The 53,247-nt window shown below is 40.3% G+C and overlaps 5 protein-coding genes, 1 long non-coding RNA gene and 1 pseudogene across 6 annotated transcripts in view; 5 read left to right on the forward strand and 2 right to left on the reverse strand.

Moving 5' to 3' along the window:
* LOC102790642 (protein NLRC3-like) overlaps positions 1-5,516 on the reverse strand; it is a 10,810-nt gene extending 5,294 nt beyond the window's left edge. The window contains exons 1-4 of the mRNA XM_087833957.1: positions 5,465-5,516; positions 3,573-5,367; positions 2,085-2,258; positions 1,551-1,724 (exon numbers count right to left, since the gene is read on the reverse strand). Of these exons, the coding sequence (XP_087690083.1) occupies positions 1,551-1,724; positions 2,085-2,258; positions 3,573-5,367; positions 5,465-5,501 (2,180 nt within the window). The 5' untranslated portion in view covers positions 5,502-5,516. The remainder of the gene's footprint in view (positions 1-1,550; positions 1,725-2,084; positions 2,259-3,572; positions 5,368-5,464) is intronic.
* Positions 5,517-23,838: 18,322 nt separating this feature from the next.
* On the forward strand, positions 23,839-25,014 carry LOC118456096 (uncharacterized). Its single transcript, XR_015717085.1, has 3 exons — positions 23,839-24,101; positions 24,207-24,328; positions 24,470-25,014. It is a non-coding gene; the product is annotated as an uncharacterized LOC118456096 (long non-coding RNA).
* Positions 25,015-35,269: 10,255 nt separating this feature from the next.
* LOC148103893 (histone H4-like) lies at positions 35,270-41,439 on the forward strand. Its single transcript, XM_087834823.1, has 3 exons — positions 35,270-35,288; positions 40,243-40,466; positions 41,368-41,439. The coding sequence occupies exons 1-3, from the start codon at positions 35,270-35,272 to the stop codon at positions 41,437-41,439; spliced, it is 315 nt and encodes a 104-aa protein (XP_087690949.1).
* LOC148103894 (uncharacterized) lies at positions 35,349-36,743 on the forward strand. The gene has a single exon (XM_087830495.1). The coding sequence runs from the start codon at positions 35,349-35,351 to the stop codon at positions 36,741-36,743; it is 1,395 nt and encodes a 464-aa protein (XP_087686621.1).
* A 4,203-nt stretch (positions 41,440-45,642) lies between the features above and the next one.
* Positions 45,643-46,110, reverse strand: LOC148103895 (histone H3). Its single transcript, XM_087834762.1, has one exon. It carries the CDS (start codon positions 46,051-46,053, stop codon positions 45,643-45,645), a length of 411 nt encoding a protein of 136 aa, XP_087690888.1. The 5' UTR covers positions 46,054-46,110.
* A 632-nt stretch (positions 46,111-46,742) lies between these two features.
* On the forward strand, positions 46,743-47,583 carry LOC148103896 (protein BUD31 homolog pseudogene; annotated as a pseudogene).
* Positions 47,584-48,715: 1,132 nt separating this feature from the next.
* Positions 48,716-49,754, forward strand: LOC148103897 (histone H2A-like). Its single transcript, XM_087838234.1, has 2 exons — positions 48,716-48,750; positions 49,319-49,754. Exons 1-2 carry the CDS (start codon positions 48,716-48,718, stop codon positions 49,689-49,691), a joined length of 408 nt encoding a protein of 135 aa, XP_087694360.1. The 3' UTR covers positions 49,692-49,754.
* Positions 49,755-53,247: the final 3,493 nt, after the last annotated feature.

Consider the following 53,247-nt stretch of genomic DNA (forward strand, 5'->3'; position numbering starts at 1 on the left):
CTGCTGATTGGCTGAGGAAGAATAAAGTAGTTGTGGTAAACCAATCACATGACCACTTTACCACTTTAAGATGACATAGTAACAAGGTGCTATGTCATGTGCCAGATTTTAAATTGTGTTGGTAGGCCACGTAAAACCAGAGTCATGATAAAAAAAAACAAAAAACATATACGATTTTTTTTTTTCTTAAATACATTCATCACAAACAATGCTAATGTTAATGCTAAACAAGGCTTTGTTCATAAACTATTAGACATGTGGAAAAAATGTGCTTAAGCGCATAGTGTCTGCAGATGCATGTGCACACAGATTGCCTGTTGATTGTTTGGTGGAAAAAATGTACCATGTCGACCAATCAAAAAATGATATGGCAACATGGCATTTGGTTGTTTAGGAAAAGGGAGAAGTTTTAGGAGTGTTCTCGGTGAGAGAGCGAGAGAGAAAGAAAGAAAGAGAGTGGAAAAAAAAGAGAGAGAGAGTTTTGAGATGTGAGAGATTTGTGACGTTTAGTGTGTTCGGAGTGTGTAGTTAGTGTGTTGTCTTGCATAGTTAGTTTGTAGTGTAGTTGATAGTTTTGTATTGTGTGTCAGAACAATGAGGTGACTGCTGAATGTCACAGGTGCTGCCAAAAAGTCACCAAAGGCAGATTACAATGTAAATGGTGTCAGGATTTTAAAATTTACAATTTCTATTTGCATTTAAAGTTATGAAATATGATTCATTAAACATGTTTGTGGTTATTACAGTAAAAAATATCCGTTTTTTTCCTACTCTCCTGATTTTATGTTTTATGTGTGATTTTAGATCAATTGTGTTTATACAGTATGTCAAAAAAAAAAATACAGTAAATTCAGACATGTGAGATTGTGCTGAAAAGAATGATGCAATACAAGGCAAGATAAACAGTTTTTAAAGGTGAAATGTAGAGGGAAAATCAAAAGTAGAGTTACACCCTGGGCCCCAGAGGGTTAAACATTTTTTTAAGTAACGCAATAGTTATTTTTTCTAGTAATTAGTTACTTTTCTAATATTGTAACTCAGTTACTAACTTGGGGAAGTAACTAGGAACTATAACTAATTACTTTTTCAAAGCCCAACATTACTGAGGATATTGTGTGTTCAAAGTCAGCTGTCCAGGTGAACACTGTGTCCAGCTTGTCTCCTGCTGCTACAATCTAACACAGATATCTTTGTATTTATTTTAACCATGACTTTATTTCCTTCTGAGTATACTGTGACTGTATGGTTGTAAATATACATTATTATTTTTTTTTGTTTATTTAAAATGGCAAAAAGAGTCAAATGTCACCCTTTCAAAGTTAATTGCCTGTCCAGTTCATTCAGACTTTTGTTAGATTCTCCTTCAAGCTGTGTATGCTTCCTTGTGTGCCCACAGATGGGCTTTTAACTGCGATTGGTTCTGAGTCATTCACCCAAACACAGCTGCCCATTTAACTGGACATACAGACTGTATTACTGGCAAGCAGATCAGTGGTTACTTTACAATATGTTGGAGAAATTTTTTTTAGCTTTATTTCTTCTTTTCCTACCAGAGTATTTCCAGTTTCACATGTGGATCCTCCTTTAGAGCAGACAAAACCTTCATTCCGGAGTCTCCTGGGTGATTATAGCTCAAGTCCAGCTCTTTCAAATTGGAAGGATTGGAGCGCAGAGCTGTGGCCAGAGAGGTGAAGCCTGTTCCTGTGATCTGACAGCCTGACAGCCTTCAAACACATACAACATGTCACATCATTGTAAGGAACTGAATTTGATTATGTAAATGCAGTCGAATTAACAGATTCAGATTTCAGTTAAAGTTGTTACAAAAACAAACAAACTGGCTTTTCTTCACTCAGTTTTAAAAAAGAAATAAAAACACTGACTTTCTGTCTTTTTTGCTATGATAGACAATCATAAATAAAGTTATATTTTGATGATTTATGAAGTGTGTGTTTTTCTACTCTACTGTTCTCTTTCAGAGTTTACACCACAACAGAAACAACATCAGAAACAACATCTTAAAATCTATAAAATAATAACAGTTGTGAAATATCCAAATCTCTTGAAACAAAGAGTCAGCTAACCTGAGAGTTTCCAGCATACAGTGTGGACTCCCAAGGCCAACACAAAGCAACTTCACTCCTGAGTCCTGAAGGTTGCTGTTACTCATGTCCAGCTCTCTCAGTCTGGAGGACTGGGAACTTAGAATTGAGGAAAGAGTTTCACAGCTTCTCTCTGTGAGGTTACAGCCACTCAACCTAGAAACATATCAGTATATCAGTGAACTTTCCAAACTCTAATAAATAAACACTTTGCCAGGTCTCTTGCCAGGATTAAACTGGATACTAGGGGTGGGTTTTGATCATCGATGTATCGATTAAAATCGATTCTAGGTTGGATAACATTAAAATCCTGAATTGATTTTTAAATATAAATTTATTTAGCATGAAACGCCAGAATCTCATATTAAACCTCACAAAATTTCAACAACCACCAAACAGCTAAAACAGTAAATGAGAGCAGGTACGTGGATTCTGCACAAAGATCTAAACATGGGTCGGCGGACCCGCCAACGGATCAAAATCAGTGAGAAGTCGCCTTTCTCACCCGATGGCACAGGCATGGACAAGGTTGGGGCTGAAAGCCGACAGCTCGCTGATTCTGAGGTTTCGGCGGGCCCGCGCTTTGTGTTTATGCCTTTTTTGCGCTGATTCTGAAGCTGCAGGTTTTTATCGCTCTCCAAACAATATTGACTGAACCAGCAGCAAAAGAAGATCCAAACTACGCTTCACATTTTGCTTCACATAAACATTGTCATGAATTCCCTCTTACTTTTGCTGTTTTGCTTCCACCATGATAAAATCACACTTCATCCACAGCTCTCTCTCTCTCTCTCTCTCTCTATCTCTATCTCTATCTGTGTGCACTTCAAGAACAGTTTCCAATCTAAAGATCTGTTTTCTGGGTTATTCGCTCGCTTGTTACGCACAAGTCTACCGTTGTTTACAGTGCTGACGGCCGCTGTTTTTTTTTCCTTTTACTTACTTCCAAAAAGAAAGCCTCATTTCTGCCATTCAATAGGCTACTGAACAAATTTAAACTTTTAAAAATTATGCAAAATTGCAAAACGTTTAGCTGTGTCTCTAATAAAACCTCTGTAACTTTGCTCTGCTTCACTTCAGCAGCATGTTCATATGTTGATTAATGGTTTTCTTTCGTTTTTGATCTACTGCAGAACATTTTTAAGGTCATCTGCTACAAAATCCCAGGCCAGGAAAATCAAATTCCTTTTTTTCTTTGTTTTATCCTCAGTTACTTTGACACAAAGGCATCTGCTGTGAGGCTTACACTTTTGATAAAGTCTCGCAAGAGTCAGCTTTCTTTTTATAGATATAAAAATATGGAAATGTACTGATACGTGATCAGAATTATAATATTTCTGACTGTCTGAGGTAAAATTTCCCCATTCAAATCGAATTGAATCGTGGATTGAATAGATTCAGGACCTTGTGAATCAGAATCAAATTGATTCTAGAAATCAGTGACGATACCCAGCCCTAGTGGATACTTACTGGGCTTTCTTACAGGCTTTGACCACTGGCAGCAGCTGCAGAAGAGCCTCTTCTGAAGCTGAGTATTTCCTCAAGTCAAACACATCCAAACCTGTTTCTGATGACAGTAGGATGAAGACCAGAGCTGACCACTGAGCAGGAGAGAGATTATCTTTAGACACATGTCCTAAACCCAGGTGATGCTGGATCTCCTTCACTACAGAGTCATCCTTCAATTCATTCAAACAGTGGAGAAGATTGATGCTTTTCTCTGGAGAGAGAGTGTCGTTCATTCTTTCTTTAATGTACTTGACTGCTTCCTGATTTATCTGTGAGCTGATTCTTGTTTGTTTGTGCAGGCCTTGTAGGAGATCCCAATTGGATGGCATCGAAAGACCCAGGAGGAAGCGAAGAAACATGTCCAGATGTCCATTTGGACTCTTCAAGGCCTTGTCCACAGCACTCTGGTAGAAATGTTGTACTAAAGACTCTCCAGTCTGCACTGAGGCTGTTTCTTCTTCTTCCAGCAGGTTGATACCAGAGTTGGTAAATGTCAGATGGACATGAAGAGCAGCTAAAAACTCCTGAATGCTCAGATGGACAAAACAGAACACCTTCTCTTGGTACAGCCCTCCCTCCTCTTTAAAGATCTGTGTGAACACTCCTGAGTACTCTGAGGCCTCTCTGACTTTAATGTCACACTCTGTCAGGTCTGATTCATAGAAGATCAGGATTCCTTTCTGCAGCTGCTGAAAAGCCAGTTTCCCCAGTGCTTCAATCATCTTCCTGCTCGTTGCACTCCAGAGAGGATCTGTCTCAGCTCCTCCATCATACTTGATGTTCTTCACTTTGGTCTGAACCACCAGGAAGTGAATGTACATCTCAGTCAGTGTCTTGGGCAGCTTTCCTCCAGCCTGTTTGGTTTTTAACATGCTCTCTAGAACTGTAGCAGTAATCCAGCAGAAGATTGGGATGTGACACATTATGTGGAGGCTTCGTGATGTCTTGATATGAGAGATTATGGTGTTGGCCTCTTCCTTGTCTCTGAGTCTCTTCCTGAAGTACTCTTCCTTCTTTGGGCCAGTGAACCCTCTGACCTCTGTAACCATGTCTATATATTCAGCAGGGATCTGATTGGCTGCTGCAGGTCGTGTGGTTATCCAGATGTGAGCAGAAGGAAGCAACTGTCCCCTGATGAGGTTTGTCAGCAGCACATCCACTGATGTCGACTCTGTAACATCAGTGAGGATCTCAGTGATGTGGAAGTTCAGAGGAAGTCGACACTCATCCAGACCATCAAAGATGAACACAACTTTGAACTTTTTAAAGTTACAGATTCCTGCTTCTTTGATTTCAGTGAAGAAGTGATGAATAAGTCCCACTAAGCTGAACTTTTTATCGCTCAGTAAATTCAGCTCTCTGAATGGGAATGGAAAAATGAACTGGATGTCCTGGTTGGTCTTGTCTTCAGCCCAGTCCAAAGTGAACTTTTGTGTCAGGAATGTTTTCCCGATGCCAGCCACTCCTTTGGTCAGAACTGTTCTGATTGGTTTGTCTCTTCCAGTCGAAGCTTTAAATATCTCTTCACACCTGATTGTTGTTTCTGGTCTGTTTGGTTTCCAGGAAAACATTTCAATCTGTCTGACCTCATGTTCAGTGTTGACCTCTCCGGTCCCTCCCTCTGTGATGTAGAGCTCTGTGTAGATCTCATTTAGAGTGGTTTGGGTTCCTGGTTTAGCAATCCCCTCAAAGACACACTGGAATTTCTTCTTCAGGTTACATTTAAATGTATTCTCACAAAGTGGATCAGGATTTTCTACAGGAAAGCACCAGAAACATGAGTATTATGATTATAGAAAATGTGACAATTTCATTCCTGTAAAGACTGAATTTATGAAGAGAAATCCTCTCACTGCTCTGCAGACAGTCAGCCAGCTCCTCCTGTTTCATTATTCTCAGGAAGTTAACTGCAAGTTTCAGAAATGCCTCTCTGCTGCTCCTTCTCTGCTTCTCTTCCTCACTGTCCAACAGCTCCTCTTCATCCCTCTGACACTCTGAATAATCTGGATTCAGATCATTCTGCATCTTCTTTAGCTCTTTCTTCACAAAAGTGATAATGTTTTCCTCCAGCATCTGGAAAAAAATTACACAATCTAAGTCTAAAATCAGATCTTCATTGTAAAAATAATTTTTCACAGATTTGTTTTGTGTGTGTTTGAAAAAAAAAGTGTTAAAATATATGCAATAACACATTAAAATAAAACTCCTGTCAGAGAAAAAAAATATAATTCAAAAATGTTATTGTTGTATAACATTTCTGAATATTTTTTTGTGGATTGTCATTTTGGTTCTTATTGATATAAGAACAGTAATTATTAACACTGAACTGAAAAAATGTGATAAATAAATACATGTATTTATGATGTATACAAAAAAGCCTGCTTTGATCCATCAATTTTAAGTAATTTTATCATCACATGATGCTTTTTATTCACAATTTTAGGGGGAACAATCTTTTGCCACTCAATTCATTGATGATATAAACAAAAACTCAGATCTTTGGAAAATCTCAATCTGTGTTTCGTTCACATCGTAATCCCGAGACTCCTTTCATCAAGGTCCCAATGATCTGCTGCTCATTAGCTCAGTTTTTGATACTGTGAATCAAAGTAGTTTAATCATTTCCTCATCCTTCTGCACATATTTTTTTTAAATTGCCATTATTGCTTCTCTTCTTTATCAGCAGTTTGAAACTTAGTTTTAAAAAATGCTTTATAAATAAAAAATCAAGTGAAAATATTTCACTTTTGAATTATTTGTGGAAATTTGGCATTATTTTATGATGAATATTGAACTGTGCAAAATTAAAATAATTACAAACAGAGGTTGGTGTACATGTACAAACCTTAAATACTGAGTCCAGATCAGTTTGATGCTGTTGGTTATGCTGAAGACTCTCCTGATCGGCTCTGTGGAGACACCATGATGAAATCAGAACTATTATGAACATAAATACAAGCTAAATATTTATTCTTCTGCTGTTTGGTGATCATCCTGATTAAAAAAGTGCTACAAAAGATCATCTTGCAACATCCTGATGGATTTTGTCATGTTATTTCATGCAGATCATATAAAAAAAGAAAAACTGGTTATTCCACTGGGAATATAAAGGAAGAATTGAAGCTCTTTAACTTAATATTTAGAGAATTCCAGCAGCTCATGGTTTCCGCCACCAGACAGACAGCTGTGGATCACTTCACATTTCTAAGCAAAACTGGCACCCACAGTATCAAACAGTCAAACTGACTATCTGCTGACACATTCCTTCTGATTATTATAATCAGCATGATGGCCAGTGCAGGGAATGCAGGGCGTTTATGATGCCGGGCCCAATGTAGTACACAGCTATAAGGTAACTTACTTCTCAGCAGAAGAAGATTTTGTTCCTTTAAAATCAAAGATGAAACGCTTTGACTGATCACTCTTCAAAGACACACAGCTGGGTCCAGGTTCAGATTTAGGGGCATCTGGTGCCTCAGTGATCCTGGTGAACAGAGAAAAAGACCATCAGGCAGAGGAATTACATTTTTAGACTTCAGAAAACGAGAAGAACTGGATAAACTTAGAGCTAGTCACAGTAATAATATTACAGTAAGGCTAAAATCGTTGATGCTCTTCACAATGAATGACTTTGTTCACTTTAGTCTGTGTGTTTATCCAGCTGTCTTTTCTTCTTTGTATAATCACAGTTTCTTCCCTCAGGCTGTTACTCAACACTGTGAAAAAACAGACTGATATATCAATCATTTCGTGTGCACATTAATCTAATTAGTTTGTATAGATTTTATGCAATTTCTTTTTTCTTACTTATTGTGTACTTATTGTGTGTGTGTGTATAAACTTGGCCAAATAAAGTAAAAAATGTTCAAAAAATAAATAAACTACAGTTTAAGAGTCAGAATAGTTCATTATGTAAATAAGTCATGAAAAGTGAACATCCTTTTTTTTTTTTTACTTGAACTACATGATCACACAGCGGATTCTCCATTTTGTGCCAAAACCTGTTTTGAGTTTTCAACAACGTGTGTTTAAATCCACAGCATGAACACAGCAAAAAATAAATAAATAAATAAATACTAATAAAATAATAATAATAATGACAATGATAAATTACTTCACATGTGGCAAACCAAACATTCTCACTGATTACTAATAGAGTTTTAGACATGTTTATCACTCTTACTTCACATCAGGAGACAGTTTCCTGCTTTTAAAGTCAGAGCAGTCTTCCTGTGGATTGGTACTCTTCCTCACTGTTACAGAGCTGAGTCCAGGTTGATGTTCAGGAGGGTCTGGTCTGAGGAGTGAGGAAAGGAATTGGGCAGGGTAATATATCCACCTTTTTTACTTTCCAGGTGGAACATATGCTGGACAAACTTTGCAGGGTTAAACTGAATTAACAAAGAGACCAGATGATGGTGGTAAACAGATTTGTTGTAGAGAGTTACTGCATGTAGCCTGAAATCATTTCTGTATTTGTTCTTTTAGCAGTGAAGATAATGTGAGGTTTTGAGTGTGATACCTTTCCATGTTGGTAAAAACCTGCAGTCACCTGATGGAAGAGAAAAGTGAGAATAAAACAGATTATAATTTGGGGGTCAAGCATTGGAGGCATTCATTGAGATATTTGATAGCTAAAAGGTGGTGACCTGTTTAATTATAACAATGCTTAATAATAATTATGATATGATATGATATATGATATAAAAAAAACTGAAATAAAGTGAGCTTTTTTGTCTGACCATCAACAAGTCAACAAACAATCATTGTGATTATTAAACTTTTTAAATAGAACAAAAATATAAACACATACATAACTTAAATCAGATCAAAGATTCACTTTTTCATCATCGTCCTGAACACTGTCTGTCTGCAGCTGTTTGCTGTCTGCACTGGGATAAGATCTGATTCTGTTCTTTCTCTATTAAGGTCTTGTCTTACTCCCTTCATCACTTTATGCTTCAGGAGTTTGAATCTGTATTTAAGTAAAAGTATTTTCCTGCTAAATATCATAAATCACAGAACACACGTTTTAGAAATTATCCTCTTCTTCAGCTGTCTCAGCTTTTCTTTCATTCTTGTTTAACTCTCTAAAGTGTAACTTCCTCACACAGTCTGTGTGAGGAAGTTCCTCACACAGTCATTTTTAAAACAGATACAAAGAAAATAATTCAAAGCTTGCCAAATGTCCACCATCACTGTGTTTTATTCTGCAGCTCACTTCCTTGTTTTTCTCCTGGATGTTAATGATTTGAATACAGGTGCTCACTGTACCCGGCTGACACACCCACACTGTCCAACTGGTTAAACAAGTTTTTAGTCTCACTGCTTTGTTCTGATGTTTTGCTTAATTTCCTACCCCTGGCTACTGAATTTCTTCTATCAAATGAAAGTTTTGAACAGCAAAACATAAATTATCCAGTTACTAAATGGAGTATAACATTTTAATCAAATAATAATTGTCTTAAGAACTGTAGGACTCTCCGTCCCGACAAAGTTTTGAATAACACATTTCACTATGAGAAATGATCCAGCCGCCTGAATCAAAAACATGAAAAATTACACAGCTCATCACCCAGAGGCATTAACGGTTATGTCAAAGCACATAAAACCACCATCTGCTTAAATAACTCGTGTCTGAAAACACCAAATTCATGGTTCATATTTCACCTTTAGTCCTTCCAACAGAGTATGTTCTGCCTGCAGTGGGAAACCTTCAGTCTCCTCAGTCCAGTAAAAGAGGTCCTCAAACGTTTTGTGGTCACAAGCCCCTTTCAGAGGACAACATTATCCCATATAATCAGCTGATTTGGTCTTAGCTTCACATGATGAACGGTACTGACAGAAAAATTTAACCACGTTCACCAGATAGCTGGATGGTTACTAATTGATTTGTAACAGGACAGAAGACACAGAATTACAGTAAAGAAAAATAAAAGATACAATACATACGTTTGCCGTGTGTCACTTCTTTCACTCTGTGCCAGGTTTTATCAGTCATTAAGGAACCAAGTGTAGTTTCATATGCAAACACAGCTGTCACGCCCGGCTGCCTGGAGTCAGGTTACATCAGCCAGTTTGTTCCTCTGTTTGTGTTCACTACAGCTTCAGTTCAGTTTTCAGTAACTTCGAAGAAATGCACAGTTATTATTTTGGGTTGGTTTCATGAGTAATGTTTGAAGACAACAGTAAAAACAGAAGTAAAAAATAATAATAATTATGTGTGTGTGTTGACCTTGAAACAAAAACTATGATTCTCTGTAATAGCTAATAATTTGTTTTTATGATTTTCATTATTAATGCATTTTAATTAACACAACATTTTATATTATTTTACTTTCTATCTGGAAAATGTTACAAAACCCTTGAAATTAATAGGGTTAGGGTTTCCACATACTCAGTTTCTTTCCCCAGGTTGTCACTTTGATGAACACTGTGAACAAAACCTCACTCATATACAAATCATTTAATGTGCACATTGCTCTAATTAGTTTGTATAGACTTTCTGTAACATGTGTTTTCTTACTTATTGTGCACTTACTGTGTGTGTGTGTGTGTGTGTGTGTGTGTGTGTGTGTGTGTGTGTGTGTGTGCAAACTTGGCCAAATACAGTAAAAAAAATGTCCAAAAAATAAAGCAGAATAATTCAGTATGTATGTGTCATAAAAGTGAACATGCCTTAGTTTTTTGGGTTGTTTTTTGTTTGTTTGTTTGTTTTTGTTTGTCTTTAAAAACTGATTCAGTGCTAGTTTCACTGCACTCCTTACACCAGTGCAATATTCAAAGATGTCACTAGATGGTGCACAGCACTCAGGAGGAACCGCAAACTTGTCAGAGACAAGTCCTGCAGTTAAATCCTGCAGTCGAGCTGAACACGTGTTTTTTTTTCTGTGTTAGAGACTAAAACCAACACGTTCTCACTCCCAACTCGTCAAATGTGTGACGCATGGTCAGGCTCCCTCTGCTTCACTTATCGACGCGCAGGGTACCCCCCTCGCGTCGAGAATTGATGTGCAGGGTCCTCTCATTGAATACTATAGAGCTCCCTTAACGTTGTTTATTGACGACAAGAGATTGCCGCGGAAGAGCCTGTTGTCCGTATATTTATATATTTCCGAAATCACATTGTAGTGACGTATACTGAACACAATAAATTATATAATGTAAGCAACTACCTGAAAAACAGGTAGAACGATACTTTTGTATCGTTTATTGCATTTATGGAGGGAGTGATGTATGCTGGGTAATGGCACAGCTAGCGACTGGGTGACTTTATTCACCCGCTTCGGCTGTTATCAGTCCATACAATGGGCGTTATTAGCAGAAATCAGTCCCATAGATATGGGCCATCTCCTGCTAGATTGTTCAGAAGGTTGTTATCATCCATCCAGATGGAGGATCACTAACAGGAGCGTGGAAGACTCCAGAATCCACTCTGGCTGGAATCCGGTGGATACAGCAGTGTTAACAGGTAAGGCCGTTTAAACGGACAGCATTTATAGAATGACTATTAAAAGTCAGCGAGTGTCAATAATGTTAATGTGGTTATGTTAGTAATACACCGAGTGCTAATATAACAACTTTAAGATGCATTTGTAGATATTATTACGTGTTTTACCGTCTTTATGGTGCTAGCTTAAAGTTACGGTGTAAACATTAGCTTATATTGTAGTAAAGCTGTTACTGTTTAAACGATGTTAGCACAGAAATATTAGCTTCTGTCATGACTGATGAAGTTACTAGTTAATAAAGTTTCCAGTAAAGTGTTTAATCGCAGCCACAGATTGACAGCAAATATCTCGATTAGCTTCAGTGCATCTGTAATAAATATGTGCAAGTTTCAGTGCTTCGTTTAAACTGTATGATACTTATACTGACCCAGGGTCAGTGTAAAATACAATCCTAGCTGTGTGAACAAAGCCTGGCTCCTTTAATCCTGCATGACAAACCTCAGGATGCAGGTTATTATTATTCTTTCCTGCTGGCACACCTGTCACACCTGAGAGTCAGCTAGAAACTTACAGTGACGTGGACATCATGCAAAGACTGCCAGACTCTGTAATACTGCAAATGATCAGTGACTCAAGTTAACACTAAACTTTAAACAGTACATCTGTGTCTCTGTGTGCTGAACATTTAGGATTGAGTCAGGCTGCATCAGCTGAAGCTGCTATTTGTATATATCAGTATTTTTTGAATTCAGGTGTGGGGAAAATACGTAAGACTGCAGTGAAGCGATGTACCAGATTAATCCCTGGCCAAAGGTATCATACTTAAATCAGAGTACTCATCCAGCCACATCAGCCTTTTGTGAGTGTAACCGGTGTGATTCTGCGTTGTGTCTGATCTCTGATAACAAAGGTAAAAGAAAGAAAGGCCTCCAAGTAAATAATTTGCCCACTCCAGCTCCTCTCCCACAGGGGAATTGTAGAAAAGGGGCCGGCATTTATTTTTACATTGAACATAAAGTATGGATTTACACGTAACGTATTTGACATAAGATAAAACAAAAACAACAACACAAAATCCAACATACCTGATAACAAAGGTAAAAGAAAGAAAGGCCTCCAAGTAAATAATTTGCCCACTCCAGCTCCTATGACCAAATACAAACAGTGGGGAAGAGGGTTAGCTCAACCCACCACAACTTCCAAGCTAGCATTTATGGCGCCTAAAACACATTTATAATACACACATACTACACACTTATAACATCTAACAAAAACAGGCTTAATAATGACAATAATTGAACTAAAATCACAATCAGAAACATCCAGGTGGCTAAATATGCATTATATGAGCGTTTTACAGTGTTGGGAAAGAAATGACACCCACCTCTCCCACAGGGGAATTGTAGAAAAGGGGAGAGGCAAAAGGGGTACACTGTATTTATAGGGTTGCACCAAAGAAGAAGAAGAAAAGAATGAGGAGGGGCTCTAACTGATAATGAACATAACTACAGGCTTGGAGGTCCTAAAAGTCAGGTATGAAAGGAACAGTTTGGGGGTTTAGGACACATTTTGTGTAATTATAACAATGTGACTTATGACCCTATTACATTCACCCCCCAAGAATTACACAAAATACTAAAGAGTACACCAAAAAAATAAATAAATAAATAAATTGTATAAACCCACAATAACAGATACAGTGGCCTCAAACAAATTCACATCACATATACAATGAATTAGATCAGCAACATAGCTTCCTCCAAGGAGGATAAGAGACCTGAGACCTGCTCGGCGCCTAGCAAGATCCCAGGACACACTATAGACAAAATGAGGTGCCATTTACACCACACAAAACAGGCCATAATATCTATGGGCATCACCATCAGACTGCACTGACTGACAAAATACAGTCAACTCTGTGCTTATATTATTCTTTTCCAAAAACAATAGCAATGGAAAACATACAGAAATAAACAAATTCACACATCGATAACCGCTGCTTGAACAGGTTCAACACCAAGGAGTGTTTCAAGTTGAGCCATTGATTCAATCAAGCGACGAACTGGTTTAATGATTCTACCAAAACGTGTGGTAAGTCCTTGATCCACGTCCACATTTTTGGGTTCAAGAGAATGGAAACTGTGGGACGGGAAAGCAGCAGAGGAGTCTGGGGAGGCTCCATCACCAGCCAGCCCACCAAGATCAGGAACACCCATTATGGGAGAGGTCTCATGAACGCCATCTTCGACCGGGTCAGCGGCGGATTGCTGATGGATCCATGATAGTGTGCGGTCATCACACTCGCCAATGCTGGAGACAGAATCCACAGTACGGGTGGCAGGAGGTACAGCTCCTGTGCCCCCAAAAGATGTCACAGACCCATCCAGGTCAGACTCAGGGGGGCCACTGACAACGCTCACAGCAGGATGTGCAGCATCGTCATTCAATGCTGTGTCCAAGGGCAAAAAGTTAACTTGAAGGAGCAGGTTGCGATGCACCACACGCTCATGACCTTCTTTGTCTCTGATACGGCAGATGTGAAGAGCAGGATCCAAGTCGACTACCGTGTACACAACGGGTTCCCATTTGTCAGAGAGCTTCCTTTTTCCTCTGACTCCCTTGTTCGCCAACAACACCTGGTCCCCTAGTGAAAGAGGCAGACCCTTCACCTTTCTGTTGTACTGGTCAGACTGGTGTCTCTGCTCCATTGTGCTGTGTTCCTGGGCTTGGAGCATGGCAGAGCGCAGGTCATCCATCAGTGACTTGACATAGGTATCATAGTCACAAATGGTGTCATCATGAAGGACATCCCGAAACATGAGGTCAACTGGCAACCTTGGCACCCTCCCAAACATCAGGTAGAATGGCGCAAAGCCGGTGGTCTCGTGTGCTGTACAGTTATACACAAACGTCATGGACTGTATCATTTGTGGCCATTTCTGCTTAGATCTGGGGGGGAGGGACCGTAACATGTTTCCAAGGGTGCGATTAAATCTCTCCGTGGTACCATTACCCATGGGGTGGTATGGTGAAGTGTGAGATTTGGCAACGCCACCCAAAACCAGAAGCTCTGCAAGCAGCTCACTCTCAAAACTAGCTCCCTGGTCAGAGTGAATGCGCTGAGGGAAGCCATACACACAGAAGAATCCATCCCAGAGCTTTTTAGCAACTCTCTTAGCGGTCTGATCCGGGCATTGGAATGCATGTGCTAATTTTGTGAAGTGGTCAGTAATCACAAGGACATCCACAGACTTGTTGTTGCTGTCCTCAGCTGACCAGAAGTCAATGCACACAAGTTCCAGTGGAGCACAGGTCTTAATGCTTTCCAACGGGGCCCTAGCTGCTGGCTCTGGGGTCTTGCTGAGAACACACCTGCGGCAACTTCTCACATGATCGCGCACATCCTTCTCCATATCATACCAGAAGAAACGCTGACGAGCCAAGGAGAGTGTGCGAGGTTGACCTTGATGACCAGCATTGTCGTGTATGCCAGACAGCACCACTTGTTTTAGGGAGTCAGGTACCACAAACTGGAATCTCTTGTGTTTGGTCAGTGGGTCCCTCACAACTCTGTAGAGGACACCATTGAGGAATGTGAGCTTATCCCATTGTTTCAGGAGCCGCAACGTATGTTGGTTCTCATGACAGCGCTCACGTCTGGAGGGTCTGCGCTTACGCGCAACATAGCGGGCCACTCTGGAGATCACAGGATCCCCAGTTTGATGAGACAGGAGATCAGCATGGGACAGCGCATGAGAGACATCACAGTCAGGTGGACTAATGGAGGTCAGGTGACCAGCAAGGGATGTTGCACGCTGGCGAGAAGCAGACTCCCACTCACAGAGGGAAGACATGAGAGAAGACACGTCATCAGTTGACAGAGACACATCAAGCACAGCAGAGGGTGGAGCACTGCGTATCGATTGAGGTTGACAGGTCAAACGGAAGGCATCTTGGACACTAGCATCTTTCACATCACTGACTTGCTCTAACAGCTCAAAGTAGGGCTCCGACAGGAGGCGCTGGGCCAAAGGCCTCACAAACGGTTCCCTGCTCAGGGTGTCTGCCACGATGTTCAGCTTTCCAGGAACATATTTGATCTCAAAGCAGTATGGTGCAAGCTTAGAGACCCAACGCTGTTCACAGGCATCCAGCTTTGGCTTAGTCAGAATGTATGTGAGAGGATTGTTATCAGTCCAGACAGTGAACCGGTGACCCTTGAGCCAGTGGCTGAACTTATCGCACACAGCCCACTTCAGAGCCAAAAATTCAAGCCGGTGTGCTGGGTATTTGGCCTGACTGCGGCTGAGAGACTTACTAGCAAAGGCTATAGGTCTTGCTCTCTCCTCACCAGCTGGCACCTGGGATAAGACAGCACCCAGCCCATCCATGGAAGCGTCAGTTGAAAGGATGAATGGCCTCTCAAAATCAGGATGTGCCAGCACCGCACAGCTGAGGAGTGCCCCTTTGAGTCCCTCAAATGCCTTCTCGCAAGCAGGAGTCCAGTCTTGAGGGGTGAGCTTGCGAAAGGTTCCCGGTTTCCGACTCCCATGGCAGCCTTTAGTCCTCTTCTGACCGGCAGTCAGAGCAAAGAGCGGCTTCGCAATACGAGAGCACCCTGGAATGAAATGCTGGTAAAACATCACCATGCCAAGGAAGGATCTCACTTTCCTCTGAGAAGGGGTGCAACCGTCACCATCCATAAGGTCAGTCTTCTGAAAACTGGCGATAACCCTCACTTTATCCTGATCAACTGAGACACCACCAGCATCCACGACATGACCCAAAAACCTCACAGAGCGTCTGAGAAAGTGACATTTTTTCTGCGCCAGCTTCAGATTGCTGGTCCTCAGGCGAGAGAAAACAATCTCAAGACGTTTTAGGGCCTCCTCTTCTGAAGGTGCAAACACCAGCAGGTCATCAAGATAACACAGGAGGCTGGAAAAGTTCAAGTCACCAAAGATGCTGAGCATCATCCGCATGAAAGATGCTGGGCTGTTGCATAGACCCTGGGGAAGTCTGTTGTACTCATACAGGCCAAGAGGTGTAGTGAAAGCTGTGTACCGTCTGTCAGACTCATGGAGGGGAACGTTGTAGAACCCGGATGTGAGGTCCATGGTGCTGAAGAAAGCATTCCCACCAAGGGCAGCAAGACAGTCAGCCTGATGGGGCAGTGGGTGAGCATCCTTAATGGTTTTGGCATTGAGCCAGCGGAAGTCAGTGCATATCCTCAAGTCACCTGACTTCTTCCAAACCATTACCAGTGGCGAGGCGTATTCGCTGGTGGACTTACTGATGATGCCTTTCATCTCCATGTCTGACAGCACCTCTCGCAACTTATGATAGTGAGCCGGTGGTACTCTGCGATAGGGAAGCCTGAAAGGGCGGTCGTCAGTGAGGTGGATACGATGGACAAAGTCTTTCACCTCACCACAGTCCAGTTTGTCTCTAGAGAACACATCTTGGTAAGTCAACACAAGCTCCACCAATTTCCTCTTCCACCCATCTGACACTTCACAGCCTTCAATGTCAATATCAGCCAACCCAGCGTCTTTGAGTAGCTGTGCAGAGTCAGGCACAGAGTCTGATGAGGGGGGAAAACTGGTATGCTGGTCAGTCAGAGTCTCGCAGAGACCTTGAGTGATGGGCAGGTCCTCCACAGCAATACAAGGAAAGACATCCGCAATCTTAGCATTGCGACGAAGTGTCACAGGGCTCTCTGTTGGGTTAAGGACCTTCATAGGGACCCAACGATCTCCCCACATGGGTGTTATAATGCGCCCCACCATTATGTTCTTTGGAGTGGAACGGGCTGACGTGGGTTCCACAACGACAGTACTTCCTGGAGACACAAGGGCAGAAGGTGGCAGCTTTCCCCAAACTACATATTCTTTTTGTGGCAGGAGAGTGACACTCTTCCGCAACCTGACCGTACCTACTTTATCTGGCAACACAGGAGCAGACCACCGTGAGATACAGCTCAGCAACTGCAGGAAGTCTTCACAATCAGTGCCAGTGTAATCGGAGTTAATAAGCTCCCAGTACTTTGTATCTGCCTTCATTTTCTGAATGATGGGCCGGATCACATTGCTCCCCACGATGAGTTCATCTTTTTGCCCAGGAACCACAAATGTTGGCACAAGAAACCTAGTCCCATATACTTCAATGTCCAAATCATAGATGCATTTCGGTTGTGTGAGAAGGCCACCGCAACCAACCAGCACCACATTTTCAGGGGCATGCTGCGGAATCAGAGCAACACCAGCGGCTCTTAGCTTGCTATCAGCCTCTTCACTTAGTGCGCATGACATACTTCCTGAATCAAGCATGCCTGTCAGGGAACACCGGCCACTGACCGACACTGGAGTGTAAAACAACTCACTAGCCCTGCCAACTCTTTGTGAACCCATAATAACAGTCTTCTCATCAGAGAGGCTACTACAGCAGTTAACATATATGGCTTCTGGGTCTGTTGCATTTCTGAGGGTTTCATCAACACTGCCCATGCTACCCCTCTCGTTACATGGGCTGGCTAGTTTAAAGCAGCATTGGTGGGAGGAGGGGATGAAATACTTGGTTTCTGGTGCAACTGTGGGCATTCACGCCTCATGTGTCCAGGGTCAAAGCAGCTGTGGCATAGCTTGTACAGCCTACAATGCACATGGGTTGTGTGTTCATGTGAGCCACACACTCTGCACGAAGCACGGTGAGCACTGCGGTGCCCATGGGAATGACCTGTGGGTTGTGGGAACCTAGGACCAGTGGCTAGTGATGCAGTGCACATGGACAGAACCTTGTCAAACAGTGCTACCATCTGTTGAACAACTGGCTCAGCTGGAGGAGGGCCGGAAACTGGCAAAGATGGGGGCATGACATGAGGAGTCAAAGGAGGACAAGCAGAGGGCTGCTGCACACTTACCATGCCATCAGAAGAGAGGGGCTGACATGTGGCTGCAGAGGAAACAGAGGGCATAGGGTACGAAGCTGGCTCATGTGTTACTGGGACTGCTTGAGCACCGCTGGAGTGGGGCTGGCTTTTAACAGCAACAGGGCTCTGATGTGGGATGGACAGACATGCTGTATTATGAGACAAAACACTAGACTGTCTCATTTTCCTCACATAGTTGTCCAGACGGCTCTGAACCTCAGCTGCAGTCCACTCCTCAGGGGCCTTCAGTTGAAAAGACAACGCAAGACTGTGGTCAGGACAGTGATTAATGAACATCGAAACAACCTCACTACTGGGGTCCTCTACCAGCTTGCCGCGCCTGCGGAGACACTCATCAGCAGCGTCAATAGACTTGTTCAACCGGATCCAGTAATCCATGGCGTTCTCACCTGGACGTGGCACAGTACTGTAGAAATCTTTCATGGGCAGGCTGGAATATGTCAAGTCGCTGAAGTTAGACCTCAGTATGTCAAACACAGCAGTAATAAGATCATTCCGATTCAACTCAGGGCGGCAACGAAGTGACACCTTGACCACATCTCTGGCTTTGCCAGTCAGTCTAGACATTAATATGGCAAACATTTCTTCATCTGTGTCACAGCTGATTCTATGCAGATAACATCTCATCATGTCCTCCCATTCACCGATGGGAAATAGATCTGTGTTGTCACCCTTGAAGTATGGTGGAGCTTTGGTGTCTGACTGAACAATAACCTTCAGCTGGGACTGGTCATTGCAGCTCGAGGGCACATTCTGAGGAGACTGTGGCTGGGTGGGGGCTGGCTGGTGCATAGAGTTAAGAGAGGACGTGATATTTTCCCCAATTTGCTTTGCTAAGTCAGTAATCAAGCTGCTCAACATGTCACTAGTGACAGCCTGGGTGTGTGTTTGGCGTTCGCAAGCAGCTGGTGTGGAGCTAGCTGCTGGCATTAATGGTGAGTGCATCACTGACTGGTCTACAGTGTGGGCACCAATACCGGGGACTACTGGCCTACCCCTCCCAAAACACTTTGGAGCAATCTGATGACCCCTCCCCAAACCAAAAGTCATATTACTCCCCGCAGAGAACAGATCAGGCATAGCGTTATCCACAGTTTCCTCACCTAACATGTTGGTCCAAGTGAGATATCGCTATTTAACGGCAAAAAAAAAAAAAAATGAGCCTAACCCCCACACACAATTATGCAAAACTTCACAAAACAATGAAATGTGGGGAGAGAAAAAAACATCAAAGAATCAAAACACCATAGAAAATAAAATAAAATGGTTTTTTTTTCTCAATTAAAACAGGCTGTAAAAGCCAATATCAATAGAAAAAAAATAAATTACAATCCGTGCCTGTATAATTTGAGGCAACAATATGAAACAGTGACAGAAATGATCACCTACGTATTTGCCCTTTAAGTTCACACGTGACAGAGATGCCTGCAAGCCATATTGCAGGGCATCGATCTCACAAAAGCGATATAAAAACCTGTGAGTCAAAGCGCAGGGCACAGGACCCTGGCACGCAGCTGCGGAGAGGAGGCGGGAAAACAGCGGCAGCAGAAGGAGGAGGGGTGGATCGCGGATTGGCGATGTGACGGGTCAGCGGCACCAAGTGTAACCGGTGTGATTCTGCGTTGTGTCTGATCTCTGATAACAAAGGTAAAAGAAAGAAAGGCCTCCAAGTAAATAATTTGCCCACTCCAGCTCCTCTCCCACAGGGGAATTGTAGAAAAGGGGCCGGCATTTATTTTTACATTGAACATAAAGTATGGATTTACACGTAACGTATTTGACATAAGATAAAACAAAAACAACAACACAAAATCCAACATACCTGATAACAAAGGTAAAAGAAAGAAAGGCCTCCAAGTAAATAATTTGCCCACTCCAGCTCCTATGACCAAATACAAACAGTGGGGAAGAGGGTTAGCTCAACCCACCACAACTTCCAAGCTAGCATTTATGGCGCCTAAAACACATTTATAATACACACATAGTACACACTTATAACATCTAACAAAAACAGGCTTAATAATGACAATAATTGAACTAAAATCACAATCAGAAACATCCAGGTGGCTAAATATGCATTATATGAGCGTTTTACAGTGTTGGGAAAGAAATGACACCCACCTCTCCCACAGGGGAATTGTAGAAAAGGGGAGAGGCAAAAGGGGTACACTGTATTTATAGGGTTGCACCAAAGAAGAAGAAGAAAAGAATGAGGAGGGGCTCTAACTGATAATGAACATAACTACAGGCTTGGAGGTCCTAAAAGTCAGGTATGAAAGGAACAGTTTGGGGGTTTAGGACACATTTTGTGTAATTATAACAATGTGACTTATGACCCTGTTACATGAGGTCTGTTTAAAGTAGACTAAAAATGAACTGCAGGTTCCTGAGAGGTGGACTGTGAGCACAGAAACACATGTTCATACATAGCAAAAGTACATTAATTTTAAATAGATTTGTTACTCTGATGTCTGTCTCTCTCTGTTAGTCCTCTGACAGACTGGTGACCTGTCCAGGTTCGCTCTACCTATGACTACTGGGACAGGCTCTAGCCTCTGTAAAAGAAATTTTCTGTTATTCTCATTTAAAGTATTTAAGTGCTTATGCATATGCTTAGTTGTGACACTGTTATAGACTGTTCAGTGAAAGTTTCTATAACTAGATGAACTTACTTCAGCAGTTTGAGAAAACAACTCCCTTTACAGGTGCTGATAAGGCCAAGGGCACAAAACAGCATAACCATTGATCTGTTAGGTTTCATAGCGAGACACGTGAAGTGTGGTAGGATCAGAACTTCCTCCCTCTTCCTTGGAATGCATAAAGGAGTAGGAGCACCACTTCTGTGGCAGCGCTGACATGACTGAACTGTGATGTTTGATGTGTGTTGGCTCTCCTGTGCACAGTAATAAATAGCTTGATCACAGCTCTTTCTGTGTTGCAGACTTTATTTTAAAAATTCCACGACACCCCCCACCCTCCCACTGTGAACCTGAATTGAATATTCAGAAGACATTTGTTTAAATAGTTCTAGAAATCTGAGCTGTTGGTGTGTCCTTGGATTGTGTGGTAATAATATTAGAGCTAGCAATCTTCCTTACTGAATCTCTACTATGAGTCATGTTACCTGAAATTCTATGTTTACCTGTCAGCCTGGACAAATGTGCTGTGTGAAGGAAATTAAATTAAATCAGATCTGAACTGCGTACATTTAAGGAACCTGTTCATATTTAATTGAAATATGAACCAGTGTTTTTTTATTGCTGATTCCAAGAGAGTCTTTGTGGAAATCCTGTTTGGATTTTTGTTATTTTAATTCTCTTTTCTGTTTTCCAGAACAGTTCTCCACAGTCACTGTCCACATGGGTCAGTGGGACCAAGAGGCACTCTGCTAATGTGTGGACTCTGCCCAGCAACATCCAGCAAGACTTAGACAGCGTTTTCTATCTCCCAGCTGGAGTTTTTTGTTTGTCTGTGACTGGAGAGTCAGATTTTTGTTGAGCTTCACACTTGCAGAGGTAAGTCAGTTTGCAGAGATCCCTCCCACCCTGGCTTTTATGTGCTAGATTTCTTATCTGAAACAGTAATATTTCAGTGACTGCTGCTTATACCACAGGTTAATTCACTCTACTGATCCCTGATAGGAGAATCATCAATTTTGCCAACAAAGATGCCTGGTGGATGTTTGTTTACAGTCTGATGTTGGGACATCATGCTCTGCATCTTCAAAGTTTACCTCCTCATTATTATTCATACCCAGTAATGTGAAGTATGCTTATATCTACTATAACTGAACCAACATGGTGCTCTTCATTTATGGAGGCTGTTGAGTCTGAATGTTGGATGTTGTGTATCTCGTGTTCTCTGGGCTTTGTTGTCCTCAGTCTTTTTGCAGGATCAGAAAACCAAACCAGGAGGCGCGTAAATGTTTCTTCTCCATGATGTTTCTTCAAATGTTTCTTCTGGATGATGATATGACTGTGACATGGGATGCCACCTTTGGTCTTGTGATGAAGCAAAGCTCAGGAAGAAGTGTGATTAAATGGTACCCACATGTTGAGAAGGATGTACAGGGGCACCTGCAGCCAAATCCAAGCCGCCTCAGGTTAGTTGTATTTGCTATAGGACTGAGACAGCTGAGGCATCAAATGTTTGATTAAACGGATGAAAAAGAGAAGTTTCTTCCCTATAATTATCACTTCTTAAAATCTGTAGCAACTTCAAGTCTGTCAGCATGCTGAGCATGCTCAGAATGTGACAATATATTTTTGTTCAATATTTAATTTCTTTCAGTTGCAATTGTTAAATGAAAATAAAAATATATTCTTATAATTTAGCAAACTAATTTATCAAAATATATATATATATACATATATCTGTATTAGTTTTAATACATTAATTTGACACCTGTATTGAAAATACTATATTGTATTGGTACAGAATCAGTATGGTATCATTGTTTGTCTGTTCACTGATTGTTGAAACTAAGAGCTAGTTTGATCTGTTTAGATCTAAAGTATCCAAAGTTGAGCTCTAATGTTTCTTCACCCTTGTGTGTGTGATATCTGATTTCCTACATGCTGGCAGAGCGGCAGTTTGTGCTCACAGATGGTGACGGTGTGGAGAGACGGTGGTGTTTCCTCAGAAGAACTAGCAGAGTCACAAAGGACACCAGTCCATCTCACCACCTTGACTTGCTGACTGATGATCGTCTGCACTGCACAGAGGAAATCAACTGACCGAGGTTTGTCCAGTGACGTGTTATGAAATGTATGTTTGTTTTATGCTTACAGATATGTTTTTCTTGACAGAGGCTCTGCAGAGGTTAGACAAAGCAGAGAAAACATGTGCTTTACATTTTACTGTGATTTATTGAGATATTTGTTGCCTGATGTTCAGCAGGAATGGAGACATAGAATCAAAGGGAGATGTTTTTGCTGTTTTTGTAATGATGTAAGTAAATCTTGAATATTATATATTTGCTTGGTTATATTAGGAGTGTTTCTGAGTGAGGGAGAGAGGAGTCATCATCCAGGTAAAGTGACGTGGATCAGTGGATACACTTGTCTCCCCTTTAATTCAATTCAATTCAATTTTATTTATATAGCGCCAAATCACAACAAAAGTCGCCTCAAGGCGCTTCATAGATACAGAGAAAAACCCAACAATCATATGACCCCCTATGAGCAAGCACTTTGGCGACAGTGGGAAGGAAAAACTCCCTTTTAACAGGAAGAAACCTCCGGCAGAACCAGGCTCAGGGAGGGGCGGCCATCTGCTGCGACCTGTTGGGGTGAGAGAAGGAAGACAGGATGAAAGACATGCTGTGGAAGAGAGACAGAGGTTAATAACAGATACGATTCAATACAGAGAGGTCTGTTAACACATAGTGAGTGAGAAAGGTGACTGGAAAGGAAAAACTCAATGCATCATGGGAATCCCCCGGCAGCCTACATCTATTGCAGCATAACTAAGGGAGGATTCAGGGTCACCTGGTCCAGCCCTAACTATATGCCTTAGCAAAAAGGAAAGTTTTAAGCCTAATCTTAAAAGTAGAGATAGTGTCTGTCTCCCGAATCCAAACTGGAAGCTGGTTCCACAGAAGAGGGGCCTGAAAACTGAAGGCTCTCCCTCCCATTCTACTTTTAAATACTCTAGGAACAACAAGTAGGCCTGCAGAGCGGGAGCGAAGTGCTCTAATAGGGTGATATGGTACTACAAGGTCATTAAGATAAGATGGGGCCTGATTATTTAAGACCTTGTATGTGAGGAGCAGGATTTTGAATTCAATTCTGGATTTAACAGGAAGCCAATGAAGGGAAGCCAAAACAGGAGAAATATGCTCTCTCTTTCTAGTCCCTGTCAGTACTCTTGCTGCAGCATTTTGGATTAACTGAAGGCTTTTCAGTGAGTTTTTTGGACATCCTGATAATAATGAATTGCAGTAGTCCAGCCTGGAAGTAATAAATGCATGAACTAGTTTTTCAGCGTCACTCTGAGACAGGATATTTCTAATTTTAGAGATGTTGCGCAAATGGAAGAACGCAGTCTTACATATTTGTTTAAAGGAGACAATCCAAGTCATCCTTAAATGTTAGTGCTTTCAAATACACAAACATTTTTAAAGGACAAAAATGAACATCCAACTTTGACTGTGATACAAAATAAATCTTTGCATGTGTGTTTTCAAACTCTCAGATGGGCAGTATATCAGTCTTGGACTGTCTAACCGGCCGGAGCAGCATTGAATGATCACCACACATGAGCATGTTCCTGCAACATTCAGCATCTGATCTGTCATCTGTGTGCTTCTGCTTTTGGTAAGTAGAGTTACCCAACTACAGTAACTCTAAACACATGCCATCCATTTCTAAGGCCTGGTTACTTCCTGTCAGTTACTTTAGAAACCATGTGGTCACCTGACCTAACACTGTTTCTTCTTCTTCCCCTTAATGTTGAAGTGTCAAATGTCAACCAGCTGGAGAGGAAACTACACCAGTGTACTGAGATGTTTCAGCAACACGCGCCAGACGCTGTTCCTTCATGGTGACATCACCAGAGACAGCCCCGCCCACCTCAGGACCTCGCCATTGATCATGATGATTATAATGATGACAGCGAGCGGAACTAAGACTGTAAAAATCCACGACCAGAATGTTTAGATTCTTTCTAATTATTATTATTATTATTATTAATGAATACTGAGTTTTTGTCTCTCTTTCTTTTTTTTTTACCTCATTTGTTACTAACAAAGTTCACCAAACTCACACAGTTTACATTCTGTATGTTTCCATCAAGGTTTATTTTCTTAGAAATCATAGTTTTTCTCCTTTTCTCTTTTGTAATTGATGATAATTCAGTGAATATACTGCGCTGCTTCCTTTTATTGCGTCACACATTGCTTTAAGTTTTTCAGAGTCCAGTTATTTTTTACTGCTGTTTGAATTCTCTGTATGTTTGACCCTGTAGACTGTTTGATGGACTGCTTGTCTTCCTGTTTGTAACCGCCGCCTGTTTGTGACTAAAGATTTGGATTTCTGACTTTAACACAGCCTCTGCGTGTCCTCCCTTTGTGTCCTCTTCCTCTGTGAATGTGTTGCATGTGTCACAGATTCATTTTATTAACAGCTTTCCCACAGTGAGTTGCATCAGCATTCATTCACAGCACATTTCAGAAGGATTCAGATTAATACAGTGATCTTATAGTCAGAATTATCCTGACAGAGTGCCACTGTAAATTATCTTTCATCAGGTAAATTTTAAAGTTCAGTATTTCAAAGCAGGAGTTATGAAGAATCATATTGGCATTAGGACTGTAACAATATGTACTTACAAACTTAAAGTTTTTTAATTATGTTAGAATATTGGAAGACAATCAACTTTTAGTGTTTTCTGCATATTAATTATTCTGAAATAGAGACGGTGACTCTAACTGTACAGAAGCACTAAACAACTGACAATCTAACAGACATCATTGGCCCGAGCCGTCATGCACAGTGAGTCTGATCCTTTGCTGTGAGAGTATGACAAGCATGTTTCTGGTCAGTTTGGAAGAAATAATATCACAATGTTGATCTTTTTTTTCAATATTCCTTCTCTTTTACAACAAACTGTGATCAAAGCTACTTATGTTCACAGCATGTAATAATACTGACTGTCCAGGGCATTGTGGTCTGTTGAGCTAGGGTTAGGGTTAGGGTTAGCAATTCAGACATATGTAATCAATATTAAACGTCTCTGACGTGGGCCACTGTCCGCAGTGTTGGGAAATCCATACGAGGCTGGAACGAGTCAAGGTAGGTGAGCATCCACGAGAAGACACAGCAGATGCATCCTACTAATACTGACAGGACCAGGAGACTCCAGAAACCAAGCATCTTCTCTTCAGTGCCATCCTCTCCTGTCACCCTCTCTGCCCGCAGCTCTTTGAGTATGGGGTAGATAAGGGCACAGAGAAACCCTTATTACTAATTTGTATTATCATTCAATTTTCATGAAATATTCATATTCAGTATCGGTCCTTTTATATTATAACCACGTATCCACCCGGGCTCATGGTGGGGCAGGGCTCTGTCCTGGGATGCTTAAGTACAAGGTAATGTACACCTGGCCAGGTATCCAGTCTGTCAGAATTGTTTTCAATATTTGGTTCAAAAACATGAGTGACAACAAAAATCCAACTAGGATTCTTGCATATGATGAATGAAGTCTGTCTTTGACTGTATTGTCCAGCTGATCTATAAAACCCCCAGCAGGTGAACCTTATTCATGACATAACATTAAACAGCAACAGTCTAAATAAAGTGCATTCTAAACTCCTCTTCAATAAATTGTATGCAAAGAGTCATTCAGGACTGTAAAACGTGAACTACAGAACCCAGAGTCTTCATCATTAAATCTCTGGTTGCTTCATTTTTCTATCCTATATCAGATACTTTAAAGGTTAGATTAGGTAAAGTTGCATTCTCATGGTGAGGCAAAGTACTTTATGTGTGTGTGTGCGTGTCATGAACGGCTATAAAAGGCCTATAATTAAAGAACAAAGCGGGGTTTGAGTTCGAGTTACGGCAGACTGTCACTACTTGTAAATGGAACGCAGCCTTCCTACGGCGGACAGCTAATAACAGGAATCGGACGCGGTCCACCCAAGTCCACAGCAACCACCATAGCAACCGCCTAGCATGAACTTAAAAACATATTCTGTCTTCATAACTATCAAAAACGTGAAATGATTTGCAGTGTGAAAGTGTTACAGCTGCAGAAAGCTATGGCGGCATCTTTGGAAGCTGTTTACATAGCTAATAATATACGATGTAACTATGGAGACAGTCAGTCACGTGAGCTAGCGGCGCACGTTTACTACAGTGAATAAGGTGATTGCGTGCACAGCGTCCACTCGCTGCAGAGGGTAAAGACATTACTTCAATATTGTTTTATATTGATATATATTTGCCTTCTGTTGACCATCACCTCAGGTTCACCATTACAGTTTCAGCCTACAGATGTACACTGTCTAAATATGAACACATTCAATAACTCATGTCTCAGAAATAAGCACAGCTGTTCATGTTTGTCATTAGAGTTTTATTTGTAAGAAAATTATGAACTTCATATTGTGCATCAAATAAAAGAACATTTCACAACTCTGAGTCAACAGAAACAGGTAACAGAAATGTCTCTAATGCAGACATGTACAGTGTAGTGTAAGCATTAAAAGATCATAAAGGAAACACTAACATTTATGTGAAACTAATTGTAATAAAAAATGAGCAGGTGCTTTATAGATTTAAAAGAAAGAATCTGAAAACAACACTTTTTTGGTCTAAGTGATTAAAGTAGAAAACAGAACTGATGTTCAAGAACAAACCGTAGCTGCACTAATATTACACATCTCGATCGTTGTAGTGAACAGACATGTTGCTTTTAAAACCACATGCAGTGTGTGACCATGACTGTTCACTGAGACCATGAACGCCACTTCGCTGAAGCATTCTTCTTCTTCTTGCCATTAAATTGGAAGCAGAAGGAGCACGAGCTGATTTGATCTACTGAAAGGAAAAAGCAGAACATCTGAGCTGAAACCAGTCAGCTGAAACCATTAAGACAGGACAATCATTCAATGCAGTGTCTCAGGTGGCTTAGCCTGTTACAACTGTTGATACAAGCTAAATACGGTTAACACACAGTGTCAGGGAATTCCAGTGTGGGAACTAGTGGCTTTAGGTTTGTAGTCATTTTACTTTCATCCATTCATTCATTTAATTCAGGAGGAAGAAATGCCAGGTTGGTGCAGGCTGGTTACATGCATTTGGTCCCATGCTGTCTTTAACTAAATGACTTGGTTCATTTTATGGCTGGGCTGTATGTGGGGTTATATCATGTTATTTGGGCAGGAGTACCTGTCCCCTGTTAGACTTAGAAAGTTTCTCCATAAGTAGAGTTTCTAACACTTCTAGCACATCTGTGGCTAACAGCTTTTTGGTGGCTCTTTTTACCCCACACTGGCTGTGAGTGTGTAAATAGCCCCACTAGTTCTTTTGGGTTGCAGTTAACTTGGGAGGAAGGGGTGGGTCTGCCATGACTAGATGAATAACAATTATCTGGGATACATAAATTTCATAATGCATGCATATATCTCTATCAATTAAACCTTGCCTGAGGGCTGCCATTTTTTACATTCAGTTATTTCTTTGTTGAATCTAAATAATGAATGTGTTACAGTTAAAGTGAAACACTGGTCAGTGTAAATGGCTCATAGGGACACAGAAACCTTTAAATTAAACCTGATATCTAGTGTCAAACAATATCAAAGCTGTAAAAGATGTTTACAGTCAGAATTTATAAAACTATGATTGTAAATAAATTCAAACAAGTGAGCTTTTCTCTTTGTGCTGAATATCAACACTGTGATTTCTTAGACTGCTAAAGCTTTACTTTAGCACAACCAGTTGTAGAAGCCGTCACTCCAAATGTCTTTTGATAACAAGAAAAAATACCTTTTCAGTACACGGCCTGAAGTTCTTCTCCGACATCTTCTGCCATCAGCTTTGTCTGCTGGTTTGAAGACAATAAACCACAAAAAAGATGATTTAGTCACTTTGTCTGAGTCATGCAGCTCGAATGTGTCGTGTAACGATGTTGAATAGCCGTCGTTATCCCTCTGCTGTGTCAGTAGGATTGTACTGTACAGCATCTCATTGATATGTGAGGAATGCTAATGTAACACGATAACAGACTTACATCATTAAAATATAAAGGGCAGGAGATATTTAGATATTTTTATATTTATATTACATTTTATAGCTGACAGATATTACTAAATAGATAGAATTTACTAAATAGCTGGATGAACATAAAAAATATGTCCATAATCACAAATGACCATGAGAGCCAGTAGAATTAATTCAACTGGACACTCAAAAGACGTCCTTAAATGCTCTTTAAGAGGCAGAACAGATGAACAAACAGTTAATCGCTTACTTGAGATGAAATCTGCTCAGCTACTTTGAAAACAGCTTCTAACTGGTTCCTCCTTTAACAGGATGACTGCTCAGGGGTAAGGCCATCATGTAGTCCAGCAACCTTTATGGTTCTGCTTTGATTCACCAGGAACTATTAGGGAAACCTTCCAGCGCCTCCTGTGAAAGACACAGGGATAAACACAAACATTTATTAACATGTTCCACAGTCTTCCAGTTTGATTTTCTCATCCTGTGGACAACAACGTACAGGGATGCAGGTTTATTGTTAACTTTTGTAAGGTTTATTTAGTGAACATATCCAGCTGCAGCCCCACTGTGATCCTGAACTGGATAAGCACTTAAGAAAATGTGTCAATAAATGGACATACATCAACTTACTATATTTATCCAAACAGACTGGACCAATAATGCTTCACTCAGTTAGAGACTTTAACAGACTCTTCTATGTAAGAATGTCTCGTGCTGATATACCAGCAAACTTGACAACAAAGGTTTTTCAGACTGCATGTAGCTGTCCTCTATGTCAGCTCACACATTTACATTAATGTCACACTTATTTCTGCTTTCCCATTTTATAATTATTACTTACATTTTGATTAGATACCTTGAGTTTGTAAATGATCAGATTACATAATTGGAATACAATGTATCCAATTCAGGGTTGTGGGAGGATGAAGCCTATCCCAGCTGATACAGGACAAAGACAGGACAGGCTGCCAGTTTATTGCAGGGCTAACACAATATGTGTAACATAAAATCCACTTAAATGTTTGATATTTCTTATAATAATCATAATTGTGACTATTATTTAAATGTTTCTTTATAAATACATTTTGATTTTTTTATAACCCCTAAAATATAAACCTGAGCTGTTTCAGATTCTGACCTCTGACCTCAATGACCTGGCTGTGTCCTCACTGCAGCTCCCTCTTGGAAGTACGTCTGCTTCTTGTCTTCCCCCAGTGATGACCGCCTGGGCTTGATATCACGTGCTGTAACTGAGGAACAAAAAAGAACAAACACTTGCCTTCATTTAAGAAGTACATTCATACAGAGGTAATCTATGGAAACACACTAGTTCACCCTTTGGGAGGAATCAGTTCCTGTGAAACATTTCTGTAAATGAACATCATGTGGAGAATGAATGAAATGAGTTCTTCAGGTGACTCAGCAGTCCCACACTGACAAATGAAATCTAGTTAAACTATTAAGCATATTTGCTCTTCTGAAATCTGTGTTAAACAACAACAAACATAAATTAGTAACAAAAATACAGCTGAGTAGAGGCTTTACAAACCACCAGCAGCCATAATGCTAAATTTTAATCTTCAAATGTTTCTGAGCTGTCTTCAACCTGCTTTTAACACATTAAAGTCCCAATAAATAAAGTCAATGCAGCCTGACTCAATCCTAAATGTTCAGCACACAGAGACACAGAGGTACTGTTTAAAGTTTAGTGTTAACCTGAGTCACTGATCATTTACAGTAATACAGAGTCTGGCAGTCTTTGCATGATGTCCACGGCACTGTAAGTTTCTAGCTGACTCTCAGGTGTGACAGGTGTGCCAGCAGGAAAGAGTAATAATAACCTGCATCCTGAGGTTTGTCATGCAGGATTAAAGGAGCCAGGCTTTGTTCACCCAGCTAGGATTGTATTTTACACTGACCCTGGGTCAGTATAAGTATCATACAGTTTAAACGAAGCACTGAAACTTGCACATATTTATTACAGATGTACTGAAGCTAATCGAGATATTTGCTGTCAATCTGTGGCTACGATTAAACACTTTACTGGAAACTTTATTAACTAGTAACTTCATCAGTCATGACAGAAGCTAATATTTCTGTGCTAACATCGTTTAAACAGTAACAGCTTTACTACAATATAAGCTAACGTTTACACCGTAACTTTAAGCTAGCACCATAAAGACGGTAAAACACGTAATAATATCTACAAATGTATCTTAAAGTTGTTATATTAGCACTCGGTGTATTACTAACATAACCACATTAACATTACTGACACTCGCTGACATTTAATAGTCATTCTATAAATGCTGTCCGTTTAAACGGCCTTACCTGTAAACACTGCTGTATCCACCAGATTCCAGCCAGAGTGGATTCTGGAGTCTTCCCACGCTCCTGTTAGTGATCCTCCATCTGGATGGATGAGAACAACCTTCTGAACAATCTAGCAGGAGATGGCCCATATCTATGGGACTGATTTCTGCTAATAACGCCCATTGTATGGACTGATAACAGCCGAAGCGGGTGAATAAAGTCACCCAGTTGCTAGCTGTGCCATTACCCAGCATACATCACTCCCCCCATAAATGCAATAAACGATACAAAAGTATCGTTCTACCTGTTTTTCAGGTAGTTGTTTACATTATATAATTTATTGTGTTCAGTATACGTCACTACAATGTGATTTCGGAAATATATAAATATACGGACAACAGGCTCTTCCGCGGCAATCTCTTGTCGTCAATAAACGACATTTAGGGAGCTCTATAGTTTTCAGTGAGAGGACCCTGCACGTCAATTCTCGCCGCGAGGGGGGTACCCTGCGCGTCAATAAGTGAAGCAGAGGGAGCCTGACCATGCGTCACACATTTGACGAGTTGGGAGTGAGAACGTGTTGACTAAAACATGACACACATCACACTGTAGTGGGTGTTCACAACCAAACCTGACAGATCCTGGAATTATATATTGTTTTTCTTTTGTGAAGAGATAACTGATCAAAAAAATCAGACTTGAACAGACTCGGGACTGATGACTCTGCTCTGTACCCGTGTGAGGTGAACACTCATCATGGCTTCAACTCTGCCAGCTTTAAACTTAGTATCACTAATAAGTTGATTTTTTTTATCCTTTTATCTGTTACACCCACTGTGTAGATAGTTCTTTTTAAAACAAATCTTATTTATTTATTAATTTATTTATTGACCTTTACAGATTGTTTTGACGAAGTGCAAACAGGCCGGATTAGCACTGGGATTATCAGAAGCTCTCCTGACGATACACAGCCTTATGTTGAATACCTCAGAGAGACACCCAATAACAGTCGCAGGACTCCTTCTGGAGGATGAACTTTCTATTAAGATGAGTTAAATGAGCTTCAACCATTAAACCCCTTAACAAACTCTTCAACATCTGTTTAAGTGTCAGGAAGCAATTTAGGAAATAAAACCCTGAAAAACCATTTTTCAAATGAAATTATGTTCATATTGCTCTGGGTTTAACTTTTTAAGTGTGTCCCCTCCAAATGCAAATGGCAGGTCGACTGGACCAGCGCAGATATGCTGCAGGACCGGATGCACTGTCTACGCTGGCTCACTGTCACCCCATACCCACCCCTGCCGCTTGTCATGCGTTTCTATGCTGTGTTAAGATTCATGTGCTTTTTTGTGCTGAGGTGTTTTTTCTGTTCTCAAACTGTTCTCTCATTAGGAGTTTATTCTGGGTGGAGCTTTTTTCCTCCTCCTCTCAACTCATGTTGTGTATTATCATTCTTATTCTTATCACCCTACCTCTCGGATCTGTCTCCCCAATGTGATGTTGTTTAGAGTGTGTTTCGTCGGAGGGTTCCTTTGTTAGTGCGCATGTGCCAACCAGCATGCTGCCTGCTGTAACCCATAATTTTCTTTGTGATTAATAAAGTATTTCTGATTCTTTTACTTGGTGATCCAAAGCCTGGCAAATGAAGCATCTAGCCGCTAGCCGGGATAGATAACTCGACCATTGTACGGGCCCAGGGAGATGGAGTTTGGGATTTGGATGAAATGTCCATCCTCATCCCTCCGCAGATGAAATTTAAACTTCCGTACCCCATACCACAGGTTTAATAAGTGGATGTAGCACAATATCTTTTCAATTATAATTCAATGTCTTTATTAGGAATTCTTTGTGTCCAAAACTTGACCACGAGTGTTGTCATTTTAATTTGAAGAGATGGGTCTATAGTCCAGTCTTTCCATGTTAGGTGGCCAGAGTTTGAAAGGACAATTTCCACGAAACATCGAAGCGGGGCTTCCTGGAAAAACCACAGCTCAATGGCTCTTCTGTTTGGCAGGGAGATGAAAGAGTAAATGTTGTGAGGATTCACCCAAGAGGACTGAAATAGCAACTCCTCCGCAATGTAATCTGTTGTAGGGGATGGACCATATGGTGTTGCAATTCCTGCTGATCAATGATTGGTCAAAAGTCTAGAGTGAAAGATGGGGAAAGATGGGGATTTCTGATTTGTCAAAAATGTGCAATGAAGGACACTTTTGTTTTTCATTCAGTCTTTTTTTCTTTATCAGGTGATGTTTCCAGCTCCTTTATCCCACCTAATGCCTCGACTGCTGTCTGTGGTTCAGCATGATCCCAGTGTGTTATTTATTTATTTTGAGTGTTTTACAGTGAGACAACAGTAAGCATTATCAGTGTATATACAATATACACTGATAATGTATATTCTAGTTTTTACTAAAACATTGATGAGGATTTTCCTTTGCCTCTTTTGAACCAAAAGAGGTTGGAAAATCCCCTGAAATGAACCGAAATTGAGAATTGGTTTCTTTTCTTCTGTGTTATTATGATGTGTAAAGACTAGCCATAAGGAGTATTTTAGGTTGTCCCAATGAGACGATGTAATTGTTTTACTTTTATACTGGTAAACTCTGAAGGATTATTCAAACCATGACACTGTCATTTAAAGACAGGCAAGAAATTAGACATACCCTGAACTCTTGACCCCTACATGGAGAGATATTGTTGCATTTTGCTGCCATGTTAGGGTCCACTTGTCAAAGGGAAAAGAGTCGTAAAGTCAGTGCTGTGAGAGATAATCTTTGTCCTGTCAATAAGTATTTGAAGAGGGGTCACTGAATAGTTGATTATGAAAATGGTGTGATCATATACCATGGCTTTCACAGTCACCAGATCTCAACCAAGACTTTCTGGGGGGAATTTGACTGACATAACAGATAGATAATCAATTCCAGGAAACACTGAAGCTGTTGGGGAGGCATGTGTTGTACAAATACTTCAAAAACGTGTCTTTGCCACCTGCCTGTACACATTGCTTCTTTGGTTCTGGTCTGTTATGTAATTCTACATAGTTGTGTCTTCTGGGCCTGTTGGCAGAGAATGCTATTTTTGTGTAACTTAATAAAAAAAACATATCAAACGTGTTTCTCTTTCTATATATTGGTTGTATTTATTTATATTTGTATGTTTTGTCAGTGCCCTTAGGACTATTGTGATGCTGATTCAAAGAAGGTCAGTAAGTCTAAGGCCGATTAAAGCCCAACTTAGGCATTCATTAAGTGAATCCACAACTCACTGACAACACAGGACACTTTATTAAAGTGGATGGAACAGAAATACACAAAACAACACTGCGGGACAGTCAATCAGTGAACTTGATTATGAATGCAATGCGAGGGGCTTTACAAAATCAACTGTGTACAAAAAGTCAAAAGTGCCTGTCAGCTATGTCTTTGTGAACAAAAGACTTAACTCTTCCACTCACTTTTGCTGTTAGGAAATGAATCTGAAGGGTTGCTTGATGGACTCCTAAATGTACATCTCATGTAAAAGAAGACATAAAAGAAAACAGGAGCGGCTAAAACTACCGCCATCTACTAGCCTTTGGCGGAAATGAGGAACAGCATGACTGTGACTGCGGGTGGAGTAGCTCTGGTTGTCCCCATAGCATTTTACTGTACACTGAATAAATACACTTGTAGATTTCTCAGAAATAAAATGACATGTGAAGAACAGCTTATAGCGCTCATCCTGGTGAAGCAAACATTTGGCTTCACATTACAATTCTGACTGTAAAGGACAGGCTTACAAATACAACAAATAAACGGGATTTGTTTTTGTACTTTTAGCCTTTAGTTTCATGTTTAATATTAATAATACATTTTAATTTAGCTTGAAAAGTTATGCTAGACTCTGGGTAAAACGTTAAGAGGGTGTCTGGTTTTTGTTACTAATGTGGACACTTAGGTTTAGTTTCAATTGATTAATTATGTGAAATAAAAATATGAACTCGACTCGGGCATTGTGGGTGCGATTTGGTGAGAGCCTCCCTTTGGTTAGACTTAATTTGTCATTAACAAAAGACATGATTTCCACATAGAGAATAGAAGAGAGGGCGGAGCCACTGAGCTTCGAGCCGTCCAGCTGTTTTCTTTTACGTCCGCCGAGCACACATAATAAAACGGCTCTGTGAGGTAGAACTCCATTCGTCTTTGCTCGTTCAAAGAAGAAACTGTAACCATGAGTGGAAGAGGCAAAGGTGGCAACGTTGCCTGAGTTTATCCCTTCCCTTCTGCTTGTAGCCCTTGTGTGTTTAAACATGCCCCCTTATGTCCCTTTACCCTATGCCTCTAAATTTGGCAACCTATGGGTAAGGTTGAAATATGGTGGAGGCAACGATCCACCCTCTCGCGATTATGTGGCGGAGGAACTCCTTTTCCAATCTTCTTGGGTAAACCCGCAGGACATCTATTCTTTCATTTCGCTACCCAATAGAAGAGAGTTTGAGTTGTGCTTCCTTCAAGAGGCCCCCTTACGACGGTTTTTGGAAATTCACCATACCAACTTAAATCACCCTAAGTGGAAGGAATGGTCTGTAGAATCTCCAGTCCAGCTAGAAGTCACAACAATTGTGGTGAAATTTTGGACAGGAAGAGTTCCAGACCAGGATATTGAGCTCTATCTACAAAGGTACTGTGAAGTCTTACAACCTCCTATTAAGCCGGTTGACAAATTCGGCCTATGGTACGGAGTAAGAAAATTCAAAGTACGAATGCGGAGAGATGAAGCAGGTCATATCGTTTCCATCCCTAACTCCATCTCTCTGGGCCCTTTTAATGGGCATATCATATATCCTGGACAGGCAAACAGATGTTTTGTTTGCCAAGCTCTAGACCATCAAGTAAGAGACTGTCCCACCTGTAAGTGCTGGAAATGCGGGGAGTTGGGTCATAAAGCAAAAGAATGCCAAAATGACAGCGAGTGTTCCCTGTGCGGACTGAAGGGACACACCTTCTTTAAATGTCCCAAATCTTTTGCAAATATAACTAAAGCCTCCCAGCAGCCCTCCACGAGTGCTTTTCACACAAACCTTTCATCCACCTCAGCGCTGCTAGTAGCTTCAAATCCAACCCCGCTACAAGAAAGGCTCACATATGGAAATGTGTCCTTAATAAATCCATTGGCTGTCTCTGAAGATGTTTCAGGACAAGAACCTGGTAATTGTACCACAACAAATCTTCCAGGAGTAACAGAGCCGCAGACAGACAACAACAACATAGGGGAGGATTTGATGCTCTCAGGACAACTCGAAGAAAGAACAGTAAAAAGTGGAGAAGAACCGGAAGACCAATCCTTCTCACAAACCTCTGATGTGGAGTGTGAGAGCGATGACGAGCGAAGGGAAAGCGAGGAAGACAATTCATCAGAAAGCTACCTAAGTTCAAGTGATAGTGAAGAATCACCCATTTCGACTCCTGTGGAGCTTTCTTCTACGGATAATTCAGCAAGACGAGATGATGCGGATCCACAAACAGGGATTTTTCTAAATAAACAGCATCCCGCAATGGAGGAATTGGTCAACGAAACAACGAAAGGAGGTAGGAAAAGAAGTGTCTCGACGACGTCTTATAGCAGAGATAAGAGAAAAGACGATCGATCCAGCCCTTCGCAAGGTAATGTTGAATCTACAATGTTCCCTCTCTCTACCGAATAACCTCCTACTACAAAAAAAAAAAGTGTATTCTTAAAATAATAACATGGAATGTTAGAGGGTTACAATCAGAAAGATATAGAAAAAAGAAAGTGGATTATTTATTAAAGCTAAATTATGATATTCTATGTCTACAAGAGATGAGACTGAAAAGTGACAATGATATATCTGCACTAACTCAAATGTGGTGTCCGGGGCACTCAATAATTTCAATCGGAGAGGATAGTGCAGATGGAGTTGGTATCTTTTTTAAAGACTCAAATGTGAACATAATAAAAAGAAGAGACATTATCCCTGGAAGACTTCTTTTAGTTGACTGTTTTTATCATGGAGAGAAGATGCAGATCATCAATGTTTATACTGCACCTGAAAGGACAAAGAAAATGAGGCTGTTAAAAAAAAAATGAAGCAGCTCCTGGAAGTAGGTTTTAATTTAATAATATGTGGCGATTTTAATATTGTAACGGAAGAAAGTGATAGAGTTGCTACAACGCCTTTTAAGATCAATCGTGAAGGTAAATTTTTAGCGCAAGTTTGTACAGATGCTTCCCTTAGAGATCTCTATAGAGTATTACATCCCACAAAGATTCATTTTACTAGATTTGACACAAATGTCAAAACTAGAATAGATAGGATCTATATTTCTTCTTCAATACGCGCTCTTAATTATGACACCTTTATGACTGATCTATCTGATCATATGATTGTTAAAGCTACAATGCAGTGTGGTCTTGACTATCATAAAAGCTATTGGAAATTAAATACGGCATGTTTGAGGAATCTAGCGCTAACACAAGAACTAAAATGTGAAATTAAAAAAATATTGCAATTAAGAGTTCTGGTAAGTTCTGAGATAGAACTGTGGGATTTGCTTAAAAGCCGATTGAAAGATTTCTTCAAATTCAAATGTCGGGAGTTAAATCATGCCAAGAATATGAAATATAATGAAGATGTAAAAACATATATACGTCTAAAATCTAAAAAAAGAAACGAAGAAGAGGAACATCAGATGGATGAGTTGAAAAAAGAAATAGAATTGGTAAATAATGAGTTATTATTTAATATGCAGATAACAGCAGGGTGTGATAGAAATGGAAACACTGACTTTGCGATTGTCTCTGGTCAGAGGAGACGTGGTAGCAACTTTATCCCCTCTATTAGGGATGGAAGCGGAAAATTAACCGTCAATGAGAGCGAAAAAAGACATGCTGTCAGAGAACAATGCTCATCCATGTTTTCTGCATTACCTTCAGACAGTAATGCTTTACGATCATTGTTAAATGTTATTGAACCTCTTGAACTTTCTGTTTTTGATCCACTCCTTGGAGTGATAAGAAAAGAAGAGGTTACAGCTGCTATAGAGCAACTGAATAACAATAAAACTCCAGGTCTAGATGGTCTCCCAGCTGAGTTTTACAAGTTGGGTATAGAGGAAGTAAATGAACTTTTAACCTCAGCTTTGAATTCAGGACTTGAAAAAGGAGTATTATGTGACTCTTTCTATTTTGGTCTGATGTGTTTATTATATAAAAAAGGAGATAAAACTGATATAAATAATTATAGACAATTAACAATAATGAACGTTGATTACAAAATATTAGCTAAAATAATAATGAACAGATTAGAAGATATATTAGATAAAATTATTGTGAAGGAACAGACATGTGCTATAAAGGGTCGCCAGATGTGGGATAATCTGTGCACCCTGAGAGAGGTAATATACTCCAGAAGAGACTCTGACCTTTTTATTCTTGGCTTAGATCAAAAGAAGGCATTTGATTATCTCTCCCATTCGTATATATGGGCAGTTATGAAAGCCTATGGGATGCCGGACAGTTTTATCGCCATGGTAAAATTGTTATACAAGAAATCCATCATACAAGTCAAGGTAAATGGAAGTTTGACCGAACAATTCCATGCGTCGTGTGGAGTGAAACAGGGATGCCCGCTAAGCGCTGCTTTGTATGTCTTAGCCATCAATCCTTTATTGAAACTAATTAATAAAGACACTAATATTAAAGGATACTGTTTTAACGATGGCTATAGAGTAACAGCTATGGCTTATGCCGATGATGTTACGGTTATCATTAGGAACCAGGACGAGTTGGACAGGTTACTTTTCCACCTCAAACAATATGAATTGGCATCAGGTGCAAAATTAAACCCAGAAAAAACAGAAGGCGTGTGGTTTGGTTCCTCATTACAAAAGCCGAAAATAAACATACAAGTTAATGATGAAATGAAAGTCTTGGGAATTTGGATCAACAAAGGGGACCCCTGTTTGTTAAACTGGTCCAAAAAAGAATGTGAAATTAAAGAAGAAGTAGCTAAATGGGAAAATAAAAATACTAACTATAAAGCGCGAGTTAATATAGTTAAAACCCATATAGTATCCAAACTTCTTTTCCTTGCCACGGTTTTTCCTCCTCCTCATAAATCACTTTTACTTTTAAACAAATTGTGTGTTAAATTAATATGGGGAACAAATCGTGAGGTAACGAAACGAATCTTGATGTACAAAAGCAAAGAGTGTGGTGGATTGGGTGCGCCAGATCTCCGCATCACTTTGAGAATTCCGTTTATTAAAAATGTTTTTAGCGCTCTTAATAGGGGAACTCCGTGGATTAGAGGGAATGTAGCACAATGGAAAAAATTAAAAGGTAGGGCTAGATCAAATATACCTTATTATAAGCTTGTTTTTGGCGACACTACAGAACAATGGAAAGACTTTAACATTAACTGGACACAAGTATGCACTAAACAAGTATATAATACAATTAACAGTAAAAATAATGAAGGACAGATAAAATATAAAGGCGTGGGCGTAGAAGAATATCCGTTAATAGTCAAAAATATCTATGACAAATTAATATCTGAAAATATGAGAGATACAGTGTGGTTGATCTCGGTTGGACGCCTCCCCGTTAGAGCGGTGGTTCAGTGGAGCTGTTACGTTACCACCAAAGAATGTCCAATGTCACGATGTGCCGAAGATGAAACCCTTGAACATTTACTGTTATCCTGTTATAGAACAGTAGAGATTAGACAACAGATGACTAAAGTGGGGTTTGAAATTGAAAACAACATACAAGCTATAAAATATAGTCTGTTTAAGGAAAAATGTACGACAGTAAAAGACGCCTCTTTTGGCTTATCATGTGTGTCATTAACACCCTCATTTGGAAAACCAGAGCCAAGGTGGTCATTGAGCAAAAAATGATAGATAGTGTGGCTGTGTGTAAAAATATTCTTGCAGACCTGAGAAGGAGGAAAACTTTAGAGCAAAAAAAGAATAGCCCTTTACCTTGGGATCTTTTGAAAATATAATCAATGTTAAAATGTTTGAGTACTTTGGGGGGGTGTAAGTTAACTTTTGTATTAATGTATCTATTGTAAATTATTATGTGTATTGCCAAATATTTTGATGCAAAGTTTTTATGTATTGTTGCTTGTGAATTTGCCATGAATTTTGAAAATAAAGGCTTTAAAAAAAAAAAAAAAGGTGGCAAAGGACTCGGTAAAGGAGGCGCCAAGCGTCACCGTAAAGTTCTCCGTGATAACATCCAGGGTATAACCAAACCCGCTATCCGCCGTTTGGCTCGCCGTGGCGGAGAGAAGCGTATCTCCGGTCTGATCTACGAGGAGACCCGCGGTGTGCTCAAGGTGTTCCTGAAGAACGTTATCCGTGATGCCGTCACCTACACTGAGCACGCCAAGAGGAAGACTGTGACCGCCATCCACTACAGGTCACTCCCCCGGATGTGTTACATTCTTCTCTTGGCAATGTTTGCTTTTCTTCTCATAAATCTATAAATACCAAAATAAGATCTCTCTTTCAGGATGCAATGGTCTCTGTTCCATCAGCCATATTTTACTGGGCCAATTTTGTAACAGATATTGAATGGAAAAAAGTTTGGACTTTACCACAAAGGTTTTTCTTAACAAACAAAATTAAAGAGATTTCCTTTAAGTTGATTCATAAGTTTTACCCTACCAAACAATATTTGTCCAAATTTATGGCTGAAATAAATGTAAATTGTACCTTCTGTCAAGAACAACCTGAAACAGTTTCTCATCTGTTTTGGTCATGTAAATTTACATGTAAATTCTGGAAGGATTTCCACAAGTTTATTACTGACTCTGTTCTCCCTAATCTTCAACTATACTATAAGGATGTTATCTTTGGCTATTATAATTTTAATTATAATTTTAAAGACAAGGACAATGATGCTTTCTTCTTTATAAATTTGGTTTTATTTTTGGCAAAATTTCATATACACAAAAGCAAAGTCCTCGGCAGAAAGCCTGAACTTCTTGTATTAAAAATGGAACTTGCACAATATATAAGGACAATCTCCTCATCAGAAAACACTAAGGCTCTCAAGACTGTTAACATCTATAACCGATTGAAACTGCTAACTTGATTTTGGCTCTTGCAAACTTTTGTTTATTTATGTTCCCCTTAATTTATTTTATTTTTTGTACTCACTTTTGTCTCACTGTGCTTGTCACTCTCTCTGTTCCTCATTGTACTACCACAATGTCATCTTTTATGTGATCCCTGTTTTACTTGACTGTATGTCTAAAATGTGATAAATAAAGTTTAAAAAAAAAAAAAAAAAAAAAGACTGTGACCGCCATGGATGTGGTGTACGCTCTGAAGAGGCAGGGCCGCACTCTGTACGGCTTCGGCGGTTAAACTCATTCGTCCTAATCCAACAAACGGCTCTTTTAAGAGCCACCCACTTCCCTTTAAGAGCTTTGTTCTGCGATCTTGTTGGTTTCTTGCATTGACTGTAGAAAACATGGACGACGCGACAGCTCCCCAAAAATGAAGACAAAACGTCTCTGTCGCCTCCATGTTAGCGGATGGGACTGGGGTCAGACTAAAATAAATTAACTCTCCTTGTATAATTTTTTTTCCAAAGACTCTTTCTTTTGTTATCAATAGTTCCCATTATGCTGATGTCCAAGGGGTCTTCTTTCCCATAAGTTTGATTCTAACTCCTACCGCGGTGATGTTAAATTGGGGTGAAACGTCATCATAGCAGCTTTGACTGAAAGCTGCAGTCACGGAGGAACTTGCGTATCTCTGTTCGCGAATAGCAGATAGAGCGTAGGCTCTGAGAGGAGGGCCAGCGTTTACGCTACGAAAACACGACCGAGTGTTTTAACCTGACAGCCTGAGGTGTTCTTCAGTAAACTGGACTACCCGACAGAAGGACCCGAGGCCCCGCTGCACTTTTTCGGTAAGTTAAACGTGTTTGTAAGCTAATCCGTAACTACCGTCCTTAGCTAGCTCCTGAGACCTAGCTAGCTAAAATGAGCACTCGGCTGTCAGGGTTCGTTTAGCTAATCCGTGCAGGTGAATGAATTTACACCGACTAAAAAAATCAAGAGAAACGCCCCGGGCTGCTCAGTCACTAATTACTGTTATTGTACTTTTATTACAAGTATTATACTGTAAAAGCAACAGGCTGCACCCTGCTTCAGCTCCTGTGCAGAGCTGAATATTAAATATGTGCAAACAACAGCATGTTTTCAATCTTTTGCCACATCTGTAAAGAAAGTAACAATTTTTTTAAAAGCTTGTACTTCAGTAACTCACTATGGATTAAAGTACTGTAATACTGAAAAAAATGTAAGAGAAGAACTTCAGATCCTTAGTGTGTGAGGACAGAAGAATCAGCTTTATTTCAATTTTGAGGGATACAATTTATATCTGAGTTTGATGGTTCTGTTGTCTTTGTTATTACAGGAGCTGCCCTCAGATTCAGACCTCAACACCACCCAGTGACAGCAGACAGATCATCCAACATGTTCACATGTTGGATGATCCACACGTTGATGATCCACACTGTTTTGTTGATAAAGTTAAAGATAAAAAACAAAAAGATTAATCACTCATGTAACTGTGTCACTATATATCAGCATTAACAGGACCTCAGTTTGGTGTTTCACAAAGCTGCTGATCTCAGACCTGCACAGCTTCAGTTTTAAACACCTGATGTACTCAGCTGCATGAAGAGCACGTTTGAGTTTCTCTAACACAATTAAATAAAACCTGATGAAGGTCAAAGGTCGTCACTTGTATCTTGAACTACAAACTTGTCATCTGGAATTTTTTCCAGGTTTTTTTTTTTTTTTTTTTTACACAGTGTGTTATTTACCATAAAGTGATTAAGAGTTATTATTAACAATAATAAAAAATTATGCACAAAAGGAATTACTAATGCAAAGTAAAGTGTTTTTTTTAATCTATGTTTATATATAAATATATGCGGTAGCCCCTGGAGACAAAGCATGTACAAACTCCAAAACACATTTCTAGCATTAACTGAACTTCCAAAACAGTGCTACCTAGATCACTTAAATTACACAAATGAAAGAATATGTGTATTGTTTGTGTATTTATACACAAGCACTCATATATATTTAAATAATTAAAAAAAAAAAAGTTCATTTACCTGTTACTACCACACACCAAATCCGGTCGTTGGTACTTGCTGGCTTGTGTAGCCACTAGGTAACAAAAGCTTAAAACTGCGCCTAGCATCCTGGAGCACTTCTGTTGTGTTTGTATGTGTTTTGGAGTTCGTACGTGCTTTGTCTCTAGGGTCCACCGTAAATATACTTTTATTTATTCACTCCACATAAAATGTAATAAATAAATCATATATTACAAAAACCAACTATTTACAGTTCAGCTTTTAACTATTTACATTTTAATCTTTTTCCTTTTAAACAAATTTAAAGTGAAACAACACAAAACACTGCAAACCACAACACAATTAAATATAAATTAAAATATGAAAACAAAAAGAAGATGCACATTCTCTGTTATATGGGCCTGCATGAATAAACTTTCTGAATCCTTTATCTTTTGCAAAAATCCGCATGAAAATAGTTGTGGATGATTACTATACCATTCTAATGTGACGTTGTTGTCCCTGGCTCTCTTTCCCTCTCTCTTCCCCCTGCTCTGTTCCTGTGCTACTGAGAGTGTAATTACCGCCCTCCCCCCTCTTCCCAGCACAAAGCACAACCCACAATCAGTGAAGCGGGAAGAAAAGTGCGAGAGAGAGAGAAAGAAAAAAAAAAACAACCCACGGCTCGCGATAAGGAGCCGGCTCGCGTCGTTCACGTCAAAGATCCGGCTCTAAGAGCCATTTCGTTCGCAACCGACACATCACTAGTGCTTATGTAGTAGGTCTTTTTTTTTTTTTTTTAAGATAACCAACCCACCTTTGATCTAGTACAGCAGGGGTCCCCACAAGGGCCGGTGTCCCTGCAGGTTTTAGATCTCACCCTGGATCAACACACCTGAATCACATGATTAGTTCATTACCAGGCCTCTGGAGAACTTCAAGACATTTTGAGAAGGTAATGTATCCATTTAAATCAGCTGTGATAGATCAAGGACACATCTAAAACCTGCAGGGACACCGGCCCTCGTGAACTGGGATTGGGGACCGCTGTAGTAGAGGGTGGACATGAGTGGATGAAGCCCTATGAAGCTTTTGAAGCCTCTTCCTGATGTGTGCCTGAAATTTTATTTTCATCAACATGCAACATGTCTGTTTAAACTGCAAACAAAGTATCAAAGGAAACTGTTAATGCTCTGTGATGAAATAACCCCCATCGCAAACAAGAAGTTTTGCCAGGTTGTCTACGTTGACATGCTTCCAGGTAAAAAAAACAATAGCTCCTTTGAGGGAGCAGATCAGAATTACAGAAAATACACCACACACAAAGTGTGTTTGCATGTAGCTCACAGCTGTGGCTCGCTGTTGGTCTAAATCAATCTGAGACCTAAATGAGAGTTTGTAGTGATTTATAATTATAAGTCTGAATCTCTTTAATCTACTCAGCTGTCTTTTTTTTAAGTTTTAGTGCAAGTACTTTAAGGAAAAAACAATGAGACAATGTTCATGTTCTTACTACACAGATTTCTGTTTTTACAGCACGTTTATGAAAAGAAAAGTCTGGGTAATAACTTTACAATTTAAGTCAGTCAGATATTCATGCAGTAAAACAACTAAATGTGTTGCACATACTGATAGACGAACAGGGCTGGCCCACTTCAGTTCTAGTGTGAACATGACTTTGACACCTATGGATTAAAGATTTAGTTTCATTACTTTAATCAAGTGTACTCTCAGAGGTTGTGAGTGGCTCTTACAAGAGCCGTTAGTCGGTTGAGGAAAGTGGCTGGACTTTATTTAGCTTTCTCAGTCTTCTTGACCTGGATGTTATGCAGCACACCACCCTGAGCGATCGTCACTCAGCCCAGCAGCTTGTTCAGCTCTTCGTCGTTGCGGACGGCCAGCTGCAGGTGGTGGGGGATGATCCTGGAAAGGGCGTAGATTTGGTTTTGCCATTGGTGGGGAAGCAGGGCACGGATGAACCCTGCCCTGCTTTTGTCTGTTTCTTGATAAAAAAAAAATATATATATACACACACACACTTGCCTACATATGCTGTTCTACATGCTTTTAAACCATTTAAAATTAAAATTCATAGTTTTATATGTGAATTACTTAATGTTAAATTACTATTGAACAAATGATTGACTAAGTATTTTAGACTTTAGTTTACTTCAGCCATATTCCATATTGTCCAAAGCACTGAAATGTGATGAGCTTTGGAAAATATTACATGAATAAGTAAAGAAGGGAACCATTTTAGCATACAACAATTCATGCTAAAGAATGAAGCAGTTTTGTAACGGAAGTTAGTGAATTCCATGCTCATGCCGACTGTAGTTTCTAGAATAGAAAGAGCATGAAGATTTAAGTGAGAGTATGAGATTGATATAATACTACTGCTACCAAAGAAGCGAGCTCTTGGTGTGAGTGAGGTGGCTCTTAAAAGAGCCGTTGTTGGTAGGAGAGTGTGCAGCTTAAGCCCTCTCTCCGCGGATGCGGCGAGCCAGCTGTATGTCTTTGGGCATGATGGTGACCCTTTTGGCGTGGATGGCGCAGAGGTTGGTGTCCTCGAAGAGTCCGACCAGGTAAGCCTCGCTAGCCTCCTGCAGAGCCATAACAGCAGAGCTCTGGAAGCGCAGGTCGGTCTTGAAGTCCTGAGCGATCTCGCGGACCAGGCGCTGGAAGGGCAGCTTGCGGATGAGCAGCTCGGTAGATTTCTGGTAACGGCGGATCTCTCGCAGAGCCACGGTACCGGGCCTATAACGATGAGGCTTCTTGACGCCTCCGGTGGCCGGGGCGCTCTTACGAGCGGCCTTGGTGGCCAGCTGCTTTCTGGGGGCTTTGCCGCCGGTAGATTTACGAGCGGTCTGCTTGGTTCTTGCCATTCTTCCTCAGTTTTCTTTTCCTGTGATAAGAGCAGAAAATGTAGCAAACAGAGGAGACTCGCTGCTCTTAAAGTGTGTGACGCCTCAGTGTGTGCTGCTCATAGGGCTTTGGAGTTGACGTCACGCCGCAATGCATTGTGGGAGCGCGGCGCCATGTTCGGGGTCTACGAATCAAAACAGACACTGTGTTGGAACGATGACGACAAGAATCATGCTTAAAAGCAGCTCCAAAGAAAACGGACGGTATAGAGACCGATTGCGTCCAGAGGCGAAGCAGCGGTACTTGAAAAAAAAGAGTGCATCGCAAATCTGGACCCATATGAAATACGGCAGTGGAGTAAAGACCCAGACGACTTACCGTCTCTGTCCTAACCCGATATCTTCATGTATCTTGTTTGTGGCAAGCTTATTCCCGTGCCGATCGTAAGATCGAACATTGCAGCCGACCACACAGCAAGTACGAACCATGGCTGTGCTTTTGCTCCTTCGTCGCTTGCGCTTAGACCCCGAACATGGCGGATCAGGCCAAAATCCTTTCCACGCCCACCCCCGTGACATCACGCTCCAAAGCCCAAAGAGAAACGTCCATTGATGTGCGCGCTGCCGCAAGCCTCTCTGCGATTGGTGCGTGACAAAAATGCCCGCGCTCTGCGGAAATATAACCGAAGCTTTGAGCTGATCGGGCCACATTTTCTCTTAATCTCGATACTACGAAGAAAAGAACCTGTCAAACTGAGCGGTCGCGGAAAGGGAGGACGCACCTGAGAGGGGCTCGTAAGACAAACAGGAAAATACTTAGAGCGTTTTGTTGCATTTTTAGCTAAACAGAGACAAAATGCCAAAAGTAAAGAGGAGTCTAAAGCCTCCCCCAGACGGCTGGGAGCTCATCGAGCCCACTTTGGACGAGCTGGATCAGAAAATGAGAGAAGCTGAAACTGAGCCGCACGAGGGGAAGCGAAAGGTGGAGTCCCTCTGGCCCATTTTCAGGCTGCATCATCAGCGGAGTCGATACATCTATGACCTATTCTACAAAAGGAAAGCCATCAGTAGAGAGCTATACGAGTACTGTATAAAGGAAGGCTACGCAGACAAGAACCTCATTGCCAAGTGGAAGAAGCAGGGCTACGAGAATCTGTGCTGCCTGCGTTGCATCCAAACACGAGACACCAACTTTGGAACCAACTGCATCTGCAGAGTCCCCAAGAGCAAGCTGGAAGTTGGAAGGATCGTTGAATGCACCCACTGTGGATGTAGAGGATGTTCTGGCTAAACCTTACTTGTATTTTTGGACTTATGATTTTTCTGTCAGAACCTTGAAGCAACATTATCTTTTTGGATTTGCCTTCATGTAAAACAATCTGTCATTTTCCCATCCATTAAGACTGGTTGTTTCTGGGTCAGGTCATTCCAGCAAGACAGCCACTGTGGAGGTCATTTCTAATGTGCTTGTTTCATTTAAAGTGCTGTGTTTAAATTTGCTTAAGATTCATCACTGTTATAGTGCAGTTTTAAATAAAGTGTTTCAGATTGTCAAAAAAAAGGCAATTTTTTGATTCTGTTTCCCATTCCTACTTATGGCAAGTAATGAAAGCTTATAATTTCCCGGATCAATTTATTTCCATTATTCAATTAATTTATAAAAAGTCCCTAGTGCGAGTTAAGGTAAATGGAAAGCTCTCATCCCCTTTTAGTGCTGAGTGCGGGGTTAAACAAGGATGTCCTTTGAGTCCTGCGTTATATGTCCTTGCAATTAACCCCTTATTGAAAAGGATAAATAATGATAAACGGATTAAGGGATACATCCTTGATAAATCCCATAAAATCGCAGCTTTGGCATATGCAGATGATGTGACGGTGTTAATTAGGAATCAAAGTGAACTGTCTTCAGTTATGGAGATATTACACCACTACGAACAGGCATCAGGTGCCAAGCTAAATCAAAATAAAACTGAAGGGGTGTGGCTTGGACATCAGACCAGACAACCTAAAATGACAATCTCCCTATGTAGGGAGATTAAAATTTTGGGAATATGGATTGACAATACTGACTGTAGTTTACTAAATTGGAATAAGAAAGAAAATGAAATCAGAATAGAAATTATGAAATGGGAAAATAAAGATACAAATTATAAAACACGTATTAATATTGTAAAATCACACATAGTTTCAAAACTTCTTTTTCTTGCCACAATACTTCCTCCTCCGACGAAAACTGTAATGAAAATAAGTAAAATGTGCATTAAATTTATCTGGGGATCCAATCGCGAAGTGACTAAGAGAAAAATTATGTACAAAAGTAAGAAGCACGGAGGATTGGGAGCCCCAGACTTGGAGATTGTTTTGCGAATCCCTTTTATTAAAAATACCCACGGTGCAATTTCTCGGGGTGCCCCGTGGGTTCGAGGGAGGGAGGAATTGTGGCATAAAAAAAGAGGCAGGGCCAGAGCGGGCGTACCATACCACAGACTTATGTATGGAGACTTATCAAACCAATGGGAACATTATAGTCTAAATATTCTTCAAGATAATACGAAAAATATTTATAAACAAATTAATGAAATTAAAAATGAAGGTATGATTCAATATAAGTATGTAGATAAAGATGAGAATCCTTCGATAGTTAAAAATATACAAGACAAATTATTGTCCGAAAGCATGAGAGATGTGGTATGGCTCATCTCGCTCGGGCGCCTCCCTGTGAGGGCAGTGGTCCAGTGGAGTTGTTTTGTCACCACTATGAAATGCCCTATGGTAGACTGTGATGAAGATGAGACTTTGGAACATCTTCTATTGGACTGTTATAGGACAACTGAGATAAGGCAGAAGATGACAGAAATTGGTTATGATGTTGATGCTAACATTAAAGCAGTTAAATATGGTTTGTTTAAAGAAAAAATGGGTGATGACAAAAGGAAGCTCTTTTGGTTAATAATGTGTGTAATAAACACCCATATTTGGAAAACCCATACCAAAGGAGTGATAGAACAAAGGATGATAAGTAGTGATGTGGTGAGTAAACATATCATTACAGATCTGCGGAGAAGGAGAACAATGGACCTGAAACTTGGAAGTGTTTTCCCCTAGAATGTATTGAAACTGTAAGTTTTAAAAGTGTTTTGTGAACTCAGATGCTTGACTTTCCTCCTTGTTTTCTTTTTTCCTTAATGCGTAGTATGTGATCATGGTTTTGTATATGTAATTGTATGTAAATTATATATGTAATTTTGTATACTTTAAATAAAGTGTTTAAAAAAAAAAAAAAAAGAAAAACCGGAGGTAAAGCCAGAGCTAAGGCTAAGACCCGCTCATCCCGTGCCGGGCTTCAGTTCCCCGTGGGTCGTGTCCACAGACTGCTGCGCAAAGGCAACTATGCGGAGCGTGTGGGAGCCGGCGCCCCCGTTTACCTGGCAGCTGTGCTCGAGTACCTGACCGCTGAGATCCTGGAGCTGGCTGGAAACGCAGCCCGCGACAACAAGAAGACTCGTATCATCCCACGTCACCTGCAGCTGGCTGTGCGCAACGACGAGGAGCTCAACAAGCTCCTGGGGGGAGTCACCATTGCTCAGGGTGGTGTGCTGCCCAACATCCAGGCTGTGCTGCTGCCCAAGAAGACCGAGAAGCCCGCCAAGGCCAAGTAAGCGCAAAGCGCTCGGCTTCACCAAAAACAAAGGCTCTTTTAAGAGCCACACACTTCTCTCAAAGCAAACATTCCTGTCTGTTACTGTGTTTGTAACAACTTGTGTACAGGGAAATGTAGATTATGCATCTTGATTTATTTTCAAATGTACATTAATTCATGTCATCTTACATAATCAAATCCACCTTCAAAATATACTATCATGAGTGCTTAAGCAGTGTCTTTTATTCACAAGACAAAAATAGAGGGTCTTAATATAAAGTCAAAATAAAACAAGCTCTCATTCTCTCCTGCTGTGTGGTTAAGGCTCATGCCTTGTTCAACCTCATTGCTCATCTTACTAATTTAGAATAAATAGGATATCACAAATTATTAGTTTCATAACTATGACTGTAGACTGTCATCATGGTACACCTGCTTGATAATTAAAGCAGTTTCTACGCTCATGGAAACAGAACACATGGTACATGACACATGTGGCAAGATCACAAACCTTGTCAAACACAATAGGAAATCATAACAACATGATGAGGAGGAGAGGGACAGGTGGAGTTCTTTGGTGCTGCAGGAACTATCCAGGTACAGAGAGAGGAAAATGTGGAGCTGTTAGCAACATGTTCAGCAGCACTGCTGCTAAATTTGGGACATTTTGCAAAGTCACTTACATCTACGCTTAGTCAACCCCTGTTTTAAGGACAGTAGTGGGTTTGAGCAGGATTCAAACCTGGGCCTCCTGGTCTCAAGGCAGCTATTCATCCCATTGTGTTCTCAAAGCATTTCATGCGACCTTAAAGCTCTCAAGAATTACATTAAGTTGCTGAACCCTTACCTCTGACGTGGAAAATTAGTTGGTTTAGCTATAAACTTTGGTGTGTAACTCTGTATGGAGGGAAGAATGTATTGACAGTGGGGGTCTGCCTGTCGTAAAATGAGTAAAAGCTGCCTCAGCCAGATAAACAGGGAGCCACAGTTACTAGCCTGGGGAGAGGACACCCCCACCCCCAGACTAAACAATAGAATTAGAGGAAAACTACTGAGGAGGGGGACACAGGGCAGCCCCGGACTCTCCTCCGGCTGGGATATCCAAAGAATTGGTGAGGTCAAGAAGTAAACCCCGAGGCTATATTTTGAAAAAAAGGAATTCCCAGCATCCTTAACTCTACAGAGCTCCATTAGTTTAAATGTACACAAATCAAATTGGTTATGAAATCAGTAATGAAATCAATACATGCTAAAATAAATAGCTGTATGGGTTCAGCTTGGAGTAAAATGTGTCCTTGAAATCACCTAATATCAGCTCACTTGGCCTAGATTTAGTCAGGTAAGGTTGAGTATTTTTAGTGGATTATATTGGCTAGGTATCATTAACCTATACAGTGAACTTCCACTAAAACAGCCAGTGTAGGCTTTCAAAATATAAAAAATGGAACTCAATATTTCATACAGAGATAATAACATGCAACTATAAATGTAATACTTTCAGTCGTATTTGTTGTTTTTTTAATATAATTTTTTAAAATGTAGGTGATAACTTTTAAAGGTGTATTTCTTTTCTTTCTTTTCTTTTTTACCAAGAAAAATCTTCTTTAAAAAATTGTGGAGGAAAAGCATTCCGAGGGAAACCTGTGGGCTTAATATAGTGAACCACATCCTCTAAAGCAGAGAACGTCACAAGTTCAAACTGAATAAAAACAGCAGTGGAAGGGACAGAGGCAGAGGGGTCAGAGTCAGGAGTTGTGATAAGAGCCCTGGTGGTGACAACCTTTTCAATAAAAAAGTTCAGAAAATCATTGCAGATATCAGGAGAAACTTCCAAAAAGACATTCAATGGAGTATTAAGAACTGTGTCAATGGTCCTAAAGAACACACGTGGGTTATGACTGTTGCAAGAAATAATATTTGCAAAATATTCATTTTTTGCCTCTTTAACAGTGTTCTGGTAGCGATGCCAGCAGTCTTTTAGAAATTGAAATGATACATGCAGTTTATCTTTTTTCCACCTCTGTTCTGCTTGACGACATTTCCTCTTAAGAGCACGAGTGCTCTCATTAAACCAAGGCTCAGGTTTAGCTTTGGGCTGCCTAGTTTTTGAATATCTATATATCTCTATATCGATATTCTATATATAATATCTATCTATCTATCTATATCTGCGCTTGTGTCTAAATACACATATGCTTTCAATTGTGTTATTGAAGTGATCTAGGCAGATTTTTTGGAAGTTCAGTTAATGCTAGAAATGTGTCGTGCTTCGTCTCTAGAGGCCACCGCATATATTTATATATAAACATAAATAAACCATTTTTTTAAACATTAGTAACTCCTTGTGCATAATCTTTGTTAATAATTTTTGTTAATAAATTAATCAAAGCAACAAAACAAGCTGGAAAGTCGGTTGGGAGCCGAAAGAGCCGGCTCTTTTTAGTGAACTGAGCAGAATCTCTGAAAGAGCTGGAAATCCCATCACTAATTAACACCACCCAGTGACATGAACGGCCACATCCGCGATTCAAGTAGTTCACTACATAATAAATCAAATGTTGGACAGTAGAAAGTATGCTCGTTAGTTTAGTGTGTGGCTCTGAAAAGAGCCGTTGGATTTGACATCTGATAGCCAGTTTATTTGGAGCTCGTGTACTTGGTGACGGCCTTGGTGCCCTCAGACACGGCGTGCTTCTAGTTTTTACTAAAACATTGATTAGGATTTTCCTTTGCCTCTTTTGAACCAAAAGAGGTTGGAAAATCCCCTGAAATGAACCGAAATTGAGAATTGGTTTCTTTTCTTCTGTGTTATTATGATGTGTAAAGACTAGCCATAAGGAGTATTTTAGGTTGTCCCAATGAGACGATGTAATTGTTTTACTTTTATACTGGTAAGCTCTGAAGGATTATTCATACCATGACACTGTCATTTAAAGACAGGCAAGAAATTAGACATACCCTGAACTCTTGACCCCTACACGGAGAGATATTGTTGCATTTTGCTGCCATGTTAGGGTCCACTTGTCAAAGGGAAAAGAGTCGTAAAGTCAGTGCTGTGAGAGATAATCTTTGTCCTGTCAATAAGTATTTGAAGAGGGGTCACTGAATAGTTGATTATGAAAATGGTGTGATCATATACCATGGCTTTCACAGTCACCAGATCTCAACCAAGACTATCTGGGGGGAATTTGACTGACATAACAGATAGATAATCAATTCCAGGAAACACTGAAGCTGTTGGGGAGGCATGTGTTGTACAAATACTTCAAAAACGTGTCTTTGCCACCTGCCTGTACACATTGCTTCTTTGGTTCTGGTCTGTTATGTAATTCTACATAGTTGTGTCTTCTGGGCCTGTTGGCAGAGAATGCTATTTTGTGTAACTTAATAAAAAAAAACATATCAAACATGTTTCTCTTTCTATATATTGGTTGTATTTATTTATATTTGTATGTTTCGTCAGTGCCCTTAGGACTATTGTGATGCTGATTCAAAGAAGGTCAGTAAGTCTAAGGCCGATTAAAGCCCAACTTAGGCATTCATTAAGTGAATCCACAACTCACTGACAACACAGG

The sequence above is a fragment of the Neolamprologus brichardi genome, chromosome 3 (assembly GCF_056152115.1).
Source record: "Neolamprologus brichardi isolate AB-2024 chromosome 3, ASM5615211v1, whole genome shotgun sequence".
NCBI lineage: Eukaryota > Metazoa > Chordata > Actinopteri > Cichliformes > Cichlidae > Neolamprologus > Neolamprologus brichardi.

Excerpts from the sequence above, each read along its gene's own strand:
- LOC148103893 (XM_087834823.1), top strand. Across the intron at positions 40,467-41,367 it reads AGCACGCCAAGAGGAAGACT|ACTGTGACCGCCATGGATGT; the intron begins GTGACCGCCATC and ends AAAAAAAAAAAG.
- LOC148103894 (XM_087830495.1), top strand. The coding sequence starts at position 35,349 with ATGCCCCCTTATGTCCCTTTACCCTATGCCTCTAAATTTGGCAACCTA.
- LOC148103895 (XM_087834762.1), bottom strand. The coding sequence starts at position 46,053 with ATGGCAAGAACCAAGCAGACCGCTCGTAAATCTACCGGCGGCAAAGCC.
- LOC148103897 (XM_087838234.1), top strand. The coding sequence starts at position 48,716 with ATGTGGTATGGCTCATCTCGCTCGGGCGCCTCCCT. Across the intron at positions 48,751-49,318 it reads TCTCGCTCGGGCGCCTCCCT|AAAAACCGGAGGTAAAGCCA; the intron begins GTGAGGGCAGTG and ends AAAAAAAAAAAG.